We start from the raw sequence: 72,089 nt of genomic DNA, 5'->3' as shown, positions 1-72,089 counted from the left end.
AGAGATTGGATTGAGGCACAGAGGAATCAGGCATCTGGATCACACAAAAAATGTCGTGTACATCAAGGATTTAGAGAGGCCAGACAAATGTTGAAACTCTTTTGAAACCGAATTCATTCAGAAGTAGTGAGACCACATCGAAAGAGCTATGGCCACAATGACATGCAAAGCAGTCCAGAGAAGATTCACTCAACTGACTCCTGTGAAGAATTGTACTTCAGGAGGAAATAGTGACCAGACTGGCCCTGGATCTCCTGGAGTCTCGCTGGACAATATGTGATCTTGTTTAACCTCAGAATATTCCGAATAGTCTTTTTAAGTTGAGTTCTGAAATAATACTTCAGTTTATATGAGAGATTACAATAAGTGGATGGAAAATAAATCTGAATAATATCTCATTTCATAAGATGTGGGTTGTTTCAGCCCTCTGACAGTGTTGCGTGTTTGTGAAACTATCCTCCCAGAGAGCGATGAAGGCTAGGAAATTGAATATTCCTAAGGCAGAGGCAGGCAGATTCTTGACTAAGTATGACCAATGAACGTTGTATGGACAAGGAAGGAAGACTTATGTCTGGTGCCAGTTTCTACTTTTTTGTTGTCTTCAGCTACCGAAAAATTAGGAGACCACTCTCATGAACATGAAGACTTTTCCTTTCAGATTGATGGACACAACTTTCCAAATTTGTTTTTTAAACAAGGGAAAAACTCCTTTGAAACTGCTTTAGAAATTAGATAATGTTGAATAGATGTCTCAATAGTGCAGCTTCCTTTCAGTTGTTGTTGTCAGGTGAGTTTCGTTAGAAAATCTGTTGCCCATGTTTAATTTCCACTCATAATGTGTAAGTGAACTCCAGTGGTTCACTTGGTGCAGGACCACTAACATTTATGTTTCAGAGAGAGTTACAGGATTCTGAACAAGTGATAGTGAAGGGAAAATGGTTTCGTTTCAAGTCAGGATGCAATGTGACCTTGGAGATTATATTCTTCACCAATTGATGCTCACAAGCTATGGAAATGATGAGTTATTTCTTGTTTTCAAGAATTAAAGTGATAGAGTCTTATGTGGCACACAAACAGGCCATTCAGCGCAACATGTGTACATCAATCAGAAAACATCAAACTACATTAATGAAAGTTACCTCAATGTGCATGGCCGACTCTGCTCTGACATTTTGTGCTCATTCAGCTGCTGATTAAATGCTGCATTAACTTGTGTTATTCGTGACCTGGGCTGTCAGTTGGCCTTTTATTTCAATGTATTCACGAAATGGTGTCTGCAAATGCATCACACTATTTCAAAGTCCGCAACAAGCTCATCTGATCAACAAACATGGTTACATTGTTCAGTTATTATGAGGAAAGTGGATTTTTCAAAAATTCATTTTGGATTTTAATGGAGCTAGTCCAATATTAATTGCCGTTGAGAAGTTCCAGTCCAGTTGGTGTTGGTCATTGCAAGTGGCTTTTGGGAAGGAGTACCAGCTGTGCATCTCATGTGCCAGTTTAGCTGGGAGTAAGTATTACTGGTGGTGGATGTAGTTTTAAACAAACTGCTGTACTGTGATGAACAGCTCGCAGAAAAACGCAGGAAAACTGACTCTTTGTCAAAGCAAATATATGGCAAGGAATTTAGTATTCTGCAGAGAAATAACAACATTGCAACTAGAAGTCTATATAACGATGAAGGAAAGTTTGTTTGTATGTTATTGGTGTCCTTAAACTAATGTTGTCAAACAGCTGGAATAATGTCGGTGGGCTTATTGAACAAAACTTACACTGAGCATGTGAATTAACTTGGATATTTTCAGAGATGGACGGGCTGTCCTCGGTGTAGTAAGTCGTGATGCTCCATGGGATGATGCTGATTTGTAATCTCCCCACTTACTGAGCACAGTTCAATGGAACAAACCAACAATTGCCATTAGGTGGTGCTTCACAATATATCATGGAATCGTAAAATAAAGCAGATGCCTATCAAATCTGGCACCATCAAGTGCTGATACAAGTGTTTTGCCAAGTTTGTAATATTTCCTTCCTCAATCACCCTCACAGGCAATGCATTCCAGAAGCATATCACCCGCTGGATTCAAAGCAGATTTCACAAATCCTCACTCAATCTCTTGTCTTTCACTTTAAACGTGTATCCCCTTGTATTTAACCGTTTGACTAAGAGGAACAGCTGCTGTCTGTTCACTGTGTCTATATCTCTCATGCTGTTATACGCCTTTGTCAGGTTCTCACCATAACCTTCTCTGCTCCAAAGTAAAGCAAAAGCAAATCTAGCCTAGCTTCATGGTTTGAGTACTCTCTTCTGTTGTTATTCTTTCAATGTGCAGCATCTCATCTAAAGCAGTGTTAAGTGTTTCGGTCATTGATCTGGCCGTTGGAACAATCCGATTGTACCCTCCTGTAACCTAACACTTTCGTCCTCACTCTGAACCACCGGAATGATCATTGTGTCATCCACAACATTGTTTATCATGCTCTAACCCCCACCCCCATTTCCCACATTCTTATCATCAACGTGTATGAATATCAGAAGCACAGCTCGATTTTCTACCTGTTCTAAAGTTGTTGTTGCATAGGAAGTATTGATAATTCCAGTCTATAGTTGTCCTTCTTTTGGTGAATTTGTAGCATGATGCAGGAAATGGAGCCACAAAGAGTATTTTGGACATGGAACCGAGTTCTGCTTTTATACTCCGGCCCTCTGCATGTATCATTCATAAGGCGTGTACATCATTAACCTTGTAGTCGCTTTTGGCACTGTGCACTGCAACATTTCCATTTTATATGGGCCTGCAGCTCATTTTTAATAACATTCGCTGCAATCCCATCAGAGTACAGGGAACGTTTTTTAATCTTCAGGATGGACGCAGGCTCATTCATGGAGTTTGTTTGAAAGAACTAAGGTGATGAGGATAAAGATTCAATTAAATTCTGCATTATAAGCATGCAGTAGAAGATCAAAACACATTCTCATTTCTACATTGAATTGGAAGCAAATTCATAGAAAAAACCAAACACCTACCTTTCTGGATATTGTTTAGTGACATAACGTGACATGATGTTGAGATAATGAATTGGAGAGAAAGGAAAATGACTGCACTTGATGGAGGTACAGAAATATAGCGTGGATGTACAATATGAACAAGAATACTGTTAATATAAGAAGTATGAGAAACATTTTCCTCATATTCAAAGGAAACCAGATCCCAATTTTCCTTAACAGTGATGTTTAATTGGCCATCAACCTCAGTTTTCCAACTGCATGGTTTTCCCTGCCACAGATGGACCTTCTGATACACCACCTCTTCTTCTTCCTATTCTTTCCTTACCCACCTACTTCCCTTGCATTGCCCCTTCTGCTGTGACACACCCTTACACTGACCATCTCCCTTCACACTTCTCGCACTGTATATCACACCATTTCCCTATCGCTCCCACCTTCCCTGACTCTCCCTTTTGCTTTTTGCTCTCACACTAAATGCTGGAAATTGCTGACTTCTGTGCTACTACATGTCATCAGTGAATGGTGCGTTTGAAATGATCACTGTGCAACAGCAACAGAAAACAGAATGTTTGCCACAGTCTGATACGCCGTGAACAGGATGGCTTTGTTAACTGTTGCTAGAGTGGAGTTTCTTCCGGTCCCTTTATCACAACACTTAATGAAACAGCCTCATCACCAACAGGACAAGCATCTTGGGACTGAATTGGAACTCCATGCATCAATTATCTTTTGTATATTGTGAGGATATTGTTCAAACAAACAGTATTCTTGCCTTTTGCTCCTTGTTCTTTCAACTGATCTTCCAATATAATTTGAGGTGAGATCAGAGAGACTTCCCTTTCAATCGAAGCAAGACTTGACTGAGCGTGGAATCAAGGATCCTGAGCAAAACTGTGATTAATGGGAATTAGAGAACATTCTGCACTGGGAATGGGAACAATGGGAAAACAATCTCTACAAGTTATCTTCTAAGTTACATGCCATCCTGACTAGGAACTAATTTGCTGTTCCTAAACTACCAGTTGTTAAACATCTTGGAATGTGCAGATCTGTGCGTATGTGCATCACTTGGACAGAAGAGATTCAAGTAGGCTGCTCTATGTCGCATTTTCCAGAGTGATTGTGTTTGTAACGTAAAATCTGCCCATGCTAGTTCCTTCCGAAATCCGTGGATGACTATGCCCTGTACCAATCTATCTTATGCTTCCACAGTTTCATCTAAAGTTTCAGAAATGTAAGACCTTGCTGAATGACTATGACCCTAGTGATATTGAGGCAATGATTGGGGTCCTTAATTCAACTGGTTTCCTTTTGAGGATTGATCATGTGATTCGTGGCCACTGAATTGAATATTTTCATGGTGATTTATGACACGGAAAATGTTATGAATATTTAGGACTCTGTTAAATAAAAAGTTTTTATTTTTTCATTCAATAACTATAACCAAATGCAAGAGTTAACTGAAATGGCAGATTCACTGTTCCCTTTCATATCAGAAAAGTATCCACACTGCAAAAGCAAAAGGAAGCTGGAAGTGCTGGAAAACTTCAACAAGTCCAGCAGCATCTGAGCAGAAAGAGAATTAACGTTCTGAGACCGATATGACTTTTTCAGAGCAGAATCATGTTCGTCTCAATATGTTAACTCTCTTATACTCTCAAGATACTGACTCATCAGCTGTGTTTCACCAACATTTTCCTTTCGTATTTGAGATTTCCAAGTTCCCACGTATATGCTAGCACAGTGGCATATTTGGGTGGGTGGCACGGTGGCTCGCACTGCTGTCTCGAAGCACCTGGGAACCTGCGCTCAATTCCACCCTTGGGCCACCGTCAGTAATCAGCTTTCATATTCTTCCCGTGTTTGCCAGTGTTTCGTCCACGTGTTTCTGATACCTCCTAATTTACCATGAAAAATTGTTCATGTGCAACTATTTGCTTTAACTATGGGAGATAGAGGAATTGTGTAGGAGGGGGATCTGCATGCAATGCTCTTCCGAGGATAAGTGTCAGCTCGATGGGCCGAATGTTTTATTTTAACACTTTAAAATTATATATCATTATTATAACAAAGGCGGGTGGTTACTGGGGCAAAAATCTCTGCATCAGCACATAATGAGCTATATTTCTACTGATGTTCTTTCCATGGCCCTACACATTGTGTTATCCATGTCGGGGTTTTTAATTCTGAATATCCTGTGCATCGAAGAGCCAGGAGGGGACAAGAGATGTCGTTGGGAGATTGGGTCAAGGAAAACCCGAAGGCTTTCGATAACTATATCAGGAATAAAAAAAAATGACCAGAGTAAGATTAGAGCCTATCAAGTGTAATAGTGGAAATTTGTGCTTGGAGTCAGAGGAGATAGGGAAAGTGCTACGTGAATTTTTTCATCAGTATTCACACAAGAAAATAGTTGCTGTCGACGTTAATCCTGAGATACAGGTCAGTAGATTAGATAGGATAAATGTTCAAAAAGAAGAGTTTTTAGCAATTCTGGAAAGTGTAAAAATAGATAACTCCCCGGAGGAGAATTGTTCTAGGATTCTCTGGGAAGCCAGGGAGGAGATTGCAGAACCTTTGGCTTTGATATTTATGTTGTCATTGTCTACAGGAATGGTGCAGGAGTCTAGAGGATAGCAAGTGTTGTTCCCTTATTCAAGAAGGGGAGTAGAGTCTAATTATAGACAAGTGAGCATGACTTTGGTTGTGGGTAAAGTGTTGAAATTGTTAAAAAGATAGTGTTTATACTCATCTAGAAAGGAATAATTTGATTAGGTATAGTCAACACGGTTTGGTGAAGGGTTGGTCGTACCTCACAAACCTTATTGATTTTTTTGAGCAGGTGATCAAATAGGTGGATGCGGGTAAAATGGTTGACATAGTGTATATGACATTCAGGAAAACGTTTGGTAAGTTTCCCCACGTTAGGCTTATTGCAAACAAAAGGCGGCATGGGCCTGAGGGTAATTTAGCGGTTTGGATCAGGAATTGTCTAGTTGAAATAAGACAGAGTGTGGTAGCTGATGGGAAATGATCATCCTGGAGTTCAGTTACTAGTGGTGTACTGCAAGGGTCTGTTTTTGGGCCCACTGTTGTTTGTCATATTTATAAACAATCTGGATAATGGCGTAGAAAGATGGGTTTGTATATTTGCAGATGTATCTAAGGTCGCTAGAGTTATGGATAGTGCCAAACGAGGTTGTGGGTTACAGTAGGACAGAGATAATTTGGAGGCTGGGTTGTGAGGTTGCAAATGGAAAACAATGCGGAACAATGTCAGGTGATTCATTTTGGATGGAGCAACAGGAATGTAGTGGATTGGTCTCTTGGTAAGACTCTTGGTACTGTAGATGAGTCGAGATTCCTCTGTGCCCATGTACATAGATCCCTGAAAGTTGCTACCCAGTTTGGTAGGGTTGTTCAGAAGGCATATGTTGCGTTTGCTTTTATTAGTAGAGGGATTGAGTTTCGGAAACGTTGTGTCATGTTGCAGCTGTACAAAACCCTGGTGCAGCCGCACTTGGACTATTGAATGCATTTCTGGTCACCTCATTCATGGAAGGAGGTGGAATCTTTGGAAAGGGTTCAGAGGAGCTTTACTCGGTTGTTACCTGGTATGGAGGTAAGGTCTTACGAGGAAAGTCTGATGGACTTGAGGCTGTTTTCATTTGAAAGATTTTGAGAGGTGACTTAATTCAGACATATAATATAATCAGAGATTAAAGAGGCTGGATAGCGAGATTCTTTTTTTCTTGGATGGTAATGGCTAGCACGAGGTTACCGCCGCTCCTTCACCACCAGACACCTGGAGGAAGAACGCCTCATCTTCCGCCTTGGAACACTTCAACCCCAGGGCATCAATGTGGACTTCAACAGTTTCTTCATTTCCCCTTCCCCCACCCCACCCTAATTCCAAACTTCCAACTCACCACTGTCCCCAGGACTTGTCCGGACTTGTCCTACCTGCTGATCTCCTTTTCCACCTATCCACTCCACCCTCTCCTCCTTGACCTATCACCTTCATCTCTTCCCCCACTCACCTATTGTACTGTATGCTACTTTCTCCCCATCCCACCCTCCTCTAGCTTTTCTCTCCACGCTTCAGGTTCACTGCCTTTATTCCTGATGAAGGGCTTTTTTCCCAAAACGTCGATTTCGAAGCTCCTGGGATGCTGCCTGAACTGTTGTGCTCTTCCAGCACTACTAATCCAGAATCTGGTTTCCAGCAACTGCAGTCATTATTTTTACCTCAAAGGCCTGATTGGCAACTCCTGTTTCCTGTTTAACACCGCGGATGTGCTGATGGCACTCCTTCCCTCCTCGTGTAATAGGCAGGAGGGACTGAATGGGCTATCTCTGTTCGCATTTAATAGTTTCCAATGCATTGAATATATTCTGTTGAAACCAGCTTGAGAGGCTGAATGAGCTCTTGTTATTTAACTGTGGAACACTAGAAAGAGACATTTATAGTAAGACTGTTACAGGAGTGTTACCATCACTTTAACAACACAGTTTGGATGCTATCAAGGTCTTGCTGCACATGGACACGGACTGCAACAGCAGTGGAGAGGTAAACAAATTATTCTTAATATTGCGTGATCTTCAGAGAATGCCTCCACTTCTAACTGTAAGATGTGGGAAAGACATTGAAACAGCTGAAGAAAACTACCTTGAGGATGCAGGCAGAGATGTCCTGTGACTGAAATAATTGATCCACACAAACCACAAACATCTTCCATTGTCCTCTGAATGCCTCTAACCAGTTGGGGAATTTACAATTCATTCCCATTAGATTCAATTCTGTTCAGGGTCCCTTGATACCATCCACAGTTTAGTCCTGCCTTGATATCAGGGCCTGTCGCTCTTACCACGTGTTCATATCTTTTATTCGTGTGAATAGGTCACGGTGTGATTGTGAGGAGTGTTTCCTTCTCACAGAGGGTGGTGACTATCGGGACTTCTGTATTCCAGACAGGTTGGGGAGGTATATCACTAAGATATTTGGAAGGCAGCACACTGGAATATGAGGCATCAGAATGTTGAGGACTGCAGGGATTGAGCATTAGAGAGGAGTTATGGCTTTTGCAGATCAGCTATGTTCATGATGAAGGGAAAGACAGGCCAGAAGGGCTGAATGATATTTTCGCGTATCTGATGTTCTCTCATTCTGTTATTGGGATGTTATTTTCCTGAAAATTCTGTTATTAGATGTTGCAGTCAGGGAGACCAGAGGATTTGGTGTGCAATCTCTTGGTGATATATGGGCGCTGTATTTACAGTGAATCTGAATCGGCAACATGACCAAGAAATGAAGACAGTTCTGGAAAGACAGAGGAATGAGATGTTTCACACCGTCACTGAACGTTTCTTTTCCTAAGGATATTTCCCAACGCAGTGTCAAACTGTGTGTGACAGTCTTCATCCGCTGAATGGTCTCTGCTGTTTCTGTTCACCAGATTACTGGGGTAAATGGCCTCCAACTGTTCCTGTCCATCAGGTTTGAGAGTTTCAGTGGATCATAGGAACAAGGGACTGAGGAGAAGGGTTGGTAATTAGACACTTAAAGCCTTCTCCACCAGGCACTAAGATTGGGGCTGATCAGGTTGTGGTCTCAGCCTCACTTTCCTGTCTGTAGTTCATTGCCATTTACCATGTAATGACTAAGTAGCATGGCTTTGAATAGATGCAAACACATAGGCACCACAAACTTCCGGGGAAGAGCATTCCCACTCAAACAGCCCTTTGTGAATTTCTCCTCATCCCTGTTCAGACTGGTTTTGGCGAGGTCTCTGTTTCATTTTCTACTCCAGCTCCTCCATTGGTCATGACACATTTTAAATGTAACTAGGTTGGTCATATAGTCAATGATGCAGTTCTCAGACTCGGTCAGGTTCTTTGCTAAGCACAAGGCAGGTAGATATCTTTAATTTGGAAAAGTAATTTACCAAAGCAAACTTACTCTAGCTATCATGGAAAGATACATGGCAAGCAGTGTGGACAAGTATGTGCATTAATATTTATCTTTCAATTTATACTGAGACACAGTGTGTATACACAGAAATATGCACATACGCAGACACATACAAAAAGACGCTCACAGTGTCACACACAGGTGCACATAGACACACACATACACATGCATGAAGACAAACAGAAAAAACCTCTGCAGAATATCAGGTTGAAAGAGCTTTTCATAGCAAAATTTAAGTTCAAGACAAAAGGAAATATTAAATTGTATTCTGCCTCGAGGTCATTCTGCTCACACAAGCTGCTGGCAATCGAATTCCTTCCTTGAACGGTTGGATTTGGCTGAATTCCCTTTGCTTCAGGCAGTGTGGAGATTCCAAAGAATCCTTTACTGGAAAACTTCATGAGTGCTAAAGATTACTTATGAATTTTCACCTCTTATATGTTGATGTGAGAAGGAACAAGGTAAGAGAGGAAGCAAATAACCGTGACTTTTCTAGCAGGTTGCATCTTCTCCAACATTTAGCTGAAATATACAATAATGTTATCTGACCACCTAAATGGACCATGTGAAGCCTCCTTGAACATCCTCGGGACTGTACGAATCCGTCCTGTTCCCTGCTCCATGTAGGAACAATTTATAAGCTGTCATTTGAAGATGCATTTGTATATGTCCTCATAATTGTGTCCAATAAATTCATGTCTTTGCACTATCTGTATTAAAATGAATGCATTTTTCTCTTAAATTTGAATCCTTACTTCTAGTTTCCCATACCAGAGGAAATGTCCATCAGCCACGCACCTGAAACACTCTCCCCAAGATCTTATGTGGTACAATATGAAAATCTCTCATTCTTTACCCTGAAGTGCTCTGGTAGAGGTTTATAAAATCATGAGGGGCATGGAAATGGTGACTAACCAAGGACATTTTCTGAGGTTTGGGAAGGTCAAAACTAGAGCACACAGTTTGAAGGTGAGGGGGAAAGCTTTAAATGAGATAAAGGTGGTCACCTTTTCTCGGAGTGTATGGATTTAACTGTCAAATGAAATGTTGGAAGCTGGGAAAATTACAGCATTTAAAAACCATTTGGATGGGTACTTGAATAGGAAGGATTTAGAGGGATATGGGCCAAATGCTGGCAAATGGGGCAAGATTAATAGAGGACATCTGGTTGTCATGGACAAGGTGAACCGAAAGATCTGTTTCTTTGCTGTATGACGGAATAAGGCCTTCATTCCAGGAACAAGTACAGTGAAACATCTAACAGAGCTTCTAAATCAATTGGGTATATTTACTTGTCAGTTTAGGGAATCATCACTGCACACAATACATCAAATGTGGCCACAGAAAACTCATGTACAGATGCAGTAAAGTGTTCTGATAGCCTTTGCATTGAGTAGAATCATTCCATATACTTTCCCAATCACTGACTGCATTGGCATACTAACCTTGTGTGATGTATGTACTAGGATGCACAAATCCCGTTGCACCACTGAGTTTAGTGATCTCTCTCCTTTTTAAGTAGTTTACTGTTGTTTTAACCTTTTGTCACAGCATAAATTTCATTAGCCCAGGTTAGACTGTTTCTGTTGTAGTTTTATACATTAACGAACCCTGTCTCTATCCCATTACAGACTCTCTACCTCCATTTGACACCTTATTGATTGACTATCTTGGTGGCTGAGCTAATTGAACTCCAATTCAATCAGTCCCCACATCCAAATCATTGACAGGTTCGATATAGTTGTTGATCTTGCACTGATCTCTAAGGCACTCCAACAAGTTAAAATTTACCAAACTGAAAATTAACATCAATCCCTACTGTCTATATCCTGAGAGTTACCCAGGGTTCCCTTCTCCAGTGTCGCATCCGAGAAAGGTTGGATAGCCTACCCCTGTGCTGTATAATGTGCTCAAATGGCTGAATGACTTTATCATCTTCATTTGTAAATCCATAGAAGGGCAGAAAGGTCTCCGCGTGCCTCATTGCTGACGGGCTGAATGGGAACTTCCTCTCCCTCTGTAAAAGCAACGAGGGTTTGATGAGAGAACAAGACATGGGTTAAGAGCAGCAGGGTTGCATGTTATTGTAACTAAACATCCAGTTCCTGTCTGTTCCGAATAAACATGGTTTCTTTTGTTTATCACTGATCTATGGAACTCAACCTTGAATGCTTGCAGTAACCCAGTCTTCACTGCTCCTTGGTCTTGGGAACACTACAGATCACACAGCCCTAAAGAGAAAGGAGGATCCCTGTCTCAGTCTGAAATGAGAATGCCCTTATTCTTTAAACGTCTCCCCCTCAAGCCAACCACCAATTTTTTGAAACAAGGATTCGACAATTAAAAACAGGTATAGACCATTCAAGCTCTCAAACCTGTCTTCAATTCCTATGACACTTGACAATCAAATACTTAACACATTTAGCCTCAATCGAAGTTAAATTAATTCCAGATACCATAAGCTCACAAGAGTGTAGGAAATTAGGACGTTGTACGGTACAGCACAGTACAGCCCTTCAGCCTTCAATGTTGTGCGAACCTCTTTATCCTAGTCTAAGATTAAAGTAAACTTCATACCCTTCCTTTGGTTATGATTTATTTGTTTATTCAAGAGTTGCTTGAATATCCCTAATGTATCTGGTTCTACTACCATCGCTGGCAGTGCATTCCACGCACCAATAACTACCTGTGTAAACAACCTTCATCTGACATCTCCTCGAGGCCTCCTTCCAATCACTTTAAAATTATGCTCCCTGCGTGATAGCCATTTCGACCCTGGGAAAAAAAAGTCTCTGGTTGTCCACTCTGTCTATGCCTCAGCATCTTGCACACCTCTATTAAGTAAGCTCTCATTCTTCTTCACTCCAATGAGAAAAGCCTAGCTCACTCAGAAATTCTCCAAAGACATGCCCTCCAGCGCAGGCAACATCCTGGTAAATCCTGTCTGCACCCTCTCGAAAGCTTCCAATTTCTTCCCATAAACGGGGCGACTGAACTCAACACAATAATTCATGTGTGATCTAACCAGTGCTTTATAGAGTTACAGCATAATCTCCTGGCTCTTCAACTCAATCTCCCTGCTAATGAAAACCAACTCACCGCACTGTTCTTAACAACCCTATCAACTTGAGTGGCAACTTGGTGATACCTATGGACGTGGGCGCTAAGGTCCGTCTGCTCCTTCACACGGCCAAGAACGCTACGTTTGACCATGTAATCTGCATTTGAATTCGACCTTCAACAATTAATCACTTCAGAAAATAGGAAATTGGAGTGGAATTAAGCCATTTATCCAATTGGATCTGCTGTGCCATTTAATTAAGGGTGAAATATTTCTCAGCCGCATTCTTTTACATTCAGGAACTGATCAATTGATTCCCTTATTAATGAAAAACGAATTCATCTCTATCTTAAAGATACTATTTTTTCTGTGTACGGGAGTGTGCATGTGTTACCGTGTAAGTGTTCATATCTGTATCTATATGTGTTGTGTATTTAATGCGCCTATGTATGTTTGTGTGTCTCTCTGTCGTCATCTCTGTGAAATGCAGCCTTTGTGGTTTTTGTGGTAAATCCACTGAAACTGAGATCAACACCCTCCCCCCTTCTCCCATCTCTCCTTTCTTTCAATGTTAAGTGTAGAGTCATACGATGTCACCCTCTGCTGGCCTCCCCATGCCACTGCACTAGTGTCAGATGTTTTCTCTCTCTCTCAGAGCACATCAAATACTATCAATCTCTCACATTGCATGGCTGTTTGGTTTTTCAAATAATGTCTTTCGAAGCACAGAGCCGTTTCGTCTGATACCTAGCGATAGCGTTCCTGAGATATTACCACCATGACTGTGTCAGTTTCAAGACTTTTCAATCTTTTCTCATTTATAATTTGTAGGAGTGTATTATAAAAGATTTCAAGTAAATGAACGTGCAATAACTTCATTGCATTAAATTACAAATCGTTCCATCGACATTGCTTGGATGCATTTGCGGTGGAAATACTCTTTAATTTGTGCACTCTGTGTCAAAAATAATCTTTAAAGACAAATAACTTCCACATTGCAGAGCGAGCATAGATATTACTTTACACGAACATTCTCCACTCTGAGGGTCTTCAGTGCAATTACAATCCTCCATATACCAAACTGTGTGTGTACGTGTGTGCGTGTGCAGATGGTTCTATCAGTTTTGATGTCGCTATGAGCTGCCTTCCTCCCCCTCCCTCCCAGACTGAATCCCTGATGTTTGTCACCATGCGGGGCTGTCAACGCAGAGGAGTGGGAAGGCCAGCAGAGGGAGAAATTGCATCACTTTAAACACCAGAGAGGCTGACAGATCCTCTGTGCACATGGACACACAGATGCACACAGAGACGAATACAGGCACGCAGACAAAACGCAGAGATGAAAACAGACACGAAATTACACAAAAAGACAAATACAGACACGCAGATGCACAGAAAGATGAACGCAGACACACAGATATACACAGAGACTAACACAGATACGCTGGTATGCACAGAGATGTATACAGAAACGCAGATACACACAAAGGCGAATACAGACATGCAGATACACACAGAGATGAATGCAGATGCACAGGCGCACACAGAGACAAACGCAGATGTGCAGCGACACAGAAACAAATGCAGGCACGCAGAGACAAATGCAGACAGGCAGATACACAACAGAGATAAATACAGGCACGCAGATACACATAGAGACGAATACAGACACGCAGATACAGAGATGAATAGACTCACACAGATGCCCACAGAGATGAATACCGACACAATGATTCACACAGAGATGAACACAGACACACAGAGACAAACACAGACGCACAGATACACACAGAGACGAATGCAGACACACAGATACTCACAGAGATAAATGCAGGCATGCAGATAGACATAGAGACGAACACAGACATGCACGTACAGATATGAGTACAGGCATGCAGATAGACATAAAGACGAATACAGACACGCTGATACAGAGATGAATGCAGGCACGCTGTTACAGAGACAAGCAGATATGCAGAGAGACGGATAGATACACACAGATGCTCGCAGAATGAATAATGACACGCAGATACACAGAGAAATGAATAGAAACACACAGATATACACAGAGATGAATACAGACACGCAGATACACACAGAGACAAACACAAACACGCAGATACACACAGAGACACGCCGATACACACAGAGATGAATAGAGTCACACAGAGACAAATACAGACACACGGATACACACAGAGATGAACAGAGACACACAGATACAGAGACGAACACAGACGCACAGATACACATAGAGACACGCAGATACACACAGAGACGAATTTAATGACACACACATACACAGAGATGAATACAGACACGCAGATGCACACAGAGATGAATACAGACACGCAGATACAGAGAAAGACAAATATAGACACGCAGTTGCACACAGAGACGCATAAAGTCACACAGATACCCACAGAGACGAATACAGATACACGTATACACACAGAGTTGAACAGAGATACACCGTTATACACAGAGACAAAAACAGACACGCTGATACACGCAGAGATGCGCAGATACACACAGAGACGAATAGAGACACACAGACACACACAGAGAGGAATATAGACGCGCAGATACACACAGATGTGAATACAGTCAGATACACACAGAGAGGAATACAGACATACAGATGCACACAGACTCAAATACAGGCACAAAGAGATACACAGAGATGAATGTAGATACACAGACACACACGGAGATTGATGCAGTAGCACAGATACTAATACAGACACACAGAGACAAATACCGATACACAGATGCACATGCACACACAGATACCCAGTCATCACTACACCCACTGACACACTGACGTTTATATAAACATTGGGAAGCTGCCAGTATTTATTTTTCAGGTGGTGACTTTCTCAATATTTCACTCACTCTGTGTGGCTTTCTGAAGTTCCATAGGTAAATCTCTCCATGTTCTCTATAGCTTCCACCTCTTTCCTTTAATGAGGTGACCAGAACATGGTATTACAAGTGTGGTGTTATGACACGGCGATGAACCTTTCTGCTAATTAAACCAAACACTCAGAAAAGCTCACCTTGCTCATAATCTGTTAAAGTCGAGTGACAGAAAGCTTGCAAATTCCAATACTTAATAGAAAATAATATCAATTTATTCCTTAAACTAAAAGTGAACATTGAACAACAACAATTATTCCCAACTCTAAGCTTCCCTTTCTCTGAACTGTTTGTTATCTTCCTCCACCTTTAACAATATACACTTCCAATTAAAGAAAAATTGCATTAAAATTACATAATCCAGACAATGGCTGTAATCTCCAATGCCCTCCTTCTTTCCACCGAATATCTCCCTGAGTCATGTTTTGTCTTTTAATGCAAGGGCTTTTCATCCAAAAAAAAAATTATCTTCCACAGAGAATGTTGTTCATGGCAGACTCTCACGATGGTAGTTTACTCTCTGTCTAACTTTCAAAATGCGTGCCTCTTTATTCCCTCAACATCAGCTCATCTCCTTGGTTTGATGCTGGCAAGACAATAAATTTAAAATCGATTGGGTTGAGTATAGTGGGATATAATTTCAATTTGATTGGTCAAATTCGAATAGTTGCCAAAAGAGCAACCAAAGCCCAACATATCTGTTTCACAGCCAGATGTTACATAGTTTTAATTGTCCAGTACACTGTGAAAATATTAGCTAGTCATATGACAAAAATTTGCAAGTTCTCAATGCAGAACAGCTTTCAACTTCATCACAGTGGGTTAAACAGTGGGATTATAGATCTGCAGTATAACTTCACAGCTCTGAAACTGAGCTCCCCGGCTGTGAAAGCCAACACATCATACGCATTCTAAACAACAGCACCAATCTGGATGGCAACTTTGAGGATCTATAGACATGGACCCCAAGATCCCGCTGTTCTAGATTTATCTTGAACTGTCACGCATCAGCTCAGTTCTGTCAATGACCTGTAGTAACCTACAACAGCCGTCCATACTAACCACGAACTCCACCAAAGTTCGTGACATCGGCGAATCTACGAACCCACCCTTCCAATTCGTCATCCAACTCTCTTATGAAAAAAATCACAAAGAGCAGAGGTCCCATAATAGATCACCTAGCTCGTCACCAAGCTCCAGGCTGCATCTGTTCCTCTACTACCACCTCTGTCTACTGTGGGCCAGCAAATTCTGCATCCAGACAACCAGATCTCCCTGTAAGCCACGTCTCCTTATCTTGTGAATGAGCTTATCGTGGATAACCTTATCAAACGCCTTGTTGTAATCCGTATATACCACATCCACTGCTCTAATTCATCAACGTGTTTTGTCACATCTTTAAGGAATTCAATAAGATCTATGACCTGCTCCTCACAAAGCCATGCTGACTGTCTCTAATCATTTATAATTTTCCAAATATTGTTGTGGTTCTATAGCCACTATAAATACCGGAGAAAACAGCACAGAAGCGCTTCACAGGAGGCTCCCAAGCACTGAGGATGTCACCTAGACAGGGGACGAAAACTTTGCAAGACAAATTCCAGCTCGGCGAACAGAACCACAACAACGAGCACCCGAGCTACAAGTTTTCTACCAAACTTTTCCAAATATTCATAAATCCTGTCTCTCAAATCCTCTCCAATACTTTGCCCGTCACTGGTGTAAGACTGGTTAGCCAATAATTCCCAGGATTATCCCTATTCCCTTTATTTAACCAGGGAATAACTTTTGCCCGCCTCCTGTCATCTGGCACGACTCCAGTGTACAGTGCCGATGCAAAGATCATCGCAAAATGCACAGCAATCTCTTCTCGCTTCCTATAGTATCATAGGTCATATCCTGTTTGGCCAAATAAATTTATCTATCCGTGTGTTTCTCAAATTTTTCAACACATCTTCCTGTTCTAGCATATCCGCCTGTTTCATGCTGTCCTCAGAAACGTCAAGGTCCCTCTCATTAGTGAATACTGAAGCAAACATTCATTAAGAACCATCCCTAACTCCTCCGACTCCTGGCGCAAGTTCTCTCCACTATCACTGATCAGCCCTACCCTCACTCTGGCCATCCTCTTGTTCCTGACATAAGTGGAGAACGTCTTAGGTTTTACCTTAATTCTACCCGCCAAGCCTTTATCATGCACACTTTTATCTCTCCCGAGTTCATTCTTCAGTTCCATCCTGGTTACCTTGCAACCTTCTAGAGCACTGCTTAACCCTTGCCTCCTCAACCCTATGTAAGCTTCATCCTTCCTCTTGATTATATGTTCTAAATCGCCTGGCACAATGAAGATATGGAACTGTAAATGGATGGGAGATGCACATCCTGTCACTTTCAGCATGAGCTGCAAGTTTCGCGGCAGTGGGCAGTGATCAAACACAGTGTTACTGAGCAATGCACTGGGATAGTGGACACAGCTCTACATGCTGGAAGGGTAACTGCTCCAGGTTTACAGAGTTATTCACTGCACAGCTCCCCGTGGGCTGATGTGGTCTGCACAGTCTACAGATTGCTGGGTTGTATTGAGCGGTACACCAGCCTTGTCTGCACAGTGCTTCACGCTGAATAGATACCTCATCTGGATTATGATGTCTGATTCTGTGAGGTGGAGTTGGTATCGGGCATAACTGACCATTTGAACTGATCTGTCAGCATATTTATTTTATGATCTTACTCTTGTTATTTGACTCACCAGGTCTGACTCTGCCGGCAAACCCCATTTCTCTGAGAAGAGCCATGTTTATTCAACTTGTTGATCAAGTAATCATCCAAATATAACCCGAGTATCTGTCTTTCTGCACCTTAACCTGACCGTTGGTGCTAATATCCCTGAAACCCCGGGGACATAATTATGATGTTCAGAAACAATGTGCAAAGTGCATGGCTCATGCTCTTCTATACATCACGGCTGTGGGTCCCATTTGGATCCTTAATGTATCAAGAGCTGGCACTGTGAAGCTCAGAAACAATGAAAAGGTGCGTCTCAGGCTGTTCACTTCCTGGTGTGTCCCATGTGGTGCTCCATGAACAGTGGAGTGTGTGTTGGGCTGTTGTTCACTTCCCGGTGTGTCCCATGTAGTGCTCCATGGTGGACAGGGGGTTGCAGCACCTTTGAGAAACGTCTTTGAAACTTGGTCTGTGCCTGTTCACTGAACATCTGTATTTGTCCCTCTCAGCTGATCATGTGGTCGGTTACACGAGGAAGCCCCTCGAGTATTATTGTTAAGTACCAGGCAGCAAATTTGTAACTGAGGGGCTCCGGACTGACTCCTGTTATTGGAAAGTTAGTGGAGGTGCTTGGAATGGTTTGCTGGAAGTTGTGCTGTCAGCTGCCACAGACATTCAGAGAGACATGAGCATGTGGTGACCCAACTCTGGATGGAGGATGGGGACGATAGTAACAGCATCTGGGTCTGTAACATGAACAATAAATAGAGCAGAGGTTGCAAAGAGGGGAAGCTCTGAAACCACGGAGTGAGAGTGTGTCTGGGGAAAGGGATCTGCTGGATCCACCCCCGGTTTTCCAGGAACACCTTCCCAAGCTCCAATTAACCCAGGAGCAGAGTGTGAGGGAACCCTGACGGAACAAGGAGCTGGTCATAGAGCGGTGTCACCTTCTTTAACACGGCCTGCAGCTTCTCATCAGGGGGAGGACCGTGCTACCAGTGGTTTTTGGGTCAGAGTTTCATTCAGCTTCTATGTTTCAGAACTTTCCAGGCAGGAGTGGGTGACAGCTCCATCATCTCTCCGATCTCAACATCAGTGTCATCATTCAGTGACGGAGGATATATATGGTGGATGAGAGCAATAGGCCCGCTGGGAACATCAGGCAGCAAACGATCAGGGTGACGGAGCAACACATGCCATGTCTGCACGGCTCAGAGTAAACCCTTCAGTACACACGGTATCACTAAGTCCTGTAATCCCTCTGTATTTCAGTAACATACTGCCGGCCGTTCTTCCTTGAAGAAAATGACAGAATATATATGATGTTAAATCCCACCTGCCAAACTTTTATCCATTGATTAACTTGTCCATATCCATTTACAGACTCTACAACTTCCATTGATTATTTAATTTCCTGCTTATATTATTTCCATTGGCAAACTTAGTTACAGTACATTTGGTCCACTCCTCTAGATTATTGATATAGATGGTAAATAGCTGAAGACCCTGCACTGGTCACTGTGTGACCCTACTGGTTACATTGTTTTAAACTGATTAAATCTGATTTATCAGGAGTGCCTGCTTTCTGTCCGATAACCAGTCCTCCGCCATTCCTGTGTAACACGTTCGAAGGACTGAAGAAAGATGAGGAACCTCAGTCAGCAATCCAGCTCCTCCAGCCTGCTCCACCATTGAATACAATCACGGCTGATGTCAGCCTGCTCCACCAATGAATATAATCATGGCTGATGTCATCTCGGTCTCAGTCCCAATTTCCAGCCCACTCTCCATATCCCCTCAGTTACTCAATATCCCAGCATCCACTGCACTCTGGAACAGTGAATTACACTGATTTAAAATGCTTTGATAGAAGTTCTCTCATCTCTGCTTGAATTCCTCTCCACTTATCCTAAAACTGTGATCTCTTGTTGTAGGTTGCCCCACATGAGGAAGTACCCAATGCATGTCGACATTATTAATCACCTTTCGCATTGTCCAGACCTCAGTGACATCACCTCCCATTTTTCTAAACTCCAGGGAGTCTAGGCCTGAACTGCTCAATCTGTATTCAGAGGACAAACTCCTTATCTCTGGAATCAGTCTAGTAAACCTCTTCTGAACTGCCTCCATGGTAATTACATCCCTCCTGCAGTCAGGACACAAAAACTGTACACTGAACTCAATTGCGATCTCACAAATGCCTGGCATTATTGCAGCAGTACCTCCCTCGCTTTATAATCTATTCTTTCAGAAATATATACCAAATTTGCAGTTGCCTTTCTCATTATCTGCTACACCTGCATCTGTGTCTTTTGCGATATGGATGAGGATACCAGATCCCTCTGTACCTAAGCACTACGTAGTTTCCCTCTGTTTGGATAGTAAGTTGCCTTTCTGTTACACTGACCAAAACGGCCGCATACTTTTCATTGTTTCGTTTCATCTGCAACCTATCCTTAATCATTCATTACAATTTCTCAACTGAGTCAGTGTCATCTGAAGAACTGATTATAGCATGTCCATCCCCTCAAATAGGTGATAGTATTTATTGCTAATAGTTGGGGCCTGGGGACTGAGCCCTATGGTATTTTTGGAAACAGAAAATGAACCAGTTATTCCAACTCAATGCAATTCTTTGTTTCACCAAGCCTACATCCAAGCGAATAAATTACTTCGAACCATATGTAATCTTATTCTGCAGATTAATCTTTTGTGCACACCTTATTCAATGTCTTCTGCCAGTCCTGATTTTACATCTCCAGGATCCCCATTATACAGCTTGCTTGTCACATTCTTAAAGACTCAAATAAATAATGAAAATATGATTCATCTTTTGTAAAATTATGTTGATTCTGATCGATTGTGGCTTCCCTTTGTAAATGTGCTTTCTTTAATTCCTGAATAATCGATTTTAATAATTTTCTTAAATTCCAGCAGTTTTCTCGCTACTTTATATTCCATCGTGAATGTGGTAAGCTTTCACCTCTATATATTCTCTTCATTCCCTCCAATCCTGTATAATTGACACATGGTGTGAAATGACCTACTGTGGTTGCTGTGTAAGAAGCATGAGTGGCTGAATGGACTCATTCTCTTCCCTGTGCACAAAATCAATGGGCTGATGTCAAAACAAAATCAAAACAAAACATAGATTAAACCGAGCTGAACCAAGGCAAATTAACTTAAATTACATGAAGTTACAACACCCAGCACAATCCTACCAAAGCTCCCCATCACCGGTAGCATGAGTTGCCATACCCGTATTTGTTCAGAATTCTTCCTCTCTGAGCCCTCACTGTTACACAAATGTCCTGACCAATATAGCCTATAAAACCATGTGTATATGGTTGAAATAGGGCCGCCACGTCCTATGACAATGTTCATTTCTTGGGTGCCCATACTCATAAGGAAGTCGAGGGGAATGGACTCCATAACTAGCCCACACCAGGATCAGAGTCCTGGGAGGTTTCCTGGAACCCAGTTTATCAGAATGCTCTTCCTCGCACTTAATGAAAGAATACTAAACAATTTATTCCCATGCAAGTCCAAAGAGGGAGGATTCAGCGAACACAAGAGGAGGGGCACCAGGTTTGCCTTGACCTCGGTTCCCAAAACCCCTTCCAAAACACTTGCTATAGTGCACCAATACCTATGAAGCTTGTGGCATGATCACAAGCAATACGTAAGTGCACCAACATCTATTGAACATTTGGGGCACATTGGGGACTCTCCTGTCTTAAATTTGACAGGCTGCTCAGGTGTCAATTAAACCCTGCGGAGTACCTTCAACTGCATAGCCTACATCCTATTGCAAATTGAAATCTTCCTTACGCTTTCCCAAATATCTTCCCACTCCTCTGGTGAGATCTCCACCCACAATTCCTGAGCCCAGATTCCATGCATCCGCTCCATATCATTTGAGACACTACCTCTTAATAAATGATAGAGGGTGCTAACCGAGAGAGCACCTGTGGACGAAACACTCTTCCCTCCATTTCCGACCTATGGGGACTAACCATTAATGTAGTCTTTTTTTCTGTCTAAAGTTCCTCATCTAAAAGTAGCGAAAGTGGCCCCTCCAAGATAACTCATATTTCTGACTCAGCTGCTCTAAAACCACCATGACCACCACGTCAAATAATTCTCCCAAACAGGAAACTCCTCTGGACTCCCAGAGCCGAAAGCCATAATCCATCAATTCCAGCTGGGATCCTACCAATCCTACAATGGGAATAAAAGGAGAAGATTATTTTTGTAAATTGCCCTCAATTTGTCGCATCATTTTACAGGCTTTAACTATTTTATGGACAATTGGATTTCTGCAATGGTTCATAACAATCCTCGTCTTGTCCATGAACAACAGATTAATGAGGGGACATTTTGCCTGGGATGCCTCAATGTCCAGACAAACTGACCGCAGGTCTTTGCAAGCTCAATCAGCCACATCCGATTGCAGGGAACCTCGTTGGTATTTCTTAAAGTCCAGAAAATTCACACCCTTAATCTCCTGCAGAACCTGTAATTTGGCGAGCTTCATAAGAGGCCACCTGTGTTGCCAGATGAACAACCTTAACCAACTGTAAAGCCTCCATAGAACCGACCTGGAGAGCATCAAAAGGACCATTCGCATGGGATAGAAGAAACGAGGAAGTGCATTCATTTTAACCGGAGGTATTCTACCCAACCAGGATAATGGAATATCTTCCCAGAGCCGAAGGTCCTGTCTTATCTTCTTGAGCACTTGCACGAAGTTTGCTTTATATAATTGACAGAAGGCTGGTGTGATAAAAATGCCTAAATAGAGGACACCTTCTTGTGACCATCTGAAAGGGAATCGGATTGCTCTGAACTCTGAGGCCAGGCTCTACTCCACAGATAAGTCTCCTGGAGCGTTCGCAGAGGCCGACGTCACAGCCGCGGGTGTATCCATTGCTGAAGTGCACTGCTGGTTGTGATCCTCATGATCCTTTTCCCTTAGTTATTTTCCGTTACTCACTTAAAATGGCATAGAGCAATACTGGGGATCAAAAACCTCCGATTTTACCACAATAGGGAAGAAAGAGATGGTGAATGCATAACTTTGTCTGGGTTCTGGTGCAGAGCTCAGCAGGGCAGACCTACTGGATCGCCGCCATCTTGGATCTCACCCGAATAATCACTGTTAACAAACTTTTTTTGAAATGGTTTGAAGATGTTTCTTGTAGGGGGAGACAATGGAGAACTATTGGATGTGATATAGTTAGATATTCAGGTGGATGTTTAAGAGTTCAGAAAGTGAATAGTAAATAAAATTGAACCAACGTGGTTCAGGGGTGACTTTGGGAAACGGAAAGGTAAAGGTGAAGTTGGCCTTCAGTTAACGGAAATTGGAATATCGAATTAAAGGCGTTCTGCACAGACTGCATGCAGTGTGGATGAGATTATACCTGTGTTCTGTACTGTTTCAAAGAATGAGAGGTGATCTCAGGGAAACTTAGAAAATTCACCCACAGCAGACTAACGAATACAGGGGCATGGAGAAGTGCAGCAGGCAAAGTTAGGGGGAACCCAAGATGTTCTACAAAAACAAGCTGAACAGAATAACTAGGAAAAAATTAGGACCCATATCGAAACCAATGGGGTAATCAGGATGTGAAACCGGGGAACATTGATAGACTGGGACATGAGAGTTTCACATCTGTTTTATTTGAGAAAGGAAGAAGCAGGTACAGAATTCAAGAAGATGGACTGGGAAGCTCTCGAGCAGATTGAAATAAGATGCAAGTTGGGATGAATGGTTTTGGATGATGTAAAGTCCAGATGAGTTGTATCGCAGGATGCTGTTGGAGACAAGAGAGGAAATGTCCTGATCTAAATGTTTTAGTCGAATCTGACCACACAAGGGAGGTGCTAGAGGACTAGAAAATAGCTATGTGGTCCCAAGTCACTCGGAAGGTTGTAGCGATACACCAGTGTCTGGTGGTGTACCACAGCGAGAAGTGTAATGTATCTAATTATTTGTGGTATTCATAAATGATGTAAATATTAATGTGGAGGGGGTGGTGGGGGTTGGGGGCTGAGCGTAATAAGTAATTTTGTGTTTGACACAAAGATTGGCCAGGTGGTTGGCAGTGAGGAGGAAAGCCTTATGTTACGGGAATATACAGGTGGAATTGTCAGATCAATGGCAAATGGAATGGAACATTGATAAATAGGATGTGATGCACTTTGAATGAAGGAACTAGACAGGGGAGAATTCAATAAATATAGAACACTAGGGAGATCAGAGGGTGTTTGTCCACATATCCCTGAATGTGACTGGACAGTGTAATAGCCCGTTAAGAAATCACAGGGGACTGTAGGCATAGTGTTTCTTCATAGAGGCGACATAATATGAGTTAAACATGCCATTCGTTAAGCCATAGATAGAATACTGCGTGCAGTTCTGGCAGCCACATTACAGGAAGTGTTTTGGTTTCTCAGTAACATCAGAAGCTATTGGGGTCACCACAGAGTTGGAAGCTTCAGTGGATTTGTTTTCCTTCCTAGACTGGAGAACTGCATCTGACAATCTGTGTCTGATCTTTCCTTTTTGCCGAGTACATGTTTATGGGATATTACTGTATCAGAACATTTCATTTTTGATAGAGTCTAGGCCAAGCCTTCAAATATTTTTGAGGAGCTCTGCGGTTTTCTATAACACGTGACTCCTCCTCTTCTTGTATAATTCGTTGGATGCACTAAATGGGCTATCTATAAACTTCTCCAATAATTTCATTGAGCTGAATGACTTCCACATATTCCTGTGAAGATAGCGTGAGGAGCTGAATAATCTCTTCCTTTTAACTGTGGAAATGTGCAGTGACCAGCAGCACTGTTGCATGAATGTTACCTAACTGTGGAAATGTGCAGTGCCCAGCAGCACTGTTGCAAGAATGTTACCGATACTTCCAACAGAACAAGCCTGAATGTTGTCCAGATCTTCCTGCACATGGACACAGACTAGTTCAGGAGCTGAAGGGGAACATTTTTCCTGAATATTGTGTGACCTTCAATGAACACCCTCACTTCTAATCTTTATGAAGCAGCTGAAGATGTTAGTGCTGAGGAAGTTACCTTGAGGATCTTTCGCAGACATGTCCAGGACTACATGGATTTTTGTACACAAACCACAATCATTGTGCTTTATGCTTTAAATTACTCCAACCAGGGAAGTTTCCAACTCACTCCCATTCAGCGCAATCCTGCTCAGGCTCCTTGAGACCATCCTTAGTTAAATGATGCCTTGATGTCAGGGCCGGTCACTCTTCCCTGAGCCCTTATGTTCACGTCTTTTGCTCATATCAATAGGTCACAGTGTGGGCGTAATGAGTGCTTTTTGACCAATCATAGTTGAGGGCTGTGAAGAACTGGACATGAAAGAGGATATTATACCTTATGATCTTATTGTGGGTGAAGACGTGCTTGTGGGGGGAGGGGGGCGTGTGGATGAATGACATACCCCTGGTTGTCGGGTTCTCACATTCTATTATTGGAAAGTAGAGTGTGTTATTTTCCTGGAAGCTCTGTTATTGAATGTTTCCAGATTGTCTGGACCATCTCTGGCTGAGGTGTTGGGGCTGTATTCACCGTGAAACTGGGTCTACAACATGACCAACATATGAAGCACATGTTGCAGAGAGGGGAAGCTCTATAAAGAGAGATGAGCGACCTCTTTGATATCCAACCTGGGCTTTCCAATTACATTTTCCAAACCAGCCCAAATCGTGTGTGACCGTTTTGAGGGGCTGAATGGTCTCCTGTATTTCTGTGCACTAGGGTATCGCAGTAAGTAGCTTCTAACTGTCCCTGTCTAGCAGGTTTGAGAGACTGAATGGAACACAGAAACATGTGACTGATGAGCAGGAGTGGGCCATTAGACACTTTGAGCCTTCTCCAACAGGCACTAAGATTGTGGCTGATCAGGTTATGGTCACAGCCCCACTTCCCTGCCTGTATCCCGTTATCCATGACTCACTTCTTTGCCAAATATTTAACTAACTCAGCTTTGAATCAAAGTAAACAAAGAAGCATCTCAAACTTGTGGGGAAGAGAATTCCCACATGAAATGCCTGTTTAGAATGTCTCCTCATCCCTCTTATAAGAGTCTTATTGCATGCAAATTTGTCCGTGCTGACCAGACATCCCAATCTGATCGAGTCTGATTTGTCAGCATTTGGCTCATATTCCTCTGTACCTCCTTATTCAGATACCCATCAAGATGCCAGACTCCATCACTTCCTCTGACAGATGATTTCATATGCACACCTTCCTCAGTATGAAAACATTGCCTCTAAGTTCCATCTAAAATATTTCCCCTCGCACTTAAACCTATACCCTCTATTTTTGGAATCCCCTATTCTGGGAAATAGACCTTGTCTATTTACAAAATCCATGCCCCTTATGATTTTATAAACCTCTATATGGTCAGCCTTAAGTCCGTGATTCTGCAGAGAAAACCGCTTTTGCCTATTCAGCCTCTGCTTATAGCTCAAACTCTCCAAACCTGGCAACATCCTTATAAATCTTTTCTGAACCCTTTCAAGTTTCACAGCAACCTTCGTACAGCAGGGAGACCAGAACTGCATACAGTATTCGAAAATGTGGCCTCACTGACATCCTGTACAGCTGGAACATGACATCCCAACTCTGAAACTCAATGCTCTGACAAATGAAGGCAAACATCCCAAGCACCTTGTTCACTATACTATTCACTTTGAAAGAGCGTTGCACTACATCTCTCCGTCTCGTTGCTCAGCAACATCCTCCAATAAATTTCCATTAAGTACCCTGATTTGCTTCCCAAAATGCAGCACTTCACATTTATTTGAATCAAACACCATCTGCCAATCGTCAGCCCATGGGCCCGTCTGATCGAGGTCTCATTGCACTCTGAGATAATTTTCTTCATTACCCACAACACCAAAAATGTTGGTTGAATCTTCAAACTTGCTACCCTTACCAACAATGGTCACATCCACATCATTTATATAAGTGACGAAAAGCAGTGGGCTCAGCATCGATCCTTGTGGCACCCTACTGTTCACAGGCGTCCAGTCTGAAAAGCAATCCTCTACCAACCTCTGTCGACTTCCATCAATCTAATTTTTTATTCAATTGCCTTGGGTGCGCTGGTTCCCATGTGACCTAACCTTACTAACTTGCCTAATATGCAGAATCTTGTCGAAGAACTTGCTCCAGTCTATATGGAAAGCATCTACAACATTGTCTTCATCAATCTGCTTTGTCACCTCTTTAACATACTCAGTCAAATTAGTGTGACACGATTTCTCATGCAAATAACCATGGTGACTATCCCCAATCAAGCCTTGCCTTTGAACATGCATGCAATTGGCTATCCCTCAGAATCCCGTCCTACAACTCACCCACCACTGATGTCAGGCTCACCGGTCCAGAGTTTCCTGGGTTGTTGAATAACTGTTTTCTTTTCTACTGCCACTCCTCTATTGGTCACAGCAAATTATCGGTGTTACCAGTTTGATGATATGGCTTATAATATAGTTCACACATTGGGTCAGGGTCGTCCTAGGAAGAAGTCATGTGGATTTCCTTCTCTGTTAAAATAACAAATTCATGACTAAAACAAAGTTCTTCAAGCTATGATGTAAAGGTTAATGACAAACAGTGTAGAAATTACAAAAATATTCATTGATATTTCCATTACTAAAAGTAATGAGGAACACAAACATGTGCAGACACATACAGATACATACACAGGCACACATAGACAAACTCAAAGACACACACAGATGTGCACACACAGACACACTCAACCTCACAAAAACACAGAAACACAAAAACACGGACACACAGACACACATGCACCCGCAAATACACACACTAACACAGACGAATGCATGTACTATAGTGTGTACAAAATTAGAGCAGTAAAAAGGCCATTTGGCCCATCCAGTCAACTGAACTATTGATCATGGATGACATGTTTTTCAAGCCAGTTCTACTACCCTCTCACAACAAGCCTTGAACCCATCTTTAATCATAACTTATCGAGTTATATCCTAGACCCTTAGATGTGTGCGTGTGTGTGGCACGCGCATGCACGTGTGTATCTGTGTGTGTATGTATGTCTCTTTGTGCGTCCGTGTGTGTGTGTGTGTGTGTGTGTGTGTGCATGTGTTGTCTGTGGGTGTGTGTGTCTGTGCGTGTGCATGTGTCTGTGTGTCTCTGTGTGCTTGTCTTTGTGTGTGTGCATCTGTGTATGTGCGTCTGTGCGTATGTGTGTGGGTCTCTGTGTGTGTCTTCGAGGAGAAAGTGAGGACTGCAGATGCTGGAGATCAGAGCTGCAAATGTGTTGCTGGAAAAGCGGAGCAGGTCAGGCAGCATCCAAGGAACAGGAGAATTGACTTTTCGGGCATAAGCCCTTCTTCAGGAATGTGTGTCTGTGTGTGTATGTCTGGGTGCGTGTGTATGTGTATGTGTGTCGTGTACGTGTCCGAATAGCAGGAGACAGCATTATCGAGGACGGTTGTTTTTCGGACTGGATGCCTGTTGTTATGGACTAGGCCAGACCACTCAAAATATTCTTGAGCAGGCAGCGCAGACTATAACTTTGTAATTTGTTTCAGTAAGTGCACAGTGAAAATTATCAGGTTTTAACATAGACAAAAAATATTCACAAAACTACACAATGAAACACAAAGAACAGAATAAAGAACCCCTACAGAACTCAATCTATTCAAACTAGACTTAATTAGCTGTTCTGGAAGTACACAACCATCCCCAATAAGGAAACCCCCTTAAAAACAGTACAAATGGAACAAATGATTGCACGTTAAAGTTAGAAGGGCAGAAGGAGAGAGAGAGAGAGAGAGAGAGAGAGAGAGAGAGAGAGAGAGAGAGAGAGAGAGAGAGAGAGAGAGAGAGAGAGAGAGAGAGAGAGAGAGAGAGAGAGAGAGAAAGCTAAACTGCAAACTGGTTCTGGACTGAACTGCTCACCTCGAGAGCTGACCACTCCCCTTTCATTATACCTTTAATCACAAAACCGTTCAATCTCTGTACCAAACCAATCACCTTCGAGCCGGGAACGGTATACGACGCCTCTGAAAAAAAAATTAAGGACACAGTATCTTTGAGAAAAGGAAGCTTTTAGAGAAAAGGGACCAGCTTTGTGACACTGTGCACAGTGGTGTTCCACAGGGACTTCTGCTCAATCCATTTTTGTTTTGACATTTAGACAAATGATTCAGATGAGAACTATAGAAGGCGTGGTTAGAAAGATTGTGGATGAAACCAAGTTTGGCTATATAGTGGACAGTGAAGATTACACAGGGACCATGATCAAATGGCTTGATGGATCTGAAGAGTTGTACAGCACCGAAGCAAACACTTTTGACCAACTCGTCCATGCCAACCTGATTTCTGAAAGTAATCGTGCCCTACTTGGGGTGGTGCAGTGGCTCAGTGCTTAGCACTACTGCCTCACAAGTACCAGGGACCTGAGTTTGATTGCTGGCACAGCTGACTGACTGTGTGGAGTTTGCACATTCTCGCTGTGTCTGCGTGGGATTCTTCCCACAGTCCAAAGTTGCGCAGCTTATGTCAATTGGCCATGCTAAGTTGCACATAATGTCAGGTGCATTCGTGGTGAGATGGTTCTGGGTGGGTAACTCTTCAGAGAGTTGGTGTGGACTTGTGCTACCCTGTAGGGAATCTAATCTATTTGCCAGCAATTGGAACATATCATTCTAAATCCTTCCTATCAATATATCCATCTGGGTTCCTTTTAAATGTTGTAATTATACCTACCTCCATTACTTCTTCTGGCAGTTCATTATGTACACGCTCCACATTCTGAGTGATAACGTTGCCCTGACGTCACTTTAAAATCTTTCCCCTCTCACATTAAATCTATGCCTTCTAAATGTGGACTTCCTAGCATGGGGAAAAGATCTTGACTATTCACCCCTATCCATGCACTTCATGAATTTATAAACCTCTAGAAGGTGCAAATATGTCTCCCACCCAAGGTCTGTGCTTACAGGCATCCGGGGCTTAAATTCTGAAATTCAACACTGACACCTCTTCCATCTCGATCAAACCACAATTTTAAAATCATTTTACTCAATGCGTTCAGACCTATTATTATACACCTCTAGTTGGATGAGTTGGCCTCCACTTGGCCCTATAGGAGCCAGAGGTAGGGACACTACCACCACTCCACAATAGCCCCAAAAGTTGCAGCATGATTCTCCTGTGTGTTCGTTCATCAGCCTGTTCTGACATGCTGCACCTGAATCCAGACAATCTGGTCTCGATCTAGGGACACTGCCAGGGAAGTTCAGGAATTGGAATAGAAATCGGATCTCTGCCGCAGGGATACGACCAACTGCACAAAATCTAAACCATGCCCAAATTTTAAATTTTAAATGCCAGCTTCCAGATCTGTATGGATTTATTGAAATCTAGTTCACTCTACTGAATTACCCAGTTAAAATAATAACGTTCTTAAAAAATGCAAGGTACTTGCCTCAACTGTAGGATGTCGAGTTTATGAGCTGTGCCTTCGAGATAAACTATGAACATCTTTAAATACTTGTCTATTATTTCCAGATTAAATGGCTATTATCTGTAGTCTGCAATATGAGGGAATGAAATCCTGCAGACACACACTGCACTATGAAGGATCTCGAATAAATATCAACACGGAACAGCAGAGACAAAAACAGAGCTTACTTTCTGGCCTGAAACACCGATCACTGTTTCCCAGCTCTAACGTTTGACTGCCCTCTTCCTAAAACCAGTAAATGGTACAAGGTAACTGATTACTTTCCAGCCTTTCTTCCCCAATATTATCACTCACTGGGCTAAAGAATTGCAGATGGAGTGTAATGTTGATAAATGCGAGGTATTGTACTTTGTTAAAACAAACAAAAAAAAAACACATGTACAATTAAATGTTGAGCCATTGGTAGTGTTGTAGAACAGATCAACCTGGGGTTTCAGGCATAATTCTTTGAAGTTTGCTTCATATGTAGACAGGATGGTTATGAAGGTGTTTCACTTGATGTTCTTCATTGTATAGACATAGTCATAGAGATGTATTGAACGGAAACGGATCCTCTGGTACAACTTGTCCATGTCGACCAGATACCCTAACCTCATCTTGTCAATTTTGCCAACACCTGCCCATATCCGTCTGAACCCTTCCCATTTATATACTCATCCAGATTTTTATTTTTAAATACTTTAACTTTACCAGCCTCTGGCAACTAATTCCATATGCATACAACCCTCTAAGCATAAAAATTGCTACTGTGGTCCCTTTTAAATCTTTCCCCTCTCATCTTAAACCTATGCCCTCTAATTGTGGACCCGCTTACCCCGGGGAAAAAAAACATTGTCTATTTAACCTATGCATGCCTCTCATGATTTCATAAACCTCTATAATTCACCTTTCAGCCCCTAATGATTCAGAGAAAACAGCCCCAGCCCTTTCCAGCTCTCCCTTCAGCACAAATCCTCCAGCCCTGGCAACATCTTTGTCAATTTTTTCTGAAACTTTCCAAGTTTCACAACATCTTTCTGATAGGAATGAGACTAGAATTGTACGCAATATTGCAAAAGTGGCTTAACCAATGTCCTGCACAGCCGCAACATGACCTCCCAACTCTTTCACTCAGTGGTTTGAACAATAAAGGAATGCATATTAAACACCTACTTCACTATCCTATCTACCTGCAACTCTACATTCAAGGAAATATGACCCTGTACTCCAAGGTCTCTTTGTTCAGCAACGCTGTCCAGGACTTTATCATATATAAGTCATGCCCTGATTTGCTTTTTTCAAGATTTAGCACCTCGCATTAATCTAAATATACCTCCATCTGCCACTCCTCGGTCCATTGGCCCATCTGAACAAGATTCCATTTTACTCTGTGGTAACGTTCTTAACTGTTCATTACACCTCCAATTTTGATGCCATCTGCAAATCTATTGGTATATCTCCTATGTTCTCATACGAATCATTTATATAAATGACGAATAGCAGTGGACTGTCCTTTGAGTACAGGTGTTGGGACGGTATTTTCAGGTTGCACAGGACATTCATGAGGCATGTCCTATAGGATTTTATGCAGTTCTGGTCGCCCTGTTATATCGAGAATATTATCAAGTTCGGGAGAGTGCAGAAGAAATATATCAGGATGTTGCTCGGAATGGAGTGTTTGCATATAAGGACAGGCTCAACAGACTCGGACATTTTCTACTGGAGCGTAGGAGGCTGAGAATTAACCTTTTAGAGGTTTAGAATATCATAAGAGGTATCGGTAATGTTGAATGGTAGGTGTCTTTTCCCTGGAGTGGGGGATTGTTTTAAGATAAGAGGAGAAAGTGTGTTAAAAGACATGGCGTCATAGAGCTGTATAGCATGGAAACAGACCCTTTGATCCAACGTGTCCATGGCAACCAGACAGCCAAAATTATTCACCTCCCATTTGCTGGCATTTGGTCAATTTCCATCTAAACCCTTCCCATTCATCTGTCCATCCAGATGCCTGTTAAATGTTGTAATTGTGCCAGCCTCAATACTTTCCTCTGGAGGCTCATTACGCACGAAACATCCTCTACATGAAGATATTGTCCATTAGAGCCCTTTTTTGTCTTTCCCATCCAACCTTAAACCTTTGCCATCTAGTTTTTGACTGCACTACCTAGGGAAAGGACTTTGGCTATTCAATCTATCCGTTGTACCCATGATTTTACGAACCTCGAACATCAACCCGCCTCATCTGATTCTCCAGGGAAAACAGGCTCAGCGTATTCAGCCTCTCCCTGTAACTCAAACCCTCCATTCATGGCAGTGTAAACCCTTCTTGAACCCTTTCGAGTTTGACAACATGCTTCCTACAGAGCAGGGAGACCAGAATTGCATACAGTAATCCAAAAGTGGCCCAAACCAATGTGCTGTATAGTCGCAGTCCAGTCTCCTAACGCATATACACAATGCACTTGACCAATTACATATCAAATACTTTCTTCACTGCCCTATCTACCTGCAAATCCACTTTTAATGAAGTATAAATCTGTACTCTGAGATCATTTTGTTCAGCAACACTCCCCAGGATTTTACCAGTAAGTGTATAAGTCCTGCCCTGATGTGCCTTTCCAATATGCAGCATCTCACATTTATCTAAATTAAACACTGTCTGCCACTCCTCGGCCCATTGGCCCATCTGATTAAGATCCCGTCGTAATCTGAAGTAACCTTCTTTGCTGGCCACTACACCTCCAATTTTGGTGTCATGTGCAAACGTACTAACTGTCCTATGTTCATATCGAAATCATTTATATAAGTGATGAAAAGTAGCAGAACCAGCACCAATCCCTGTGGCACTCCACTGGTCACAGGCCTCAAGTCTGCAAAACAACCCTCCACCACAACCCTCTGTCCTCTACCCTTGAGCCAGTTCTGTATCCAACTGGGTAATTCTCCCTGAATTCCATGTGATCTAATCTTGCTAACCAGTCTCCATGGGGAGCTATGTCGAATGCCTAACTGAAGTCCATATAGATGACATCCAGCGTTCTGCCGTAATCAATCCTGTCCGTTACTTCTCAACAAAAACAAAATCAAATTAGTGTGACATGATTATCCACGCACACCCCCATTTCACTATGCATATAAAGGGCTTTTGTCCAGATCGTCGCTTTTCCTGTTCGTCATATGCTGCCTGACCTGCTGTGCTTTTCCAATACCACTCTCATCTAGACTCTGATCTCCAGCATCTGCAGTCCTCACTTTGGCCTATCCCTAATCAGTCCTTGCCTTTCCAAATGCATTTTAATCCTGTAGCTCATTATTCCCTCCAACACCGTGCCCATCACTGATGTCAGGTTCCCCAATATATAGTTCTTGGCTTTTTCTTTCCATTTTGTTTAATAGCAAAACTTTAGTCAAACTCATGACTTCCAGCATCTCACCTGTGGCTATTGATAATGACAACATCTCAGCAAGGGACCCAGCAATCACTTCCTTCGCTTCCTACAAATTTATTGGGTCCACCTGATCAGGACCTTTGAGGTGATTCATTTTTACACTGCATGTAGTTCGTGAAGGGAATGTACTTTCTGAGGAAGTGATGGATTGTGGGTGAAGTTATAACATTTAAAACGCATTTAGTTATGTACAAGAATAAGAGAACATTTGGACAAATCTGGGCCAAGCGCAGGCACGTGGGACTGGTTTAGTTTGGGATTATGGTCAGCATGGACTGTATGGGCCGAAAGGCCTGTTTGCAAATACCCTGTATAACTCGATGAGTCTATGTGTGTTTGCATGTCCAAGTATGTGCCTGCATATTTCTGTTCGTGTTTGTCTATTCCTGTGTGTCTATATATGTCTCTGTTAACCTCTGTTTGCATGTCTATCTCTCTGTGCTTGTTTCATGTGTTCCTGCATTAGTGTGTGGATCTCTGTCTCTGCATCTCTATGCAATGGGAACTCTTCTTGTTTTTGGTGTGAATCACTGAAACTGGGTCAAAACCACTCTCCCTTCCTCTCCATTTCCCTCTTTTCTAAAAGTGATACAAGCCCACACTCTGCTGGTCTGGTTTAGGTATTTTCAATCCTTTCTCAAAGGTAAGATTACTTGTAAGACTAAAACATTAAAAATTCCAAGTTACAGGAAGTGCATTAAAATTACTCTCATCTCCTTGGAAAGTGGCTCACTCGGAACTGCTTGGATATAATTGCAATGGAAATATGCTTTAATGTGTAAACTGTGTGTTGGAAACACTACCCAGTGACAAAACATTTCCACATTGCAAAAGGAGCGCAGACATTTCTCCACACGAACATGTTCCACTCTGAGGGCCTAAGTACAATGACAATCCTCTCCAAACCAACCTAGTCTGTGCATGTGTGTGAGTGCGTGTCCGCGTGTATGTGTGTGTCTGTGTGTGTGTGTGTGTTTAGTGCAATAAAAATTCAGGTTGGATTTTGCTGCGAGCTGCTGCCCTCCCTCTCTCCCTCTCAGACTGAATCCCTGATCGTTTACACTCGTTCGCACCGCGATTACAGTGTCGTTGGGGGTGGGGGATCAGGGTGGGGGTGCAACAGAGATTGAAAACAAGAGAAATCTCAGCAGCTCTGGAAGCATCTTTGGACAAAAATGAAAGTTGACGTTTTGGATCGAGTGATCCTTACTCAGAACACATATCGGGGGATATTACATCATTTTAAACACCACAGAGACTGCCAGACCGAGCCCACACAGATACACACACGGCTACAGACACATAGAAGCACTCTCTATACATTGACAGTAATATAGACCTGGAGAGTGTGTCAATATTTCACTCGCTCTGTTTGGTGTGTGTCAGTATTTTTGAGTGGAGTGTGACTGTAGGACAATTTCAATATTTGCAGATAACAAACCTGAAAGAATTGTGAAGTTTGTTGAGGACGGTGTGGAACTCCAGCAGGAAAGTTATATGTTGATGTACTGTTCAGGTGTATGGCAGATGAGGATTAACGCAGCACAGTGTGAGGTGATGCTCTGTAGTAGGAAGGACATTGAAAGACAAAACAAAACAGGTTGTACCGTTATAAAGGAGGTGCAGGAGAAAAGGGCCAGGATGTATTTGAGAACAGGTTATTGAAGATGTCAGGACAAGTGGGGAGAGCAGTAAATCTCACAGATTCATTTCAGTATCTGAGCTATTTACAGGAGGAGGTGTAGGAGGGACTCTCCATGCTCCTTTCCTGGGATGTGATGGAGACGATGTGTTGTGAGCCCACCCTCCTGCCCACCGAGACCGTGGGGATTCCATTTGTACCAGCTCGACACAAAAGGGAGATGGCATCAGGGCCACGGCTTCTAAGTTGTTCCGGGGGGAAACGGAGCTGCCAGTGGGTTTAAAGTGAGAATTGCCCTTCACTGAACATTGCTCCTTACTCGGTTGCTGGGACGTTTCAAAATCTCCACTCGAGGCGTCCCAGTCCTGTCCGGCTTGTACCAGGTTCCCCCGAACATGGCGGGGGGGAGGGAGGACGTGAGGGAACGGATATCGGGCACTCCACCACTCGGCTTGACCCTTACTGTCCTATTCCAGGCTGTTTCTCCTGGAATGGGAGAAAGGGAGGGACGCAGTGAGGGAGGCTGCGAGTGGCTACCTCTGCTGTTAGTGCTGGTGTAGGTGAGGGGAGATATGGTGAGGTGTCTGGAGGGAGTCAGTCCACAGTGTTGTATCCATGCAATGTTATTAGTGTGTGTGTGGTGGGGGCGAATAATGGGGAGAGAGAAAGAGAGGGAAGGTACTGCAAGCAGCAGTGAGAGTGGTGGAGCATGAATGTTGTTCTGGGTCGCTGCTGCAACAGATATACAGTGAGTGTGAGGAAGCAGAGGGAATACAGTGACCCGTATCCTAACAGAGCGGAGACGGTTATTGATGCTTGTCCTGTATTGCTAGACATTTCTTCAGACCTCAAATACTGCACTGACCTGAGTGGGGAGCTCAGACCATGCTCGGTGGGTCTGATAGTGTGACCCTTTCTTGGAAGAGAATGGTCCCCCTCTGTACTAGCCCATCTACCAGGACCTCTGTGCCCCTGTCGACAAACTGTGGTGTAATTGCCCCTTATCTGCCATGCTCGGGGTAAACTGTACAAACCAGCTCCGACATCAAAAAAGCTCAACTGGCCTTTTAAAGATGGTACCAGTGCCAGGGATCACGGAATACCCAGGGGCATCAGTGCGATGGTGAGTGCCTCCAGCCATGATGGGTGGGAGAATAGGGCTGGCATTGAATGAGAGGGACACCATGAGGTGGGGTAGGTAGTTAATGAGGTGAGTTCGATAAGGTAGCACCAGGAAATTAGCTCGACCTTGTGCAGACAATCCCTCTGTCACACTCAATGAAAATGGCGCTGAGATAAATTATGATTCGATCCAGCCCAATGAGACGAAGACAATGTTGACCCCAATCCCAGTTAGAACGCTGCAGCTGCTTGATCAATGCTGTCCATCACAGAGAAGGATCTCAATGTCACCTTCCCCTTGGGAAATATGGCAGGGCAGGAGACTGAGCTATCAGTGGGGAACCACTTTGAGACACATAATCATAATTCTATTAGTTTCAAAATAGAGATGCAAAAGGATGAACTGGGTCTAAAAGGTAACGCTCTAACTTGGAGGAAGGCCAATTTTGATGATATTATCAAGAACTTCCAAACTGGAGTGGAACAGAAAGTCGCAGTTACGGGGCCAGCTGAGAAGAGGGAAGCCTTCAAAAGGGAGATGCCAAAATGACAGAGACAGTCTGTCCCTGTTGGGGTGAAGGGTAAGGCTGATAGGTGTAATGAATGCTGGAGGACGGGAGAAATTGAGTGTCTGGTCATGGATAAGAGGGAAGCATAAGTCAGGTAGGGAGAGCAGGAGTCAAGGTTTTTTTCAGTACTCATTCACGGGTTGAGGGTATCACTGGTTGGACCTGCATTCATTACCCATTACTAATTGCCCAGCGGGCAGTTACGAGTCACATTTCAACTCTCCCTCCCACTCTGCCGAGGACATGGAGGTCCTGGGCCTCCTTCACCGCCGCTCCCTCACCACCAGACGCCTGGAGGAAGAAAGCCTCATCTTCCGCCTCGGAACACTTCATCCCCAGGGCATCAATGTGGACTTCAACAATTTCCTCATTTCCCCTTCCCCCACCTCACCCCAGTTCCAAACTTCCAGCTCAGCACTGTCACTGTGACTTGTCCTGAGTTATCCTACCTGCCTATCTTCTTTTCCACCTATCCACTTCACCCTCCCCCCGCCCCCGACCTATCACCTTCATCCCCTCCCCCACTCACCTATTGTACTCTATGCTACTTTCTCCCCACCCCCACCCTCCTCTAGCTTATCTCTCCACGCTTCAGGCTCTCTGCCTTTATTCCTGATGAAGAGCTTTTGCCCGAAACATCGATTTTGCTGCTCCTCGGATGCTGCCTGAACTGCTATGCTCTTTCAGCACCACTAATCCAGTTACGAGTCACACACATTGTTGTCGGTCTGGAGTCACATGTAACCCAGGCCTGGTAAGGAGGCAGTTTGCTTCCTTCAAGGCCATCAGCGAAACTGATAGATTTTCCAAAAATCGAAAATGGATTCATCATCGTCATTTGGCTCTTATTTCCAGTTTCAAAGTGACTATTGAGAAGGGTCTAAAGCCAGTAGGAGCATACATAAGAGGGAAATCCGGAGGCCATAAAGGGGACATGAAATAGTTTTGGCAAGTAGGGTTAAGGAGAATCCAAAGGGACTCTACAAATGCATTAAGGACAAAAGAATAGCTCAGGAGAGATTTGGTCCACTTAAAGATCAGAAAGGTTGCCAATGTGCAAAACCGCAGGAGGTGGAGGCGATACTAAATAAACATCGTGCGTCAGTATTGGCTGTGCAGAAGGATATGGAAGCGAAAGAACTTTGGAAATAAACTGTGACATGTTGGAAAGTGCCTGTATTACAGAGAAGCTGATGCTGGAGTTCGTAAACCCGTTAAGGTGGGAAAACCTTCAGCACCTGATCAGATGTACCTGAGAACTCTGTGGGAAGCGAGTGAAGTGAATGCTGGGCCCCTTGCTGAGATATTTGTATCGTCAATTGTCACAGATGAGGTACCGGAAGATAGGAGGCTTGCGAACTTGGTGCGATTATTGACAACATTTAAAAAGGATGGTAAGGAAAAGCTAGTGAGCCAGACTTCAGTGGAGGGCAAGTTGTTGGTAAGGATTATGAGGCACAAGGTTTGCATGGATTTTGAAAAGCAGGGACTGATAAGTGATAGGCCACATGGATCGAAGCACTAAATTGACTGGGTATGTTTGAAGAAGTGACTAAGAGGATTCATTGAGGCAGAGGTGTGTATTGTTGGTATGGACTTCAGTAAGGCATTTGCCAACTTCCTGCATGGTCGATTGGTTGACAAGCTTAGTTCATATGAAATACAGGGAGAACTAGCCATATGTATACAGAATTAGCCCGAAGGCAGGAGACAGAGGGTGGTGGTGAAGGATTGTTTTTCGAAATGGAGGGTTGTGACCAGTGGTGTGCTACAAGGGTTAGTACTGGTTCCACTGCTTTTTACTATTCACAGAAATCATTTGGATGTGAACATTGCAGCAATAGTTGCTAAGTTTGCAGATGAAACCAAAAATGATGGTGTAGTGGACAGCAAAGAAGGTTTACCTCAGAGTACAATGGAATCTTGATCAGATGGGCAGATGGGCTGACAATTGGCAGGTGGTTTTTAATCTAGATAAACGGGAGGTGCTGCATTTTGGAAATGCAAATCAGGGCAGGACATGTACACTTCATGCTAACGTCCTGGGGACTACCTCCTGTTTCTCCCTGTTCCTGAGCAGCAGTTTCAATGCTCTGAATGATGTCACAAGGTTAAGAAAGGACTTGATAACAGGGAATTTCAAACGTGGAGCAGCATTACACAAAGGTATCTAGAAACGTCTCCACCAAACATTTTATGCAGCTCGTCTGTTATTTTATTCCTGTCTCCTTTTATAAACAGGGTGAATCATATACAACAGTGCAGTGTTCTGACAATACTCCCTTATATAGGGAAGACAGATTAAAAAGATTGCAAGATTTATGACCTATCCCTCAGCAACTCTCATTCATTCCATCCAAACCTAGTAAATGTTCCCTTTTATTGTGTTATGTAAAATGATGCAAGGAACTGGTTAACTGAACCTGTTTGTTTGGTGACTGTGACTAATGTCAGTCTCCATGGATTCTAATTATCCCAGTGGAGAGTTTCCATCTTAATGACAAAAGGGCTCGATTCAATACGTTATCCCATAGTATGGGAGGGAGCACCACCGATAGCACGAACAGGGATCGGCTGCTCCAGAGAGAGGGAGAGATCAGAAACTGAGAACATTAGACTGGACAGTTCCAACAGTGGATCAGAATCTGAGAACGTTAAACTGGAATGTTACAACAATGGATCAGAATCTGAGAACATTCGACTGGACAGTTCCAAAAGTGGATCAGAATCTGAGAACAATAGACTGGAATGTTTCAACAATGGACAGGAGTTTATCCTCTTATATTTGGATTCTTTCTACATATTCTTTGCGGTTAACGTCGCGGATCAAATATGTACTTTACAGTATTCAATATTTTTATTATCCTATCCTGGCTATTGTTGGTGTCCCTGGTAAGTTTCATTGTCGATTTATTATTTGTATTAACCATGTGCGACTGTATTACTGTTCTTTTCATTTGCTCTGTAAGTATTCACGCTCCAAACCACATCAAACAACAGTGAACTTGTTCATTCTTTCTCTCCTTCTTTAGTTCTGGCACTAAGCCTTTTTGATTGACCTATGCACTTTCTGGTATGAACCAGGATTCATTGCATCACTGCCCTTGCTATTTAAATATTGGGAGCTTGGAGGTCACTGTCTTCTGTTCTGGATGCAAACTCCATTTCCTTCCTCTACTCCATCTCATCCCTGGCCAATAACTGAGGCTGAAACAGGCCAGTCACAACTACGGTGATCCCTTTAGCCACAAGCTTATTACTGACACCATATCCTGACCATTCCTAATTTTAACTATTGTCAACTGCAGAATATATTTCACTGGTTCATGCCATCTGCTGTGTGAACCTTCAGCTATGAAACACAACCTTAATAAAGCCAATAATCTGCTGTTGCTTAACCAAATCTGACTCGGTATTCAATGGCTTGTATCTAAAGGCAGAACAAAATCCCATCATTCCTGTATGGATTGCTTTATATTGTTGTTGGGTCTGGGAATGCCTTTACTTTAGTATTCACAAGCACATCGTCACCTCTGTCTATAACACGGTCCTCAGTCTCCCTCTGTTAATGGCACAAAACCCTGTCATTTGTTCACATTTAAACTGATTACCTCTATGTCTATTCTCTCTCAAATAACAATTTTCATATCTACTGCCACCAACACACACACACACACACACACACACACACACACACACACACACACACACACACACACACACACACACACACACACACACACACCCTTATTTCATATTTCAGCAGTGGAGGTACAGGGCCATACATTTGTGGGAGTCCATTTACTGTCACTTACTGCATGGGTTAAGCATCTTCCCGTGCAAGACATTTCTGTAGTCCAAGTATAGTAGCAATATACTGGCAAACGTTTGCAATGGTCCCAATGCTGGGCAGGTAGTCCAGTAATAGAGTAGTCCACTAGCGTGAGCTGCACAGACCTCCATTCTGGCTAGTACCTTGTCCCAGTTTATGGTGTCAGGAATGGTTCTGTGAGGCAGATTCACAATTTGATGTAACTAACCATTTCAACTGATCTGGCAATAATTTTATTGAATGCTCCCATTCTTGTGATTGGACCCACTATTGTCTCACTTCTCCAGTTACTCCCACTCCCCTGTCTCCTCATCCATATTTTCACGACATGTTATCAGTTAATTAATTGTTTGTTTTTCTGTACCTTTCCCTGGTGTTGTTTTTTTCACTCCCGAGTGTATCGAGTGCTGGCATTGTGAATCTCAGAAACAATGCAATGGTATGTGGCGGGCTGTTGGTCCAAGTTGGGTTCCAGCAGCTTTGAGACACGTCTTTGAAACTTGCTCTGTGCCTGACCTCTGAAGGCCTGTGTTTGTCCCTCTCAGTTGATTGTGCAGTCCATAACATGAGGAAACCCCTCGAGTATTATTGTCAAGGAACAGGAGCTGAGGAGCATCTGACTGCCTCCTGTCATGGAAACGTTAGTGGAGGTGATGGAGATGGTTTACTGGAGGTTGTGCTGTGAGCTGCCTTAGACATTCAGGGAGACCTGAGGTTTTGGTGACCCAACTCTGGATGGAGCATGGGGAGTGTAGTTACAGCATCTGGGTCTGCAACATGAACAACAAATGGAGCAGAGGCTGCAGAGAGGGGGAGCTCTGAAACCACAGAATGTTTGTGGGGAAAGGGATCTGCCACATCTGCTGTGTTTTAACGAGGATACACACATCCTTTCCCTCTCCCCTTTAAATACACCCATGCAAATTCACCGTCTCCTTCCCACACACAAACACATTCCCCTCTCTCACATGCACACACACACACTCCCCCCTCTCTCACAAGCATGCATACCCTCTCTCTCCCTCCCAAAGACACACATACTCCCCCTCACACTCTCACAAACACACACTCTCTCTTTTCCCACAGGCACTCCACCTTGTTTTGAATCACACAAACACACACACACATCTAATCTGTAAGATGAATTTACATTTGCCGGTTTGTATTTACAGATGCATTATATTTTCTCAACAAAAATGCAATTTGTAGAGAGTCAGTCAATACGATATTTTATTAACTCCTACTTTGAAAATAAACCCAGTCTGATTCCGGGTGAAGACACATACAGACTCCAAACACGACCACATGCCTAAAATACGATGTCTGACTGGAGGGGTCACCTCCTTTACATCGATAATACCAGAAGGTATCTCCAGGCAGGACTTGAAAGGAACTCTGGATTTGCATATTCATCAATCAAAATCTGCATCTCCATTCGAACCGATTAGAGATTTAGCAGCCATCTTAGATGTGATCAATTCATGTGCATGTGTTGTACAACCCTTTCATCTTTTCCTAATAAATTTTGTGCCTAAGGTCTTCTCTCTCTAATACCTGACGAAGGAGCAGGACAATGAAAGCTTGTGTTTTCAAATTAACCCGTCAGACAATATCCTGGTGCCATATGATTATTGACCTTACTCAACCTAGTCCAAAGCTAGCACCTCCAGATCATGTTTTTTTATTGGTTAGCCAATTTTCTCTCCAAGCAAATAAATTGTCCTAACTTATGTGCTCTTCTCTTGCATATTCATCTTGCGTCAAGCATTGCCTTCTTGAAGTCAAGATATAATAAATCTTTCAGATCCCAGTTATTCAACTTGTTTGTCACACGTTTTAATTTGTAAAAAGTTCGGAAAATCATTCAAACATGATTTATCCTGAATACAATCATGTCGACTTTGATGGGTTATGGTTTGACTTTCAAAGTCTCCTGTTGTTAATTCCTTAATAACAGATTCGAACAATTTGTCTTCAATCATTTGCTCATAACTTTTCATTCCCGATTGAAGTTGGTTATTCGAAGTTCTTCCCTTTCCATAACCTCGACAGTCCGTTTCAATTCCTGTGAAGTAGGCACGAGGCTGTAAAAGATCGGCTCCAATTGCTGTGTAAGAGGCATGGGTGGCTGATTGGACTCATTCTGTTCCTGCTTTGCATACACGATGGGCTGAATGTCCTCCTGGTGTTCCTACACTATAGCTTCGATGTCTTGCATGTCCTGCGCCTGTTCCTGACCAAGCCCCTCAAGATATCATTGTCCTCATCCTGTTGCACAATGACAAGTTTGGGGACTTATGGAATCTCGCTGCTGTTATGCCACATTTCGAGTGTTGAATTGTGCAGGCAGGTTGCGTTGCCCTCAGTGGGTAGCTCAGTGGTTAGCACTGCTGCCTCCCAGGACCAGAGATCTGGTTCAGTTTCAATCACGGGTCACTGAATGTGTGGAGTTTGCACATTTTCCTTGTGCTTGCAAGGGTGTCTATCGTGTACTGCAGTTTCCTCCCACAGTCACAAGATGTTCCAGTTAGGTGCAGTAGTCATGGAAAATGTTAGGTTGCAGAGATTGGGTTGGGATGGGGGTTGGAGACTGGGGTTTGTATGGGATGGCCTTCAGAGGATCAGCGTGGAGTCGATGGGTCAAATGGTCACTTTCATTGCAGGAATCAGTTGAGGGAATAATATCTGAGTTAATACCAATACGCTTTCTTAGTGAGGAGATTAAATCTGTGCACATTACTCCAGATGTGATCTCACGAAGAACCTGTACAGCCGCAGCCACAATTTACCAGCCTGTTGTAAGGTTCCTACTCAGGTTAGAGCAGGCTCAGCTGTCACGGGAATACACAATTTTGTTGAAGATGAGTGGTGTGCTGACCTTCAGGATGTTTTGAGTCCAGGAGTAAGGGTGTCTTACTGCAGCTGTACAGGGCCTTAGTGAGACCCCACCTTGAACATTGTGCGGTATTGTGTGCAGTTTTGCTCTCCCTACCGAATAACAGACAAAGCTGACATTGCGGGAGAGCAGCGAAGGATTACCAGACTGGTCTCTGGGATGACAGGCTTGTTGTGGGAGCAGAGTTTGGAACAACTGTGCCTGTATTCCATGAGGTTTAGGAGAATGGGTGAACTATATAAAACTCTGACATGGCGAGACAGATTGGAAGCAGGGATGATAATTCCCCTGGGAGGGATGTCCAAAACATGGGCTCACTTTGTTGGGTACAGCCAGGCCAAATTGTGTTGAGATGAGACGAAATGTCTGCACTCAGAGACTAGTGAACCTGGGGAATTATTTCCCTGATCAGGCTGTGAAAGCTAAAGTACTGAATATAAATAAGGATTTCAAGACACAGAAGGGATGGGGAGAGTGCAGGAGTTTGGTGTGGAGACATAGAATCAGCAATAATTACGGGCAGTTATCCAATAATGTGGCAGCTGTGTTCCTGTGGAATACCGTTATATAGAAAACGGTGCAATATCAACAATGGGGCCAATGGGAAAAAGAGGCTTCGGTGCAAACCCCCAAAATTACCAGTAATAATCCAAACAAAAATAATAGTCAGCCTAACACAAACAATAGCATAGGCTACATAAATCTTTAAACCGTATATTGTAATGAGTTAGTCTAGTAAATGTCACACTTTAACACTACAGCCACTGACTACAGCATTGTATCTTTCACCAAGATCTTCCCCAGAAATTGCGCGGGCTGTTGTCCACGTGATGCAGAATTCCAGTTTTCTCCAAAATATTCCCGTCCCGGTTTGAAATAAAGTTCCTTCTAAATGTAGACCACAAATCTCATATTCAGGCGCAGTTTCAAGGCTTGCAGAGCGGATTACAGACCTGCTTTATCTGAACACACTGAGGGTGCATTTGGCAGACAGAGGGATCCTGAGGCTGGGATTATCTGTTCAGCTGGTGCCAGAGACTGACGCCCATAACATTGAACGGGAACACACTGTATCAAGAAAGGTGTTCAATTCACTAATTGAGTTGCAGCGAAATTGCGTTTAATAAACACACCTTTATTGGATAACTGCCTGTATATTAAATGGAGGATCAAACTTGATGGACCAAAACGAATACAGTAGTTCCTATTTTATATGTTCCGATGATTAACCATACTAAAGGATATGAACATTGTGTGGGGAAAACTGAATTGAGGAGATTTTCACCATGAACGAGAATGGAGGATGCTCAGTGTGTTGAATGACCTATTCCTTTCCCGATGTTTCTGTGCAGTCTGTGGGAAAGCTCTGTAAATGTTGCCACCAGCTCCTAAATGTTAGGAAGGAGGTCTCTGCAGGGTCAATAGGATAGTGTTTCCAGATCCAATACTGAGGTTGGTGCTGGGTGATCTGTGTTGTTTTATTCTTCAAGGCCTCGGAGCAGTTTGATACAATAGAGTGTCTTGCTTGGCCGTTTCCGAGACCATTGAAGAGTTTATCACATGTCTGTGTGTCTGGAGTCACTTTTAGGCTAGACCAGGAAAGCACGGGAAATTCACTTCCTGAAAGGACATTGAGGAAGGAAATTGATGTTTACAATCGACATTGGCTTCAATGTCACTGTTAATGACTCCAGGTTTTACATCTCGATATTTTATTAATTATAATTTCCACCAGCTGCCAGAGCATTAGCCTGGTCTGGATTATTAATCCAGTGATATTTCAACAAGAGCACCATCTCCACATGGGGACCTATCAGAAACCACACTGAGCTGGTTACTTCTGTGCTACTTGACATCTCTGTCGAAAAGAACTTCCACCAATGTGACTATCGTGACAGGACTCAGGGCGTGGTAAATGATCAGACTGTAATCATTCCCTTGTTATGGGATTGGACATAGCTGAGTTATTTTCCATGTGGCCAGGGTGATGTCCGAATTGGAGCTGGAATGAAACAGTTTCCCCAGGGTCACGGCTTGGTGGGCAGCACAAGTCTTCAGTCCGAATGCAGGAATGGTGTCTGGGCCCATTGCCTTTGTCGTATCTACTGTGTTTAGCTGTTTCTTCATGTCACATGCAGTGAATCAGATTGACTAAAAACTGACATCTGTGATTCTGCGGGCAGCAAGTCGAGGGTGAGGTGGATCATCAACTCAACACTTCTGGCTGAGGATGGTATAGATGATACAACCATGTCTTTTACACTGATGTACAGGGCTGTCCTGTTATTTAGGATGATGATATTTATGGAGTCCTCTCCTCCAGTGAGTTGTTTAATAGTCCATCGACATTTATGTCGGGATGTGGCAGCACTGCAGAAATTCGATCTGATCTGTTAGTCTTGGGATCATTTCGCCCTCTGTATCAGATGTTAGTCCTGCTGTTGCGAATATAACCGGTCAAGTGTGATAGCTCTAATGGATTGTCCTCAGGTTTAGGTACACATGGTTCCGACCCTATCATGTTCACCCGCACTCATCACTGAACCATAGATCAGCTTGATGGTAATGGTAAACTGAGGGATTATCCTGGCGAAAATGTTACAGATTGTAGTTGAATACAATTCTGCTGCAGCTGTGATTTTACCGCACCACATGAATGCCCACTTTGAGCTCCAATATGTTCAATTCAATTCTACTGACTATCCCCCAGTTTACACCAAGACCCATTCACCCATTAGCCCTGTACTCAGTGTCTTAATCTGGTGTCTGATGTGGTAACACTTCCATTTTCCTTTTCCCATTGTGCTGAGGGTCTCTTTCTGGTGTCACGCCTCCAATTTGTTACTTTACTCAAATCCCTTAACAAATGCATCTGAATCTTTTCCATTCCCCCCCATGCCATCTTCTGTGTTTGATGTGAATGTGTTCCCCTCTGTTTCTCTCCCTGACCAAGATTGAGAGCTCTGCAGTGTCAGTGATGCCAGCTTTATGTAGTTTCAGATCAAAGAATTTGTGCACCTTGCATTATCGGTTACATCCCAGTGTATTCTGTGTGAGACAGAGCGTTTGACCAGCTTTAACACACGTCTATGGAACTTGTTCAAAAACAGAAATTGCTGATGAAACTCAGCAGGACTGGCATCATCTTGTGGTGTGAAAGCAGAGTTAATCTTTCAGGACCAGTGAACATTCTTCAAAACTCCCATTTTTTCCAGCAATTTTTGCATTTTTATTTCCAGTATCCATAGTTATTTGTTTAATTGAAAACTTGTTCTGAGTCTATTCATTTCTAGATAAACTCAACAGGTCTGGCATCATCTGCAGAGACAGAGAAACAGAGTTAGCCTTTCAAGTCCAGTATGACACTTCTTCAGAACTGAAAAAGGATTGGAAAATGAGCTTTATAATACCTTGACAGATGTGGGGAGTAGGTTGACAGGTAAAAGAGGGTGTGGCAAAAGATAAACATGCTTTTAGTAGTGGTGAACGAGAAGACCGTGTGAAATAGCTTTAAATTAAGATGTGAATAGGGAAAAGGGTTTCTCTTTATTGAGTGAATAATAAAGAAGATACAACCACACAAGGTCATAGGGAGGCCAGGAGGGAGATTGTACGGAAATTGGAGAACAGTTATAATGGGGTCAGACTGTGAAATTATGAAATTGTACATTAACTTCTAAAGGCTGTAACGTACCAAAGTGTAAAGTGCGTTACTCGAGCTTGGGTTGTGCTGCCTTGGAACATTGCAGCAGCCCAGGGCTGAAATGTTAGCATGAGAGCAAGGTAAGTTATTGAAATGGGAAGCAATGAGAAGGTCAGGGTTATTTCTACAGACAGAGTGGGTGTGTTCCTCAAAGCAATCTCTATTTGGTCTCGCCAATATAAAGAGACTGCATTGTGAGCAGCCATGATAGGAGATCAGATTGAAAGGTTACAAGTGAAATGCTGCTTCACCTGGAAGCTGTGCTTGGGGCATTGGACAGTGAGGAGGGAAGAGATGAATGGACAAGTGTTGCAGCTTCTACAAATGCATGGGATGGTGCGATGGGGGAGTGGGGAAACGTTCGTGGTGATGGACGGTGACACAGAGGGAACGGTCGCTGAGAAATACTGACCGAGGACGGGAGGGGAAGATGTGTTTGATGATGCTGTCCTGCTGGAGATGGAGGAAATGGTGTAGGATGAATATGTGAATGTGGATCCTCGTGCAGGAGGAAGTGTGGACAAGGAGGAATCTATCATTGTTCTGGGGTGGAGGGGACGGATTGAGGGCTACACCGTGGGAGATGGGACAGTCATAGCTGAAGGCCCTGTCCACCAGAATTCGGGGATTTCTGGTTTGATGGAAAAGGAGGTCACGTTAGACACAGCTCACAGGAATGTGACATCGTCAAACAGAAACAACAGAGATGGAGAAACTTGGAGAATTGAGTCAGCCTCCGCTGATCTTGTGTTCAGCCACAGGCAGAAGTTCCTTATGAATGATAGAAAAGAACCAGGCATCTAATTTTAGGATTTCTGTCTCTCATCTGGTCTGAAGCGGAATGTGAAAATAGAACCAGAGGAAGGTCAGTGAGTATACGTGAGCAGACATTCAAGCAGATATCCCAAACCGCTCAGTAACTATTGTTTCTGTTCAAAAAGAAGAACTCGATAAGCAGGTGAAGCACCCATGGTTGACAAAGGCTCTCAAGGATACTATGGATGAGCATGAGTGGAGGGCCAGATTTAGGATGTTTATTTCAGGGACCAGAAGCAGATGCTGGGTATGAATTTCAGCTGTGCTTCCTGAATTCCCCCCAGAAACTGCTGCCATTGCTGTTCCATCTTCTTCCCTGCTCATCTCCCCTTCCTGATTCCAGGTCCTCCCTCTCAAATTACAGAGTACGTTCTCTTACATTATGGTCCCTCCCCACTTCACCTGAAACTCTTTGTTCAAGTCTACCTACTCTGCAGGAGCATTAAGCTGCGTTTTGTGCTGCCACTTTGCCTCTGGTCTCAGTGTGACTCGACCTCTCCATTCATGCTGTTTTACACCTCCCACTCACATCTCACTCCGGAAAGTTTCCTTCTTTGAGTAAACCTTATTGAAAAGACCTCTCCCCCTTTGCACTGAATTCACACTGTGATCCAAATTTCAAAAGTATACTCAGCCTTCATCTCACTATGCTAAAGGCAACTGCACGCTGACCGTGTGGTACAAGAATTCCCTTTCTTCTATGGTTCAGGCCAGAGATGCGCTTTCACTGTCGAGATCATCACCCCATTTGGACAAAGCAATTCAGGTGTTTGACCTCTTATTGGTACTCGTAAGAGTTTTCTGCTGCCTTAGTATTATAACAAGGAGAAAAATAAATCACAGTATGAAGCTTGGGCTGAATGTTATTTACCTGTCATTTGAATACTGTTTCAAATTTGCAGTGCTTTATCTTGAAATACTTGTTTGTAAAGTTAGTGTCAGATAGAATGTAGGAGGTTGAGGGGTGACATTGTAGAAGTTTATAAAATCATGGGAGGTATGAATAGAGTGACCAGCCAAGGTCATTCCCACGGAATGTGGGAGTTCAACCATAGAAGGCGTTTAAGGTGAAAGAGGGGAGATTTGAAATGGACAAAGGATCAATGTTTTCACACAGAGGGGGATGTGTGTATGTGGAATGAGCTGTCAGAGGAAGACTGGGAGATGCAAGTTCAGCAACAACATTTAAAACTCATTAGGACAAACATATGAATGGGAAAAGTTTAGAGGCATATGGACAAAATGCAATCAGATGGTTCTAGTTTAGTTTGAAAAACCTGGTCAGCATGGACAAGTTGGACCAAATGGTCTGTTTGTGCGCGATATGACTGTATCAATCTAGAAAGCGAGGAAAAGGGGAGAAAAGACATGATGTAGTAAATTGGCAAGAAATACAAAAACAAGCAGCACGATCTTTTCCGAGCATATAAAAAAAGTTCAGGATGAGTGTGATCTTAGGTGAAATTAATGAGGAAAGTACACCGAGGATAATTGGAAGGTGTGACTGAAGAATTGGCTACAGGGAGCAGACAGATAATTTACACCCATGTTTTATATCTTTCCTCACAGGGGAAGGTACAGTAAGTATTTCAAAGATGTAAACAAAATGGTAATAGGAGGGAAGTTCTTGAACTGTCTCTAACAAAAGGAACAAGGATTTTTCTAACAGATAAGAGTAAGAGTAAACAGGCCAGCAGTAATTCATGGCTGGTTTTAAAAGAAATGGTCACAGTCTTGTGGTCATGGCGCCCTCTCTATCAGATGTTAGTTCTGCTGTTTGTTAATGTAAGCAGTAAGTGCAGTAGCTTGAATGGGTTGTCATCAGGTTTACGTACATACGATTCTGACCGTGGCATGTTCACCCACACATCATCACTGAACCGGAGATCAGCTTCATGTTAATGGTAGACTGAGAGATTATATTGTGGTTGAATATAATTCTGCTGCTGCTGCTGCTGCTACGACAGCTGCTGTGATTTACATGTGTATCTTCATGATGCCATGCCTCCAATTGTCGCATTCCTCAAAAGCATTTAACGTTTCCACCTGAATATTTTCCGCTCCAGTAGTGCCATCTTCTGTTTAAAGCGAATGTGTTTCCCGCCGTTTCTCTCCATGACCATGATTAAGAGCTCTGTCGTGTCGGTGATGACAGCGTTATGTAGTTTCAGAGCAAATGAATTCACTTCCCGGTGTATGGCTCTCCATGTTGGACAGGGCGTGTGAGCAGCTTTGACACACATGCTTGAAACTTGTTCAAAAACAGAAATTGCTGAAGATACTGACCAGTCTGACAGCATCTGTGGAGAGAAAGCAGAGTTAATCTTTCGGGTTCTATGACTGTTCCTCAAAGCACCCAGTAAGTCCAACAATTTTTGTTTTTGTTTCAGATTTCCTGTATCCAATGATCTTTGCTATGTTGAAAATGTGTTTTGTAACTTTTCATTTTTGAAGGAACTTAGGGGTCTGGCAACATCTGCAGAGACAGAGAAACAATGTTAACGTTTCAAGTCCAGTGTAAATCTTCTTCAGACGTGTAAAGGATTGGAAAGTGAGCGCTTTAGTATCTTGGCAGAGGTGGGAAAGAGTGTTTGGAGGCCCAGTGTGAAAGACAAATGGGCTTGAAATTGTGGTGAAAGAGACACAGGTATATAATGGGTGTAAATTAATGTGTAAATATTAGAAATTGATTTTCTCTGTTGAATGGAACATAAACAAGACACGAGCTTAGGGAGCCCAGGAGGGAGAGTGTACAGAAATTGGAGAACAGCCATAGTGGGTTCAGGCTGTGAATTTATGGAATTCAATATTAACTCCTATAGACTGTAACGCATCAAAGTGTAAAGTGAGGTGTTACTCAAGCGTGGTTTTTGCTTCATTGAAACATTGCAGAAGGCTGCATTTTCTTAGAATCCCTACAGTGTGAATAAAGGCCCTTCAGCCCAACAGGTTTATACTGAACCTCCAAAGAGTACGCGAACCAATCCTATTCTCTACCTTAATACTATACATAGACCATTGACTATTGCACCTAATATCAACATCCCTGAAAACAATCGGTAATTCAGCATGACCAGTTCACCTAATCTGCACAACTTTGAACTGTGACAGGAAACTAGAACAGCCAGAGGAAATCGAACCCAGTTCCCTGATGCTGTGAGGCACCAGTGCAAACCACTGAGACACCGTGCCATCCAGGACCGAAATATTATAAGACCACAACTCTATACGAGCAGAAATGAAGCCATTCGGACCATCAAGTCTGCTCCGGCATTCGATCACGAATTACAGATTTTCAACCCCATTTCCCTGCTTCCTGTCAGTTATCTTTGATCCCCTTGTCAATCAAGAACTTATCTGAGTCTGTTTTAAGTACACTAAATAGAACGTAGAACAGGATAGCACAGAACAGGCCCTTTGGGCCACGATGTTGTCCTGAGATTTAATCCTAATGTAAAATATAGTAATTTAACCTACGCACCCCTCAACTCACTGCTATCCATGTGCATGTACAACAGTCGCTTAAACATCCCCAATGACTCTGCTTCCACCACCAGAGCTGGCAATGCATTCCATGCATTCATAACTCTCTGCGTAAAGAACCTACCTCTGACGTCTCCCTTTTACCTTCATCCTAATATCTTCAAACTATGATTTCTCGTACTAGTCAATCCTGCCCTGGGGAAAAGGGTATTGACTCTCTCTATGCCTCTCATTATTTTGTAAACCTCGATCAGATCTCTTCTCTCCTCTTTGTCTCCAGAGAGAAAGGTCCAAGCTTGTTCAACCTTACTTCATAAAGCAAGCCGTCCAGTCCAGGCAGCATCCTGGTAAACTTTCTTTGCACCCTCTCTAAAGCCCCTGTCTCTTTCCTATAGTAGGGGGTCCACAACTGGACACAATATTCCAAGTGTGGTCTCACCAGGGACTTGTAGAGCTGCAGAAAATCTTTGCGGCTCTTAAGCTCAATCCCCCTGTTAATGAAAGCCAAAACAACATATGCTTTCTTGACACCCTATCCACTTGCGTGGCATCTTTGAGGAATCTATGCACTTGCGCACCCAGATCCCTCTGTTCCTCCACACGGCCAAGAATCCTGTATTTAATGCTAAATTCAGGATTCGAATTTGATCTTCCAAAATGAATCACTTCTCATTTACCCCGGTTGAACTCCATCTGCCATTTCTCAGCCCAGCTCTGCATCCTGTCTATGTCGCACTGCAGCCTACAGTAGCCCTCTATACTATCAACGACGCCTCCAATCTTTGTGTCATAAGCAAATTTACTAACCCACCCCATAACCTCCTTATCCAAGTCATTTATAAAAACTACAAATAGCAGAGGCCCAAGGCCATAGCCCTGTGGGATCCCTCTCAACACTGTCCTCCAAGCAGGATATTTTCCATCTACAACCACTGTCTGCCCTCTGCTAGCTAGCCAATTCTGAATCCAGTAACCAAATCTCCCTGTATCCCATACTTCCTGACTTTATGACTGAGCCTTCCATGGGGAACCCTCTCAAATGCCTTCCTGAAGTTCACATGCACCACATCCACTGCTCGACCGCCGTCGACCTGTCTTGACACCTCCTCAAAGAAATTAATAAGATTTGTGAGGCATAACCTGGCCCTCACAAAGCCATGCTGACTGCTTTAATCACACAATGCTTTGCCAAATAGTCAAAAACTCTATCCCTCAGAATTTTTTTCCAAACTTTGCTGACCACTGACGTAAGACTGACTGGTCTGTAATTGCCAGTGATTTCCCTATTACCCTTCTTGAAATAAGTAACAACATTCGCCTCCTTCCAATCCTCCGGTACGACTCCTGTGGAGACTGAGGAATCAAATATCCTCACCAGCGGCTTAGCAAACGCCTTTCTCGCTTCTCGGAACTGTCTCGGATAAATCTGGCCCTGGGGACGTATCTATCTTAATGTTTTCCAAAATTTCTAGCACATCAATTTCATCAATCCTGATCTGAACCAGCTCCTCTAAGTTTTCATTTACAGCAAGTTCCCTTTCCCTGGTGAAAATCGAAGAAAAAACTTATTTAGGGCTTCCCCTATCTGCTCAGACTCCACGCATAAGTTCCCTACACTATCCCTGATTGGCCCTACCTTCTCCCTAATCATTCCCTTATTCCTCACGTATGAGAAAAATGCTTTGGGATTCTCCCTAATCCTTCTTGCCAAGCCTTTTTCGTGCCCCATCATGGCTCGCCTCGGTCCATTTATGAGCTCCTTTCTAGTAAGCCTGTAATCCTCTAAAGCTGTGTTAGATTCTTGCTTCCTCCATCTTCCGTAAACTGCCTGCTTCCTTTTGACGAGAAGTTTCTCTGTTCTCGTCATCCAAGGTTCCTTAATCTTAAACCCTTCTTACCATCTCAGAGGAACAAATTTGTGTATCACTCGCAACAACTGCTCCTTAAGCAGTCTCCACATGCCTGCTGTGCCCTTTCTGTGGATCAATTGCTCCCAGTCTGTACTTCCCAACTCCTGTCTGATAGCATCATAATTTCCTTTTCCCTAATTAAATATCTTCCTTTGGAAACTGCTCCTTTCACTCTCCCAGACTATGCTACATGTGAGGCAGTTGTGATCACTTTCAACAAAGTGCTCTCCCACCATTAGTTCTGACACCTGTCCTGGCTCGTTGCCGAACACCAAATCCAAAATAGCCTCTCCCCTTGTCGGTCTGTCTCTATACTGAGCAAGGAAACCATCTTGAACACACCTGACAAAAACGGCTTCATCCACACCATCTGCACTTCGGAGGTTCCAGTCGATATTGGAAAAGTTGAAATCACTCATAACATTAACCCTGCTACTTTTGCATTTTTCTGGAATCTGCCCGCCTATGAGATCTTCAATCTCTCTTCTGCTATTAGATGGTCTGTAGAAAACCCCCAAATCCGGCGACTGTTCCCTTGCTGTTCCTAACTTCCACCCATACTGACTCAGTAGACAAACCTTCCTCAACAACCTTCATTTCTGTAGCTGTGATGGACGCTCTGATTAGCAATGTTACACACTCTCCTCATTTTTCACCCACCCCGTTCTTTTTTAGATAAGATTAGATTACTTACAGTGTGGAAACAGGCCCTTCGGCCCAACAAGTCCACACCAACCCTCCACAGAACAACCCACCCAGAACCATTCCCCTACATTTACCCCTTCATCAAACATTTCGGGCAATTAAGCATGTGCCAGTTAACCTAATCTGCACATTTTTGGATTATGGAGGGAAACCGGAGCACACCCATGGGAAAAATGTGCAAACTCCACACAGACAGTTCCCTGAGTTGGGAGTTGAACCCGGGTCTCTGGCGCTGTGAGGCTGCAGTACTAATCATTGAGACTTTCTGCTGCCCCGAAACATTTTTAAACGTTTTAAACACTGGAACATCAAGCAACCATCCCTGCCCCGTGAAACCTACGTCTGTTATAGCCACGATATCGTAGCCTCAAGTACTGATCCATAATCTAAGTTTGTCACTCTTAGATCAGACATTCCTTGCATTAAAGCACTTTTACTGATCCCTTTGTTTCATAGCGTGAGAAACCTTCCTGATAGATTCAATATATCCTGTCACTGTCCCGTCTGCAACTAACCCCCTCTCAGACATGTGGTCTTATTCCTACCACCTGCCAAAAGCGTTTTAAACACGCCAAAATCACACGAGCAAACCTCCCAAACAGGCCACTTGTGCCCCTTCAGTTCAGGTGCAACCCGTCCTTCATGTACAGGTCCCACCTTACCCAGAAGGTATCCCGATGGTCCAGGTATCTGAAGCCCTCCCTCCTGCACCAGCCCCGCAGCCACGTGTAAATCTGCATTCGCTGACTGTTCCTCATCTAACTAGCTCGTGGCACTGGTAGCAAACCTGAGATCACTACTCTACTCGTACTACTCCTCAGCTTCCAAACTAACTCTCTGTAGTCACTTTTCAGATCTTCAGTCCCTTTCCTGGCTATATCATTGGTGCCAAATAATTTGGTTTCCACAGCATTCAGTGGTAAGGATTTCCACAATTTCACCACTATCTGTCTAAAGACGTTTCATCTTATCTTCATTCTAATGGGTTTTCCCTTTGCTCTAAGCCTGTGTCCTCCTGCCAGTGCCAACGTGCTCCCAATTTTGTCTGTATCCAGGTCATTCAGTATTCTGTAAATTTCAATATAACCCCCCCCCCCCCCCCACCTATCCTTCTAATCTCCATCGAGTATAAACCCAGAGTTCTCCAACGTTCCTCATGTGTTAAGTTTTTCATTTCTGGTGAACCTACTCTTGACACACACCAAGGCTAATACATCCTTCCTGAGGTATGAGGCATAAAATACTGGAAATGTGGTCTGACCAGAGCCTTAGAAAGCCCCAGAATCCCCACCATTATATCCTACTCCTCTCGAGATGAATGACAACATTGAATCTGCCTTCTTAACTACAGACTGAACCTGCAAGTTTATCTCCGGCAAATCCTGCGCTTGGAATCCCAAGTCCCTTTGTTCCTCAGATTTCTATTTTTTTTCCCATTTGGTAAATAGTCCATGCCTGTATTCTTCTTACCAAAGTGCATGACCTCACACTGCCCCACATTGTATTCCATCTGCTACTCCTTTTCCCACTCTCCTAAACTGTTGAATTCTTTCTGCAGACTCCCTGCCTCCTCACTATTACATGCATCTCCACCTATCTTTGCTTCATCTGCAAACGTAGCCAGAATGCCTTCTGTCCCGCCACTCAGATCGTTAACCTATAAAGTAAAATGTTGTGGTGACAACAATGACACTTGTGGAACACTGCTAATCACCGGCTGCCATCCTGAGAGAGGCAATTTTATCCTCACTCTGCATCCTGTAAGAGAGGCAATTTTTTATCCATGCTCGTACCTGTCCTCTGAGAACCATGGGTCCTTATCTTACTCTGCAGCCTCCTGTGGGGTACCATGTCAGAGGCCTTCTGGAAGTTAAGATATTAAGGAATTCTCATTATCTTGAGAGCAATGTAGGTTCTTGAAATGGGGAGCAATCAGAATGTCAGTGTCATTCCTACAGATAGAGTGGAGATGTTCATCAAATCAGTTTCTGTTTAGCTCAGGAATGTAAAGGAGACTGCATTGTCAGCAGCAATGAAAGGAGATTGGATTGAAAGCGTATAAGTGAAATGCTGCTTCACTTGCATGGTGTGTTTAGAGACTTGGACAGTGAAGAGGGAAGAGATAAATGGGCAAAAGTTGCAGCTTTACATGGGAAGGTGCCATGGGGGAGTGGGGAACTGTTCGAGGTAATGGAGCTTGCCACAGAAGGAATGGTACCTGTGAATTTCTGACAGTGGACGGGAGGGGAAGATGTGTTTGCTGGTGCTGTCCTGCTGGAGGTGGTGGAAGTGGCAGAAGATGATTCTGTGAATGCAGATTCTAGTGCAGAATGAAGTGTGGACAAGTGGAGATCTATCATTGTTCTGGGGAGGAAGGACGGAGTGAGGGCAGAAGTGAGGGAGATGGGCCAGACACAGCTGAAAACTCAGTCCATCAGATTTAGGGGATTTCTCGTTTGAGAGAAAAGGATGACATGTAGGAAGCTTCCCACTGGAATGTGACATCATCGAACAGAAATGACAGAGCCAGGGAAACTGTGAGAATGGAGTCACCTTCAGTTGAGCATGTGTTCAACCACATACGTAGGTTCCCCCCGAATGACTGAAAAGAGCCAGGCATTTGAAATGCAGAAACATGTCATATATCTGGTCAAATACGGAGTGTGAAAATAGATACAGATGAAGGTCAGCAGATATGTGTGTGGCGGGGGTGGGTGTGGGGGGGAGGGGTGTGGGAACATTGAAGCAGGTACTGATTAATAACTCTCAGTAATGTTTGGCTCTGGTGAAAAAGAAGATGATATGAAGATGTGAAGATGAACCATCCATGATGCACAAATGCTGTGAAGTATGTTAATCAATCACAAACTAAAGAATTCAGATTGTTGAGCTCGAGCATTGGCCACATTTGGGAAGTTTACTTTTGGAACAAGAAGCAGATTGTATAAAACAAAATACAAAAATAAAACATTTCAAAACTGGCAAGAAATATGAAAAGAAACGAACCGCAAGAGTTTTCCCATATCGAATAAAAAACATTCATGAAGTGTGTGTGACCCTTGGAAGGAAGGCAGGAAAGATTATGTGGGACACCTGTAGGGTGTGACTGGGGAACTGATTTCAGGGAACATGCAGAGAAGTTAAAACATTATTTTACATTGTTCCTCGCAGGGGAAGGCACAAAGAGTTTCAATATTATAAACAAAATTGAAGTCAGATGAAAGTTTTGCATTGTCTCTCACAAAATGAACAAGGCTTTTCTCAAACAGAAAAGACCAAAGGTAAACAGCTCATCAGCAAATCATAGCTTGTTTTGATAGAAATGGTTACAGAGTGACTGGTGGCACTGTGTGAAATATTCCATAACTCTTGGGATTACGGGAGTGTTCCAGTGAAACTGGCGAAACTCCAAAGTGGGCGCCTCTCTTCAAGAAGAGAGTGAGTCTTCAAGTGTTTAGGTGCTTCCTTTGCCTGAATAGTGGAGCATATTTGAGAGGATTAATGGCCCCCTGATGCATTTTCAACCTGAGTGATTTAAAATAAAAGTAAAACTCTGCTCCTTCCTCTGATGGGTTACATACTGGGGAATGAACATTTTGCTGAAATTGAATTATCTGGAACATTGTACGAATGACATCAACGAGAGAATTCTAGAAACTGCACTCATAAGAACATTTTCTAACCATGTGGGGGTATTGCGTAGGTGAGAGAGAGAGAGAGAGAGAGAGAGAGAGAGAGAGAGAAGGTGCTGTATTGCAGTGGTAAGAGTAATGGAGCTTTATTCTGGGGAAGGCACTTAAAGATATGCAATGAGTGTGAGAGAGTAGAGAGAATACGTTGACCCTTATCCTGACAGAACTGGGAAGATTATTGATGCTTTTCCTGTATTGCTGGACTTTTCTTCGGACCACAGATACTGCACTGAGCTGGGTGGTGTGCTCAGACCATGGTCTGGGAAGAGAATGGTCCCCCTCTGTACTAGACCATTCACCATGACCTCCGTGCCTCTGTCGTCAAGCTGTGGTGTAATTTCCCTTTATCTGCCATGCTCGGATAAACTGTGCAGGGCAGTTCCAAACTGAGAAAACTCAACCGTGTGCCCACTGGCCTTTTCATGATGGCAGCATGACCAGGGATCACTGAATATCCAGGGGCATCCGGGCGATGGTGAGCGCCTCCAGCCCTAATGGGTGGGAAAATCGTGCTGGCGTTGAATGAGAGGGACACCATGAGGTAGGGTGGGTAGTTAATGAGGTGAGTTCGATAAGATAACACCAGGAAACTAGCTCTGCCTCGTGTAGATATTCCTTCTGTCACATTCAATGAAAATGGCACTGAGACAAATTATTGTACGATTCAGCCCAGTGAGTCGAAAACTCTGCTGATCCTACTCCCAGTTACAACACTGCAGGACAAATGCTTATCCAAAATTCTCAATTATCATAACTAACACAAATATCCTGCTTACCCATCATTCCTAGAAACAGTGGCTTATATTGCAAGACGCTATCGAAATATTCTCATTTCACAATTTTTAAACCGACCATCAGATCATTCTCTGAAATTCTCTCTTAATCTCCCCTTCGTTTTTAACCAAGTTCCTCCCATTTGTTGGTATTTAAACTGATTCCCCCACCATCTCTCTCTGGCAATGAGTTTCACACCCACAGCACTCCTGTGTCATGCCACACTGTAGATATGGAGCTGTAAATGGAGAAGTGCTGCACATCCTGTCGCTTCCAGCATGAGCTGGAAGTTTCCCCACGCTGGGCAGTGATATCTAATACAGTGTTACACAGCAATGCAGCGATTGGTGCACATAGCTGCATATGCTGAGAAGGTAACTGCTCCACATTAAAAGATAAATTCACTGCTATTTACTGCACAGCTCCCCATGCTGCACAGATATCCAGTCTGTGTGTATGGAACAATGCCTTTGTGTGTTCTGCACAGCGCCCTGTGCTGAACAGATCTTTTAGTCCAAATTTATAGATCAGTGCACTGTTGGACACATAAGTAGTAAACTTGTGAGTTTTAAACAGTGTTCGATTCTGAACGGATTGGTGAGCAGTACACTAGCCTCGTCTACGCAGTGCTTCATGTTGAGGAGGTACCTCAGCTGGGCTTATACGTATCTGGGCTGGTTCTGAGAGGTGGATTGGGTAACCGATATAATTCTTGACATGATTATCACTCCTCCAGCTCGGCCCATTCCGCTGGTAAATGTAAGGTGCTGTGTTTGAGATAGAATTGACTTGGTCAAAATATTCGACATTAGGCAAAACACAATTTATTCGAAGACTCTCGGTAAAATCCAACAAAAGGAAGACGAACTTGCAATAACTTAATTCTGTTCGAAAACAGAGCAGAATAATAGTTTATTTAACTACTATATACTAACTGCTCCAATATGGTATCATCCAATAAGCACACAAAGGTCAAAAAACAAATGCAAGAAACCGATTGTCTGACATGCAGTTCTCCAATCCAGGAGGAAAGAACATTCAAAGACAGTTCCGAGAGAAATCACAGAGAGAGTGTGTAGCACCCAGGAGAGATTTCCTGCCTTCCAAACCTGCTGAGACACCAGCAATAACTGGTGAAAGGTAAAATTAAGAGTCCATCACTTCACAGGACCAGGCCGTGGCTGCAAGAACACAAGAAATGGACTGTATCTACATCGTCTATGGCTCTGTAGGTGTCTCTCAAAAATGCCTAAACCCACCTAAGCCATTTAAATGCTGGATAGACAAAAGTCAAAGGTAAACTTAAATAAATAAAACAAAAAGATGCAGCGGGCCTGGTGATCAGACACAGACGGCTTCGGGAGCCCCGCAATTCCTATATTGCCAAAACACAGCAGAATAATCGAGCTTGTGAAGAGAAAGAATTATGTCTCTCCCTCACCTCGATGTTTACAACTGGAGATGTGCCATGAGCCCAATAATCATCGATATCAAACTCCCACACACACCAGTTATTGTGATATATCAGAGTTGCCGTGAAATGGGTTAACTGGAGCTGTTTGTTCAGTGACTGTGATTAATATCAGTCTTTCTGGACCCACCTGGGTCACTGGAGGATTTCCCTCTTCCATAACTAGGGACTTCTTTCAACAGATGATGCCATAGTATTCGGCGCAGCGTCAACATCAACAAGATTGGGATCAGCAGCTACAGAGGAGGAGAGAGAAATCAGAATCTGAGAACATTAGAATGGTCCAACAATGGATTTAATTTGAGAATATTAGACTAGAATGTTCCAACAATGGATCAGAATCTGGGATCATTAGACATGAACGTTGCAACAATGGACAGGAGTTTATCCTGGGGTCTTGACTGTCTTTCTCGGTTTTGGCCATGGTTAGAGTTGCGGATACGAGCCGTACTGATGATTATTCAAGTTGGTACTATCCCATCCTCTCTATTATTGGTGTTCCTGTTAAGTCTATCTCTGTCGATTCTATAAATGATGCTGAATGTTATTGCTATTCTGGTTGATTATATTTAACAAATTCATAAACTTTCAGTCACAAACCCCAATTCCATCTTATGCATTTCTAAACTACTTACTCATAAACATCTGAGAAGGAATAAGACTGTTCGGAACCTTGAGCTTCCTTTTTACTGTGAATGGTTTTATATCTCCATATTCTCTCTGTGTGATCAAGCCTGCTGACACCCCCTTCATAATATCCCCAATTTCCAGCTCTGCCTGAGTTCTGTTGCTGACTTCGCCATCACGTACCCCTTGGTTAACGACAGATTTTATGGCTCCAGTTCTCTTCTGAACTCTCTTCCAGTTACAAATAGTTTGACCACAAACTTGTTCTTGTCTCTACAGTTACTTCACAACAGGGACTCTTAAACAGAGTAATAATGTCACTGACTGTGTACTTCAGAGGCCCAATTCATGACTTTAAAATCATTGTCTGAAATCCTACAACAGCTTATGACTAAAGTTAAATTTAAATATAAAAAATTGGGATGAAACCTAATTTCACTCATGGCAAGCATAAACCACTGGGATTTCTTTTATTATTTTATTGATAACCTTTGGTAAAGAAGCCGAACATGTTTGCCCTGTCTGAACTAAGTGTCACCTCAGATCCACAACAATTTAGTTGCCTCCATATTGCCTTGACAAATGGCCGCGTGGTCAAGGGTAGTTAAGATGGACAATAAATACTGCCCTTGCCAGTGATGCTGGCATCCCGCGAAACAACAACATTAAAGGTGAAATAACTAAGGAAATGCGGATGCTGGTGATCTGAAATAAAATCCTCCACCGTCTGAAAGAATGTTGGAGAATCTCAGCAGGTATGGCAGTCGGTCGGAAAAAAAATCATGTTTCGAGTTCAGTGAACCTATCAAAACTGAATGGAGCTGAGAAATAATATTATTATATCAGGGATGGATGGAAGGGTGAGCGGGAGGTTTGTGTTGAGTGGGTGATGTACTTCAAGAGAGAGAAAGTGAGAGAGAAAGAGAGAGAGATGGAGAGAGAGAGAGAGACAAAGGAAAAGCAAGCAAAAGGATTGCTGATGATGGACTGGAAGGAAAACAGAATGGGAAGTTATTCTACCATTTCCCCTTTTCACATATTCCTGAGTATCATATTTATTATGGGATCTCCCTGCTTACCGTGAGTTATTTTCCCTCTATCTCTTGTCTCTGAGTGTGGTGATCAACTCCATCAGCAATACTTATAGTCGCTGAGATATAGAGAAACGTAATGTTCCATGGTCAACTGTTTATTTGGAGACAGGAACTGTTACTGTGCGACTGTGTGGAGATGTAAGAGCTTTCTCAGCCAGGAAAAGAAACTGAGGAGCTAAAAAATGTGTTGCTTGAAAAGCACAGCAGGTCAGGCAGCATCCAAAGATCAGGAGAATCGATGTTTCGGGCATGAGCCCTTCTTCAGGAATGAGGAAAGTGTGCCAAGCAGGCTAAGATAAAAGGTAGGGAGGAGGGACTTAGGGGAGGGGCGTTGGAAATGCGAGAGGTGGAAAGAGGTTAAAGTGAGGGTGATAGGCTGGAGTGGCAGTCAGGGCAGAGAGGTCAGGAAGAAAATTGCAGGTCAGGAAGATGGTGCTGGGTACGAGGATTGGCATTGAGACAAGGTGGGGGGAGGGGAAATGAGGAAGCTGGAGACATCTGAATTCATCCCTTGTGGTTGGAGGGTTCGTAGGCGGAAAATGAGGCGCTCTTCCTCCTCATTCCTGAAGAAGGGCTCATGACCGAAACGTCGATTCTCCAGATCTTTGGATGCTGCCTGACCTGCTGTGCTTTTCCAGCAATACATTTTTCAGCTCTGATCTCCAGTATCTGCGTTCCTCACTGTCTCCTAGAGAAACTGAGGAGACCGAGGCATTTTCAGTAGTGAATGGATGCATTGTAGGTGTGGGGAATTCACTTGCTGCTGTCTTCTGGAAAGTCAGTGGAGGGTCTGTGGATGGTGTTCTCAGGATAGTGATGTCAGCTACTGGGTTCATTCATGGAGCCTCGGTGGTCTGGGAACCCCACTCTGGATACTGCATTTACAGTGTGTCTGGGTCCATAGTAAACAAATGAGGCTGAGACTACAAAGAAGGGAAGCTGTACAAACAGGGAGGAGTGAGGCATTATATTTTCCTCTCTGGGATTTCCAGGAAAATTTGTCTAAGCTGCAGCCATTCAGGTGTAAAGTGTAAAACCAGCTTGTCTTTACATTGAGGTGATCACTGAGCTGTATCCCCTCCTTCAGTGTAACCTGTGTTCTCACACCAGTAGCAGCACTGCGCTGACACTCACGATGAATTAAACTGGATTGATTCTGGAACTTTTCAGGCAGCAGTGGGTAATATATCCACCATCTCTGAAGTGCACTCCGCCAGTGTATTCACGAGTTGACTGAAACCATCTGCCTGCTGAGAGGAATGCATTGGTTCCATCTCCACAGGGGAAGGTACAGAAACTACTTTCCACAAATATTAGGGAACAGAGGGACTGGTAAAAATTGGAAACTGCAGGAAATCAGAATTAATGAAGTGTATGTTATTGAAAATCTAATTGAATTGAAGTTTCATAAGTTGCTGCATCTGATGAGTTCCATCTCAGAGTGACTGAGGTGAGAACAAAATCGTGAAATAATTACTGATTATTCTTCAAAGCTAATTAGATTCTGAAAAGGATCCTGCAGACTGGACAGAAGCAATTGTCAACTTAAATATTTAAAACAGGATGGAGACAAGGTATAACAATTATTCAGATGTGAACAACAAATGTATATTTATATTTATTAAATGGTAGGGAGGTTGGCGAGTGCTTTTGTTGAAAAAGACCTGGATATCCTTGGTCATAAGTCACTGACAGAATTCATACAGGGGCAGGAAGTAAATGATATGTGGTTCTTCATGCAAAATGATTGAAGTTACCAAAGTTAGAATATCTTTCCCAATGATCGTGTTTTGTTGAGAAAGTATTTGGTGCTATGTGTAAAGGTTTGGTCTGCTTTATAATCAATGATCCCTTTGTCACTGAGAGAGTGCACGGGAGTTTTACCAGACGAAACACTAGCATGATGTTACCATGAGGAGAGAGTGCAGTAACAATGTGCTTAATCTGTAGCGCTGTGAGACAATAAGAAGTTGAAGCTTGATGGGTATGGACAGCAACTCATTATGTCCCAAACAACTGAATGGGGTGACAATGTCATACTTTTCATTGAATGTTTAATTCACGACAGTTTACATGCATCTGCAGAACCCTCACGTCAATTGACAGCGAGGTACAGGCTCTGAATGAACTCTGAACACTTTAATGCACAGTTACTGTGTGACACTGCATTGAGTGTCATTTTGTACACAATCCTGTCAGCAGCCAAAGTACCATCATTCTGAAACAGTTAGTTATTCCCCCACCGGTTTCTGACTCCACGGAGACCATGGGTCTGCCTTCTTGGAGATGGTAGATAACTTGGAGAATGGCTAAAAAATGTTGGCTTCATTCCGACTGCCAGAAACCCATGTTAAAGTAACACATATGTACCATGAGTAATTAAGGCATGTGGATCAATTTGGAGCAGTCTGTCTGTGTAGCCCCTGCTCCATTTGTTTGTGATTTTGGAGCATCTCTGACACTTTCCTGTTCCTGCGTTAGTGTCTTGACAAGCTGAATAACCTCTTCCTGATCCTTTGTAAGTGACTCCGGGTGTGAAATGGTTCTTTCTGATCCCATGTACGTGACATGTGGGAGAGAGCAGACTCGCAACTTGCTGTGCAACAGGCAGGAGGGACTGAAAGGGCTATCCTTCCTTTGCCCAGTAGTTTGGATGGGATGAATGGCCTCCCCACATTCTCGTGAAACCTGATTGAGCTGCTGAATGAACCTGTCCTTTTACTGTGGAAATGTACTGTGCTGTTACATAATGTTACCCAGACTTTAACAACACGCTCTTGAATGTTGTTCGAGTCTTGCTATAAATGGTCACAGATTGTTTCAAGAGATGAAGAGGGACAACCTGTCCTGAAAATTTTGTAGACTTCAGTGAATGCCCCCTCTTCTGCTGGCACGGTGAAGCAGTAGCTTACACTGCTGCCTCACAGCACAGGGTCCCAGGTTCGATTCCAGCCTTGGGCAACTGTCTGTGTGGAGTTTGCACATTCCCCACTTGTCTGCATAAGTCTCCTCCGGGTGCTCCGGTTTCCTCCCATAGTCCGAATATGTGCACGCAGGGTGAATTGGCCATACTAAATTGTCCATCATGTTAGGTGCATTCGTCAGATGGAAATGTGTTTGGGCGAGTTACCCTTCGGAGGGTCAGTGTGGACTGGTTGGGCCAAAGTGCCTGTTTCCACACTGTAGGAAATCTAATCTGCTCAGTTTGGACTCAATGGGATGCATAGCCTCCTTCCACACTGTAGGGATTCTATGATGACAAACTGGAGATGCCTGAGCTGAGGAGGCTACGCTGAGGATCTCCTGCAGATGTGCCCCACGGCTGAGATGATTGATGCCCACCAATGATAATCACGTTCCCTTGTGCCGTGAATGACTCCAAGCAGTGTAGAGGTCATAATTAATTCTCAGTAAGTGTGATTTTGTTCAGGTTCCTTGATGTCATCCTCAGTCAAATACTGCCTTGAGTTCAGGGTCAGTCTCTCTTACCTGAGCCCCTGCGTTACCTCGTTTGTTCATATCAATAAGTCATGGTGCAGAAGCAGAGAAGGTTTTCTTCAAACAGAGGGTAGTGAATGTCAGGAACTCTCTTACACAGAGAGTTAGGGGAGCTAGATCACTGAAAGGGACCAGTAGTGTCCCGCTCGGATCAGTTCAGTGACCTCTGCTCTCTGTTATTTTCAAAAATGACTTGGATGTGGGTGTTGAAGAGTTGGCTAGTAAGTTTGCCGATGACACAAAGGTGGTTGGAGTGGTACAGAATGTGGAGGGCTATTGTAGGTTGCAATGGGACATCGACAGGATGCAGAGCTGGGCTGAGAAGTGGCACATGGAGTTCAAACTGAAGTAATTCACTTTGCAAGCTAGAATGTGAATGCAGAATACATGGTTAAAGGCAGGATTCTTGGCAGTGTGGAGAAACAGAGGTATCCTGGCGTCCGTGTCCACAGATCCCTCAAAGCTGCCACCCAAGTTGATCGGGTTGTTAAGAAGGCGTATGGTATGTTGGCTTTCAGTTGCAGGGGGTAGAGTTTAAGAGCCGCGAGGTTATGCTGCAGCTCGATAGAGCCCTGCTCAGACCGCACAGGGAATATTGTGTTCAGTTCTGGTCTCCTCATTATAGGAAGGATAGTAAAGCTTTTGAGAGTGCAAAGAGGAGATTTACCAGGATGCTGCCTGGACTAGAAGTCTTACGAAGAAACCGCGAGGGAGCGAGGGCTTTTCTCATTGGAGGAAAAATAAATGAGAGGTGACTTGATAGGGGTGTACAAGATGATGAGAGGCAGATAGAGAGTGAATAGCCAGAGACATTTTCCCATGGCAGAAATGTCTATCACTGGGTGGCATAATTTTAAGGTAATTGGAGGAAGTTTTAGGGGAGATATCAGAGGTAGATTCTTTACACAGAGAGTGGTGGGTGTGTTGAATGCACTACCATCAGTGGTAGTAGAGTCAAATACGTGAGGGACACTGAAGAGACTCTTGGATAGGCACATGGAACAAAGTGAACAGAAGCATGTAGGTTAGAGTAGGACAAACAACACAACGTCGAGGACTGAAGGTCCTAACTGCATGCATTCATGTAGAACCTTGAGCTGAAAATCTGCATGAATTCATGTAAAACTCCGTTATCTCACTTTTTAGCTTAGAATCAATCTAAACATCATGGCATAGTCAGGGAACACAGGGGGCCAACACCTTCAACATTTTGTTTTGCTATCACCATTGTTCACAGCTTACCTGAGAATGCAACTTTTTTTTAAAAAAAGGTTTTGTGATTTACACATGAAAGAAGTGAAACTATCATGGTATTCTAACAGATGAAAGGCTTAACAGAGAATCAATTTTTCCATGTATAATTTCAGTTACATCATACTGTAAATTCTTGCTATAAATTCTGTGTTATGATCGAGCCCTCCACTATCACCTGATGAAGGAGCGATGCTCCAAAAGCTAGTGTGCTTCCAATTAAACCTGTTGGACTATAACCTGGTGCTATGTGATTTCTAACTTTGTACACCCCAGTCGCACACCGACATGTCCAAATCAGTACTGTTCTTTGTTCTGTGTTCTATGGAAGTGCTCAATAATACTTGGACATTAAGTAGATTTGAGACTTGGAGCAGGTTAGCCTTGATCTTAGTGAAGGGCAAGGCAGGCTTGGGATGTGAATGACTTGCCCCTGTTCCTGATGCTCTCCCATTCTGTTATTGGAAAGTTAGTCGGTGTTATTTTCCTGGAAGGTCTTTTATGGAATGTTGCAATCAGGGAGACCCGTGGACTTTGTGAGCCATCACTGGGTGAGATTTGGGGGCTGTATTCACAGTGAATCTGGGTCTACAACATGATCAACAAATGAAGCACAAGATACAGAGAGGGGACGTTTTGTAAAGAGAAATGAGCAACCTCTTCCATATTCAGCCTGGGTCTTCCAATTACATTTTCCAAATCTCCCAAACCGAGTGGGACAGTCTCCAGGAACCGAACTGATTCCTCTATTTCTGTGCACCATGCTAGAACAATAAGTGGACTCTAACTGCTCCTGTCTATCAGGTTAGAGGGGTTGAATGGAACACCAAAACATGGGACTGAGGAGCAGGAGTGGGTCATTAGAGAATTTGAGTCTTCTCCACCAAACATTAAGATTGTGGTAGATCAGATTGTGGTCTCAACCTCATCGTCCTGTCTGTGTCCCATTATCTGTGACTCACTTCTCTGTCAAATCTTTAACTCAGCTGTGAATACTTGTAATCAGAGAGGCAACACAAACATCCGGGGAAGAGAATTCCCATTCGAATGGCCCTTTTAGAATTCTTCCTCATCCCGCTGTGAGAATAAGAGAATCATACAGCGTGGAAAAAGATCCTTTTGTCCAATTTGTCCATGCCGATCAGGCATCTTCATCAGATCTCGTCCCACTTGCCAGCATTTGGCCCACATCACATGATCCATTCCCATTTATGTACCTCTCCAGTTACATTGTAAACATGTAATTGTACCCACTTTCACTACTTTCTCTGACAGTACACCCACCAGCCTCTGTATGAAAAGGTTTCCCCTCAGGTCCCTTCTAAGTCTTTGCCCTGTCACCTTCACACTATGCCGTCCAGTTCTGGACGCCCCTACACTGGGAAAAAGATCTTGTCCATTCAGACTATCCATCCCCCTCAGGACTTTATTAAACGTCTGTCATGTCACCATTCAGTCTCTGACAGTCCAGGGGAAAAAGCCTCATCCTGTTCATCAACTCTCTGTAGTTCAAACCCTCAGGTTCCAGAAAATCTTTGTAAATCTTTTCTGCACCCTTTCAAGCTTAACAACATCCATCCTTTAAAAGAGTCAACTGATATGTACGCAGTTTTCTTAAAGTGGCCTCACCTATGTCCTGGACAAGCCACTCACGCTACCCCTACTCCTATTCTCAATGTTCTGACCGATTAAGGCAAGCATGTCAACCACGTTCCTCACTACTCTACCGACCGAAACTCCACTTTCAAGGAACTATGAATCTTCACCCGTAGTTCTCTTTGTTAAGCAACATTTCCCAGGGCACTACTCCGCTTTAACTAACCGAAATGTAAAACCTCACAAATATCTAAACTAAACTGCCAGTCCTTGGCTCATTGATGGTCAAGGATCCCGTTATATTCTGAGATAATCTTCTTCACTGTCCACTGAACCAATTTGGTGATGTTATCTGTAAACTTACTAACCATGCCTCCGATAATCACATCAATGTTTTTTATATCCGTGATGAAAAGCAGTGAGCTTAGCACTGATCCTTTCAGAACACCGCTGGCCACAGGTCTTCAGTTTGGAAAACAATCCATTACCTTCAATCCAATTTTGTATCCAATTGGTTAGCTTTTCCTAGATTACATATAACCTAATTTTAGTAATCTGTCTACGATGGGGAACCTTATTAAATGCCTTGCTGAAGTCTGTGTAAACAATTTATACCACAGTGTCTTCTTCAATCTTCATTGTCATCTCTTGATAATAATCAATCACATTAATTAGACAGGATTTCCATCACACAAATCCATATTGACTATCCCTAATCATTCCTTGTCTTTCTAAGTAAATGCAAATTTTATCCTTCAGAATCCCCTCCAAGGAACTCCTCGTCTCTGACCTTGGCTGATTGCGTCGATAATTCCCTGTGTTGTTTTGGCTCACTTCTCCATTTCCTAGCCCCACTCCTCCACTGCCCACAAAAAATAATTGTAACTATGTTGGTAATATGGCCAATGATATAGTTCTCAGAGTGTGTCAGGGTCAGTGTTAGGAACAAGTCAGGCAGAATTCTTTAATCTATTAAAACAACATGTCTAAGACCAAAGCAAACTATGATGGAAAGAGGAATGCCGAGAGGATATTGCAAATATGTACAGTGATATTTCCCTTTGAAAAATACTGAGAAACACACACATAAATACACACACACACACACAGACACACAGACACACACGCACACACAGACAGACACACACACACACGCATGCGCACACACATACGTATTGTTGCTAACAAACTGAAAAGCAAAATTTCTGCAAAGTTAACTTGAAAGAACATTGTCCAAATATGATTCGAAATTATGACCTAAGGAAAAATGAGAGTTTTGTACAGTCATGAAGTACTACAGCATGGAGAGAGGCAGAGAGGCCCTTTGGCCCACATTCGTCCATGCTGACCCAAATATCAAACCACACTAAACTCATTTCCCAGCACTTGGCCCATAGCATTCTTGACTTTCCTGTCCATGTAATTGCCCAAATGTCATTTAAATATCGTTAATATAAATGCTTCAACTCCTTCCGTTGGCAGCTCATTCCCTTTGTGTGCCACTCTCTGTGTAAAACAATTTCCATCAGTTTCCCTTTTATTCTTTCCCCTCTCACCTTAAACTGATGCTCTCACCTCCTTGATTCCCCAACTCTAGGAAAAAAACGTTGGTCCATTTACCCTATCCATGTAAACTTCTATAAGGCCCCTCTCCTGTGCTCTAAAGATAAAAGTCCTCGCTTGTCCAACCTCACCCTATAATTCATACTGTCGGGTCCAGGCAACATTTTTGTAAATTCCGTCTGCCCACACACCAAATTAAAAACATCCTTCCGATCGCAACGTGACTAAAACTGAACACAGCACTACAAGTGCAGCCTCACCAACATCCTGTATAACTGCAACATAACTTCCGAACTGCTCTCCTCCATGTCCTGACCAATGCTTGCGAGTGTGGCAAAAGCCTTCTTCACTACCATGTCTAACTATGACCCCACTTTCAGGGAACGGTGGACCGAAACTCCATGGTCCCTCTGCTCAACTACACTCCTTAATGTCCTACCAATCAACATGAAACTCTTACCTTGATCTAACGTTGCCAAAATATTCCTTGGTCCACTTCTCCAGTTTGAACAAGGTCCTGCTGCAATTTCTGATATACTTCCTTACTGTCCGTGATACCACCTATTTTAGTGTCATCTTCAAGTTTCCTAACCATGCCTTGTACATTCGCAAGAATATCATTGATTCAGATAACAAACAGCAACGGGCCCAGCAGCGACCCCTGAGGCACTTCATGTGTCACAGGCCTCCAGTCCGAGAGCATCCTTCCAATATTACCGCCTGCTTACGACCAATTGTGTGTCCAATTGTGTGTCCAATTGGCAGCTCCCTCTGGATTCCATGCGATTCTAACCTTCCAGACCAGCCTATCAATGGCAACCTTGTCAAAGACCTTACTGGTAACCACAAAGTCTGCCGCGCTACCCTCATCAACATTCCTGGTCAATTCATCAATGAACTCAAACAAATTTGAGAGGCATGATCTCCCACTCACAAAGCCATGCAATCTTTCCAGTCTAAAAACAACTATTAATGACAATTATTAAAATTAATAATATCAAACTAATAAAGTAATAATAAGATGACACTTTCAGTCGAGAATAAATCATCCATGGTATGTGATATTCGAATGTGTATCATAGGTGAAGGGCAGAATAGATTTTGTACCTGTGTCATTAAACTGTGTTGAAAAAAGCAAGGGTGGCATGGTGGCTCAATGGTTAGCACTGCTGCCTCATAGTGCCATGTATGCGGGTTTCGTTCAAGCTTCGGGTGACTCTCTGTGTGGAGTTTGCACATTCTCACTGTATTTGTCTGTGTTTCCTCTGTGTGCTCCATTTTCCTTCCACAATCCATAGATGTATAGGTCAGGTGAATTGGCCATGCTAAGTTACCCATAGTGTTATGTGCATTCGTCAGGGTTAAATATAGGGAAGGGGCATGGGACTGGGTGGGTTACTGTTTTAAGGGTCGGTGTGGTTTTGTTGTGCCAGACGGCCTGTTTCCATAATGTAGGGAATCTGTCAAAAAAACTATTTCTAAACAGACCTTATCTTTCCAAATGCATGCATATCTCATCCCTCAGATGTTCGGTTTCCTGGTCTATAGATCCCAGATTTTTCTTTGCTTCCCTTCTTGAATAATGGCACAACATTTGCTAAGCTCCAATATTCTGGAACCTAACCTGTCGCTAACGATGGCGCAAAAATATCAACCAGCGTCCCCGTAGTTTCTTCCGTAGCCTCTTGCAGTGTTCTTGGAAGCATCTGTTTCGGACCAGGAGATTTATCCACCTTCATACATTCTAATGCATCCAACGCATCTTTCCTGTGATATTGACTCACCCCAAGATAACACTACGACTTTTGTTAATCTCCTAAATTTCATAAATTTCTCCACGGTAAAGGCAGAGGAGAGATATTCATTGAGAATCTCGCAAATCTCCTACGGTTCTAGTCACGCATGTCCATTTTGGACTTTGAGAGGTCATATTCTCATTTTGCTATTCTTTTTACTTTAATATACTTTATGAACCTCTTTGGATTCACCCGAATCTTCTCAGCCAAAGCTAACTTGAGCCCCCTTTTCACCCTCCTGATTTCCTTCAGTTAACTCCTGTATCCCCTGTATAACTCCAGGGATTCCCTCGATCCCAGCTGCCTGGACCTGAGCCACGCCTCCTTTTTTGCTGGTCAAAGCCTCAATATCTCCTGACATCCGAGGT

The sequence above is a fragment of the Chiloscyllium punctatum genome, unplaced genomic scaffold (genome assembly GCF_047496795.1).
Source record: "Chiloscyllium punctatum isolate Juve2018m unplaced genomic scaffold, sChiPun1.3 scaffold_211, whole genome shotgun sequence".
Lineage (NCBI taxonomy): Eukaryota > Metazoa > Chordata > Chondrichthyes > Orectolobiformes > Hemiscylliidae > Chiloscyllium > Chiloscyllium punctatum.
The sequence above is the reverse complement of the archived record's forward strand: the minus strand, read 5'-3'. Positions refer to the sequence as shown.